This window comes from Canis lupus, chromosome 27, assembly GCF_011100685.1.
Source record: "Canis lupus familiaris isolate Mischka breed German Shepherd chromosome 27, alternate assembly UU_Cfam_GSD_1.0, whole genome shotgun sequence".
Taxonomy (NCBI): domain Eukaryota; kingdom Metazoa; phylum Chordata; class Mammalia; order Carnivora; family Canidae; genus Canis; species Canis lupus.
Genome location: NC_049248.1, coordinates 35,340,424 through 35,412,512, shown reverse-complemented (window position 1 = coordinate 35,412,512; position 72,089 = coordinate 35,340,424). Strand labels below are relative to the sequence as shown.

The following is a 72,089-nucleotide window of genomic DNA, read 5'->3' as shown; positions in this document are numbered from 1 at the left end:
CTGCCACCAACATCCCTGTGGCAATTTCCTCATTAGACAGCCATATAGTGAGCCTTCTCAAGCCCTAGACAAAGGACAAAGGACACGGTCTTCAGTTTTGAAAGTGTGGGGTAGAGGAGAAAGGAGAATGGAGAAAAACAGAAGAAATAACTCCTAAGTCAGGAAAAAAGAACATCGGGTGGGAAATCTTTTCACAACCCCTTCTGAATAAAAATAAACTTGCTATGAATTCAAGAGCTGAAGAGATTTAATTTCTGGGATGCAAACAAATTAAATGTATGAAAATTGTTTACTATAATGGCTACAATTGATATGATTGTAATGATGGGCTATTATTTTTGTTCAACTTCATTTCAATTGAAATAATGGCTTCACGAACAAATCCTAAAGTCCAAAAATGACTGATTACTTTATACTCTGAGAGACTAAACGAGTTCTAAATTTGAAATACTCTTTCAAATGTACACTCACAATGTACAGATGGGGTCTTTGCTGATAATTCTTGGTATTTGTAACAGAATCAGGCCACATTTCCCAAGTAAACTTACTTTCATTTATGATATTATGAAAGGGCTTCATCAAAAATGGTGGAGGAGGGGAAGATCTTTGTTTAAGAAATGTTCCAAGGGCCAAGGCAACATCACAACATGCAAAGTAAGCTATCTGAAGAAACAATGCTATAAGGCATTTCATTCAACAAGCGTCTATTATCGTTTTTTATTTCTATATTTATTTTTTAAAAAGAATTAGTATATACCTCAAATTTCATCTTCTCATGGCACATCTTAATAACATAAAAAATACATCCTAAGAGAAAATGAAATTAATATGTCCTTGGAAAAAATCAAATTTATCACTACGTTCTTTCTCAGTATATAATATTTGCTTCATAGAAAATCAGAACAGCATCTAGAAAGGCAGCACAACCTAATGGCAACACATTCAAGGTTTAATAAGAACTCAAAATGGATTTGGTAAGACATTTAGCATTTGGTTACAGTTTTGGTTTGAAACCACTAGAGCTTCCCCAAGTGAAATCTGAAATTGGCCCTCATACCCAGAGGGCAGGGACCAAAGAAAGAAGCAGACCACTCCAGACTGGTAGGTGACAGGTTAAAAGCAAAGAAACTTATCTAGGAAGTTTGTCTTGGGTCACCACAAGACAAATAGATTTCGACCCCTGTCTGCCAAAATCTTAAAAGTTTATATAGTGGCCTTACCTGGATGAAGTCATGTATCCAGTCCAACACCTTACTCTCTGAAGGCTGCATCCTTGCAATGGCTGCTAGCATGGAAATAGTAGGCAGAGTGTACATTCCACGGACAGGGGAGGAAGGAAGGACCCTCCAATTGCATGGGTCCAGTTCAGGGTCAACTGGTGGTCATGTCCTCTCAATGACTTATTCCAACACTCCACCCCTGGTGACTGGCTTTTACAGCCTAATATGTCCTCTTCCTCCTCAAGAATGTGTCCTGAGTGGTCAGGAAAGGGTTTTAAAAGCATGGAGGTAGCTCTTTTGATGGCTCTCTTGATGCATCGGAGTCAGATGCCATGGCAACAGTCTAAGCACGTAGAAGAGAAAACACCGATTAAGATAATGATTCTCAATATAAGGAACCATTTGTTCTACCAAGAGCCACATCATCTGAACCATTGATTTCCTCTAGGCTGGGGGTGGGGGTACGTAGTCAGATCTCTCAGTGTGTTCACTTGTGTCCTCATATTATTTAATATGAATGATACATTAGCAGACTCATCAGGTATGAACACACAGGACTCTGTTTGGATAATGGCGCAAGTGCCTTCTTGGGAGGCAGTGATAATGTCCAAAGCCATCCTATTTTGGAGGACAACTTTTCTCATTGAGACATTTCAGTGTGCAGTGAAGATAGATTTTGTTGGCTATCATTTAAAGCTTCCTAGGTGAATTTGGAAAGGGCTTCTATATGTGCTCTCCTGTCTTCCAGACTCCAAAAGGGAACAAAGACGGCAGCCAAATGATCAGAGCAGTGGAAAACAATATGCCCACCTGGCCTTGAGGACAGGGAGCTTGGCAGCTTTAGGAGCTTGTCCACGATGTTCGCATCACACATGTTGGAGGCAGCACAGGCAGGTGTAAGGAGGTGGACTGGGGGCAGGAGATCCCAGACCAGGATCCCCACCTTCTCCCTCTTTCCATGGTGCAGGTTTCATTCCGAACACAGTGTATTTCAACAGGTCCGGCTTGCAGCAGGACAACAGGATCCCAGTGGAAACTGAGGAGCAACTCCTCACCTAGGGGTTCAAAGAAATTCACCCAACTGGGTGGGATGCTGGATCACAAAAGCTGGTAGATGACACCTTTAGCAGGTATGAAGGGCTTGCTATTCTTAGCAGCACTACACATTGGTCCACCGTTAAGAGTCGGGCAATGGTGGTCTCTCCTGACTTCCAAACCTTTGTATTAGAGGTCAGACAGCATGGGGCACTTCATCCATTTCACTGTCACCTACCACAACATCTTCCCCTTCATCCTTGACACCCAGAGTGATTCTACCTCTTAGTGTTCTAATCAGGCTAGGTCATAAGCACTAGGACCCTCCAGCTTGGCAAAATGGCATGCTGATTTCCACCTTATCCTGCTTTCCCACCTTGTCTGCCAGACCAGAAGCTAGCAGAGCAGCAGACCCCTGCATGTGCTTCTCTATCCTCAGCTCTTCTTCCAGCTTTCTACCTCGAGTTTCTGCCTCCAGCTGGGCCCAGGGGCCAGCCCAACTGCCCAAAGCTGAGGCCAGCCCACTATGGAAGCCATCTGTTTCCCTTCCTTCCCTCCTTGCACTCAGCAGTTTCTGCAGCAAATGCACTAACCCAGTCAGGGTCTTTTGGGCGCGCCAGACTCCCACCATCGTCCTCAAACACCTAACACCGGGGCCACTCTTCTGCACACAGAGGTCGTCGACCAACTCAAGATTTCCCCCACGCATGCTCATTCTCCAGTTCCATGTCTTTAGTCTCCCCAGGGTGCCCTCCAGGTGTCAGTTCCTAACCGGGGGAGTTCTATGGGGTAAATAGGTCCCCTACAGAGAGGGCAAGGGGAGACCAAGAAGGAGGCAGGCCACTCCAGCTTGGACCAGGTGGGTTGAATAAGCAAGGGGACTTACAAGGCCTGCTCAAGCAGGTGCAAGATGGGCAAATCCCCACCCCCATGCCTCAGGATCTTAAAAGTTTATATAGAGGCCATAACTGGGTTCAGTCACGTTTACCATCCAGATGGTCTCAACAACACCTCAGTCTCTCAAGGCTACTCTTTGAAATGGCTCTGGCTGTGGGAAAGGTGGGCAGAAGGTATGTTCCAAAGACAGGGGAGGAGGTGAGGAGCCTCCAATTGCCTAGATGCAACTCAGGTGTCAACCTGAGGTCATGTCCTCTTGATGACCTCAACATGGAGTCTAAATTTAAACTTTAAAAAAAATAATTCTGACCCCATTAATTTTGTAAAGGCAAATCACTTCACCTTTTGGGGGGAGAGGGATCTATTGTTACCATTTTTATATAAAGATATTGACAAGATAGCGCTCTCAAAAATGCTAGAAGCCTATTAGCCCAGAGAATTGTCATTGCATCAGTTTTTTACCTGCGAAGACTAGATATGCCACAAATCTATTCCTTTTTTTTTTTTTCAGCAAATACATGTGCTCACTACTAGGTGCCAGGCACTGTGCAAGATAAATAAGATACAATCCTTTGTCCTTAAGAAATATACAGTCTGGTAAAGGGATAGGATGACATACACAAATAGAAGAAGTGAAGTTATAGAACTGCTATGATAGAAGTTGGTGCAGTAAAATATAAAGAAAGGCATAATTAGTCCTTCCAGTTGATGGATGCAGAAGGTGAGGGAATTTGGGGGGAATTTTCAGCTTCACAAAGAATATGATCATTGAGTTAAGCAAAAAAAGATGCAATAGTCTTCCCAGGTAAGCAAGGGTATTCTCCAGAATTAAGGGATCCAACCTAGAGACAGAGAGTCCATAGGATCATACTGGGACAATTCAGGTTGGAGATAACAAGAGGCAAATAAGGGCAGTAGCTTGAGAATGGGAACAGAATTAGAAGGCAGGAGCAATCAGCTTTAGTGCTTGATTGGCTGAGGAAATAAAAGATAAGAAAGGGTGAAGGTCATAAATGACTCCCAAATTCCCAGAAGGATAGTGGTCTGTTTCCTAAAATTACAGCACATTATTAGCTTTGGAGTAAAATAACAATGGGTTTAGATTTGGCCATTCTGAGTTTGAGGAAACTGTGATCATCAAATATCAGGCACAGTCATTCACAATTAAGATATCGGGCCACAGTCTGTCAGTCCACCCCTGCTAACACCCAAGCTTCTTCAATGTTAATATTTTTTTAAAGATTTTATATATTTATTCATGAGAGACACACAGAGAGAGAGAGAGAGAGAGAGGCAGAGACACAGGAAGAGGGAGAAGCAGGCTCCATGCAGGGAGCCAGACGTGGGACTCAATCCTGGGTCTCCAGGATCAGGCCCTGGGCCAAAGGCAGCGCCAAGCCGCTGAGCCACCCAGGCTGCCCCTTCAATGTTAATATTTAAAGAGTGGGTAGCTAAGTTTTACTCTTGAAGTTAAAGAGTAAGGTGGTCTTGCTGAAGTGCAGATGAAGCAGAAGGGAAAAAATGTGACAGAAACATCCTAAGAGCATGCCTCCACCCACATATTCCTCTCTGCCTGATGCAACCACTTATTTTGGGTCACTTGAAGGCTAAGTGTATAAGAAGGCTCTTATACCATGAGACTAGACCATGACACTGACCCTGGTTAAGCCAGACTTTGCTTTAGTATTTGGTATCACACTATGATACTCTGGTCGATGGAAGCTTGACTTACCTTTTCTCATCTACCTATATTTGAGATCTTGAATCTGACTTCTAATATGTGATGGTCCCTAACCCTCTGGAGAGATCATCTGCATTCCCTACCCCATGCTCTAGCGAAGTGACTTGACTTTCCTAAACCAGTCATCTACCCAGTAAACCCTTCCTCCAGCACCACTCACAATGTTAACATAATCCGCACATTTTATAGTTAAAAACATATATTAAATAGCCACAATGAAAGATATTTGAGCTCAGTCTATAAAAAAGGCAAGCTAATTCTGATACCGTCCATTAGAAGTTTGTAGATGAATACAACACACACAGACAAATGAAGCAGCACTAATCAAATAGACTTTAAATGTATCCAATAAAAAAATGCTAGAGACCACCTATATCCAAAGGCCACCTTCCAAAATAGCTAAGGGCTCTGAGAATAACATTTATTTCCCATCAGAGTAATGTGTTTTGAACTTGCCTTAAGAGACCACCTGCCTAACATGAATGCAGGCCCTTTACCCAGTGCATTAGGCTATAAAAAAATAAATAAAAATTTTTCAAAATTCTGAGAAGGAGTTAAACAAAATGCATTGCCTAGCCAGCTCCAGCTTCACATATGCCTGTCTCCATAAGCAATGTTTTTCTTAAAACCATCCCACGTGAAGTTTCAAGCTTCCCTGCTGTGTCCTCAGACCCCTGAGAATTGAAACAGGCTTTCAGCTGGTTCCATAAGCTGCAGTAATGCTCAGCAATGACCCTACTTAATGGTCAATGATTGGTGGAGAGGCTATGGCTAATCTTGCTGCAGGTTTCCTGGGCTCAGTTAAGAGGACCCCACTCCATACAAGAAAATTTGTGGAATAATTTGGAGGATGTTCAGGGCCATCTACATTGATGTTAGCATAATTATAGGTTATGAAGCTCTGAAGAATCATTCTACAAGTGTTAGAAGCATAAACTATAGGAAGCATTGTTAAACTGAGGACCACCAACCAGAAAGACCACTTAATTTTAGAACCCAGGGTGGTCTCCATATGCAGATTTCATAGTTTTATATTATGAGCAAAAAAAAAAAAAAAAAAAGTTAAATACATTGTGCCAGGTGGTTAAGTGAAGAGTAAAAGTAGAGTTGGAAGAAATTTGCCACCTTTCACCTAATTATTTAAGAAAGAGACTTCAAGAAGTGTACAGCCGCAAAAGAAGGCAGTAAATAAGCCTGTCTACCATCAGAAATTAGAGCTGCTATAGTCTCAAATGCTTCTGACCTGAGGTTTTTCTTAAGCTGGCATTGGAAGCCCCGGTACATGCTACCAGATGTCCCCTCTGATGTTGCTCTTGCCTACCCTACATGCCCTCTCTACCCTCGGGGAGGAAAAAGAAATCAGAGCTGCCATAAAGGAGGAGCTGGAGTGGGGTGCAAATGCTAGACCAATAAATATGGCAGGCTGTGCTCAAGAGCACAACTCCACATGTGAAGGATCTCTGTCCAGTAACACTTATGCCAGTTCTCTCTCAGGCTCTAGCAGTCAATGGAATGCCACAGAAAGGCTCAGATAAACACTGAACAGGCTGTAACCTTCAAGACAGGGATAAATATGACTACAGATACATACACACAACATAAACTTTACAAGTAAAGTTAACAACAGGAAAATAGGGAGGGGGTGACTTCTGGTGATCCTCTCGAATTTGGAATGTGCATGCCCATTAAAAAAAAAAAAAAGAAAGAAGGAAAAGACTCTGACTATGTCCTTAACAAGCCTTCTTTTGCTCGTTTCTTTCTCCAGTTATCAAAGCTTACATAAAGTCTCCACCAAAGGAATTAAGGAAGCCATTTCTGCTAGGCTGCCAGCATAAAAGGAGCAGAATTTTCCACTACAGGTTGCTGGAAGGTATATTTATCACTGCTTCTTTATGCATGCTGCATGTGGGCTCTGAAATGAGCATATGGCAAAAAATGTTTCGTGGCAGGGATGTCATACGAACTTGGCCAAACACATTAGGCTTTATTAGGCTTTATAGCTGATCTTTGCACATTGTTAGCAAATCCTGTGAAATCCAGGAGCCCACCTTTTGAACAGGTATGAGAACTCACTGACTCTAACGTCTCATTCTAAAAGAGGAGGATGGTTAATGAGATCCAATCTGAGCACTTTTTGAAAACTTAATTTTGAAGATACAAGCCCTAATAAAGTTAGATTAGCAGCTAGTTGATACAGTGTCTAAATTTTGCTTTCCCGGTTAAAAATGTGTATCCTATTTTCAGCACCAGAGGAGTTGGTTTATTTTCCAAGGGCTTTAAAACATACCATAACCTTTTTTGTTTTATTTGGGATATTCTTTGTTCAACACGAGTTGGCTAATAGAACTCAATCTTTAGAATTCACCTTTAAAACTGGCCCTATATTCTGGGGGAAAAAAAAAAAGATAAGCCACTATTAAATGTGTATAGCATAGTGTCCCAGGGACATGAGGTATTCTGATCTCTGTTATCTCATTAACAATCATAAATAAATAGATAGATAGATAGATAGATAGATAGATAGATGATAGATAGATAAAATTGCCCACAAAATACCTCTTAACAATCAAAGTCCCAAATGTCAGAAGGTAAAGGGCATATGATAGGGACAATGAAACCAGCATTGCTGATATTAGCAGTTCCTGTCTCTGCAGCCTCACACAATTCCTTCATACTAGATCCTAGCAATGGTTTGGCTTTTTAGAAATCCCTAGATGCTTTGAATCAAATTTCAGAGACTATAAAATTTTAACTCTGGTTTAATGTTCTCAAACCAGGGATGAGAAAGACCAAGGCCTAGCTAGATTCAATCACTTGCCTAAAATCAAACTCATACTGTGAAATGACTAATACTTAGCTTTACTGTGCACTAGGTGCTATCCTAAATATCTCACAGAGATTACCTCATGTGTCCCTAAAAACAACCCTAAGGAAAAGCATAATTAGCATTCAGTATTCATTTTCTATTGCTGTGGAACAAATCACCACAAACTTAGTGGCTTAACACAACACAAATTTATTATCTCACCGTTTCCGTGGGTCAGCGATCTAGCACATTTTGGCTGGATTCTCTGTTCAAGATTTCACGAGTTTGAAATCAATGTGTCAGCTGGCTGTATCCTCATCCAGAGGCTGAACTAGGAAAACTGGGAAAAGATCTGTTTCCAAGCTCAAGTGATTAAGTAAGATCCTTGTTTTTTTTGCTAGCTGTTTTCACATCACATAGAAACTGGGAATTTTTGAGAGTCTGGATTTTTGTTTTCATTTTTTTAGAAATGCAAGGATTTATAGTTCACATGAACTCTTAAGTTAGAGCGTTTATCTGTGAACTGGTGTACATGAGTCGGTTTCCTTTCCTAAACACCCACTTTTTATGGGTAAAGTATTCCTATTTCCTATTAGTGCTGCTATTGATTAGGGGCATATTCTAGTTTCTATGGAAACAGGAAGTTATTTGCCTCCTGATTTAATAAGTACTCAATTCCACATTTCTCTGGAGAACTAGATGGGCCAGACCCCCAAGGGTTTATGAATGCATGGGGCATACATGAAATAAACAGCAGAATAAAATTGTAAGATCACCATGTGAATGAATATAATGCATACTTTTAATTAGGTGAGGTCAAGGATGAAAACATTTTAAGGTTGAGAGTCAAAAAAAAGCACACAAGATGATACAGATATAGTCTGTTTTCTTACTGTGCATCACACTTGCCTGCTCCGTACTCCCTGATGCTACTACGCCCTGCAATCAAACTCTATGCATCTTTCAGATCCCAGCTTAGGCACTATCCATCCCACAAGGACTTCCCCTACCCTAATTCTAGGTTAAATGTCCCTCCTGAGAATCCATACTTGTCCTATCATAGTACTTATCATACTGTGTCATAATTACCCATTTTCAAATATATTTTTCCAAAAGTTCCAAATATATAGGACCAAAAAGGTCCCCAAGGGTGGGGAGTGGGAGGAAGGACTCTCCATCTTATTCCCTATTACATCCTTAGCACCTAGTACAGTGTCTAGTGGACCCAAATTAAGTGTATGTTAAATACTTGAATTAAATTGAGCCTGGTATCCAAGAGAATCCCATAATGTGATAGAGTTGAAAGGAAATAATTTGTTCTTTGATCAATCCAGAAACCCTTAAGGGTAAAGATGAGGTTCCAGAAATCACCATTAGAAGTTTTCTACTTAATTAACATGTTCAATTCAAGTCCTTGAGTACCTCCCATTCATTGAGCATCCTCTATCTGATAGCAGGGGCCCTGCCAAGCATAAAGTTCAGCAGAAGTGGTCTGGGATTTGCAGTGCTGCTAGTGAGACCATGCCTCCACCTGGCCTCCACAGAAGGGGTCACCGTGCCTTTTGTTCTCTTGAGATCATTTCTTCCCCAGAAAAACCACCCAGTGGCTTCACATCTTCTCAGTGAATACCTAGGATAGGACAATAGCCTGATTGGTTACCTACATCTAAATGATTTTAAAACTAACCCCAAATATAAAAAATAGTGAAAGGGAATAAAGGGAAAAGGAGAAAAAAATGAGTGGGAACTATCAGAGAGGGAGACAGAACATGAGAGACTCCTGACTCTGGGAAACAAGCAAGGGGTGGTAGAAAGGGAGATGGGTGGGCGGTGGGGGTGACTGGGTGACGGGCACTGATGGGGGCACTTGGTGGGATGAGCACTGGGTGTTATGCTATATGTTGGCAAATTGAACTCCAATAAAAATAAATAAATAAATATAAATAAATAAATAAAAATAAAAAAACTAACCCCATCATGCCTCACAACTGTCACCCCCAAAATTTCACGTCTCCAAGGCCACCCATCAAGACTCATCATCATCTACTGACTCCCAATTCCACTTCAGCCACGCATGTCCAAGGTCATGCCCTTCATTTTATCTCAAACAATTGAAACCCCTCTGAGAACACAATTTCAATCATTCCACTCTGATGACCACCTCACTTGTGTTATTGTCCTTTTTCCAGAAAATTTTCAAACATATGGAAATCTCCAATCCATTATTATTACTTTGTTACTGTGTATCACCTCTCGTAACTTCCCAGCTGTGATATAGGACCTACAATTGAAGTTCAATATTATATGTGGCTTTGACTCCTGGGGACAATAGGAAGGGCCTCAAATAGCCTAATCAAAAGTTCCCCTCTCCACTCTACTGCCACAGATAAAGTCCCTTAGCCAAGCAACACTCTTGATCACGGGAACCAGATATAGTTCCTGCTTATCCCTGAGTAGTAGCTTTTAGTTCCCTGCAAACCTACAAAGTGACTAACGCAGACTAGTCACATCTTCCAGCAGGAACCAGGGGGCAACTTATTCTCTTGTTACCACTACAAAACCTGCTTCCAACAACCTCTGGTTGTTCACTCTGTTTCCAAGTGCAACCCTTGTGTGACCCTGCATAGCAACCAGCGTCCTCCTCCCTCTCTCGGCCATAAGTATATGTGACTAATAAACGACTGTAAATTTCATCTCTCCAGTGTTAAGGGTCATGTGTTCTACCCAAATACCCTGCCCCAAATATTTACATGATTACTGGCAATAATAATTCATTTCAAATGTTATCTCCTCTAAGAAAAGACCTACCCTAACCATACCAGCTACAGGAGCCCCCTATATTCCAAAATTTTCAGAAAAGGGAGAGACAGTAGGAATACTAGGTATTTCACACATCACATGGATGAGGATAACAGCTTTCCAATTTTATTTTTTTTGTATGGACTTTCTCTTATAATTTTTAATCATTTGCAGATAAATAGATCTTCATTTAAGCAGTCAGTCTGGACCACCAATCATTTACGTTTCCTTAACAGTCACAAATTTTATATACTGTATTTTTCCAAATACAGTATATATTAATAAATTGCATGTATTAGCTGGAAACTTAATAATATACATTTTAAATAATATAAAATAAATAAATAATGTAAGTATAAATAAATGATATAAAATATAATAATATATTAGATGCATAATTATGATAATATATTACATTATTATAATGTAATTATAATAATACCATCTAATATAATATACACTATATGTTATTATATATAATTATTTTATGGCAAAAGTCTAATTAAGAATTTGAATCTAGACCTTAATTAATATCAATAAATCCACGTATGTCCTATACCTTCAATCATGTATATTATACTGATTTGGCTTAATTACGGTTGGCATATTTGCAATAAGAGGAAGTAATTAACTTTTTCTAACATATATATTAGTGTCCTTTAATATTTTGTTCTCAAATGTTACCTGGAACCAATATTCTCAGCTGCTTAGATACCCTGTATTAATATGAACTGGTTAAACCTAATCTGTCATTCCGCTCTATTCCATTATATTCCACCAAAATTTGTGACATGTGATTAAATGTAAGGGAGACTTCATGGCAGGAAACGGTATTTAGAAGTCATTTAATTCCATGAATATTTCATGGTGCCAGGCACTGTGCCAGATGCTGCAGGGGATTCAAGGGAGAGTAAAGTATAACACCTGCTCTCAACACAGAGCTCTCAGAAACACTGGTTTGAGAGATAAGGGACATCATTGAATAAAGTGTTTCATTAAGGTTATCCAATTGACTAAAATCATCAACATTTTGATTTAAAAGCTGTGGATCTGATGACAGAAACTTGTTACAGCCAAAGGTTAAGTGTAGCTTGACGCGCATAATTTACCAACTGAAATTATCTTGTCTTTTTATATTTTCTTTTAAAGAATTTCAGGGGGATAATATTTGGCTTGAGTATAGACCCTGGCTGACTCCACAAATTGTTCTGGAGTATTTATAGATGGTTCTAATGTTGTTTTTCCAACCTGCATTCTCCAACAGAGGTGATAACATAAATATAACCAAGTAAAATGAACTTATTCAATAAAATTTGGCCAAAATCCTAATTGGATGAGCCTTATAATTCAAGCTACCTCAGCAAACCAGTTACCAACAGACCATAGTTGACAAGTTTGGGTCACATCAAATTCTTCCTACAGCTCAGCAACTATTAGTAGCTCCAAGCATTTGTTACACTTTTAACTTTTCGTTAAAATTGTCTGGGCATACTGAATAAGGAGAGAATAGTTTTTTTAGGGAGGAACCCACAACAACGAAAAAATTCCATTACTTTGACTTCGTGGTGGGACATCCTCTATAAGCTTAGATAGGTGTGTCAGGAGTGATTTGACCTACACATCAACTGGGTTTTCGGTCCATGGATTTGGCCAGCCAGTTTGTGTTGAACACATAGTTCTGCTTATGGAAAGTAGGGAGAATAGTGGAACTCATTGACCCACCAACTATGCGGATTTCAATTCTAGGATGCTTTAAAGAATTGAGGTGGAGGGATGTGTGTTACTTAGCACAACATAGGTGTTGACTTAACGCTTAGATATATTTCTCTTCACTTTTCCTTAATGGGAATGGAAAGAGGAAAAAAAAAGGAAGGAGAAAGGATGGAGCTTTTTTAAGGAGGGGAGAGTTTTCTTCTTTACTTCTCTGTTACCCACATAGAAGTCTCCACCGTTGTGACTCTGGAGAATGTGTCCTAGAAAGTCAGCAGTTAGAATATTGAATAGATCTAAAGAAGTCGACTCTGATACGAAGACCTTGACAGTGGCTAATTGAAATGATGTACTGAGAAACACATATATTTGCTACTGCAGAACTGGACATAGGCTCTCCTCGACCCACATGATCCTTGAATCCAGAATTCAAGGCGGCGCCTTGGTCCCACTGGGCAAAAGGAAACTTCTAGTCTCCATAGTCTTACTTCTTGGTTTTCCCTTCTCTCCCTTATGCCTGTATATTTTCTGTTTATCTTTTAAGACCCAGTCCAGACCCAAACTTCCTCTAAAGTGCCCCCCACACACACAATTCCATCTCCCACACATTCTCTCTCCTCGGAACCTTTATTACTCATATGGTATATGTGACATAAGTTAGCATCTTATTATGTATTATATTTTCTAGCAAAAGTCTAACTTTAGTAAAAGTAAAAGGGCTTTCTTTCATTATACATCACAGGGTCTAATACCCTGTTAGCACACATTATGTGCTTTGTAAATGCCTGATCTTGTAATAAAAGAAAGGTCGTGAATGCCAAGCTGTTGGCAAGCTGCTCTCAGAATTATCAAGATCGTTTGTCTTCATACAGTCATTCATAGAGCAACCTACAGACAAGTAGCAATAAAAAGAAAAACATGCTTTTCTTCTCAAAGGGGTTGATTTGGCAAAGTAATGATAAAGCAAAGTAATCTCACTTTTAAGTTAGGCCCGTATTTTCCAAATGACATCAAAGGCTCTTCCCTTTTTCTCCAGCTACCCCTGGTGTCACTGAGACCCATGGCCTGCTGATGACTTCTCTTGTGAAAGGCTTCAGGCCTGAATATCTCCTGCTGTTATTGAATGGATGCAAACAAGACTTGCCTTAGGGCTCAGGGAATCCAGATATTAGGGCTAAGGTTTATCTCTTCAGCAGGGAGGAGGCAAGTTCTCCTCAGGACTGGGATTTCATGCACAACGTAAGTAATAATGCCCATCCTATAGGCCTGCCTTAACCATGCTCATAGGCAGTGATGGACCGTTCATTGGACCCCTAATACCATCAGGTAGGAATTCCATAAGTGGGGAGCACGTTGCTGTTGTTAAATTCTTGATTTAATTGTCTCTCTTTAACTTCAGCACGATGTCTTTGGAATCTGATTTGTTCTATTGGTTCTCATCATTTTTTATTCAGGAACTCTTCTTGCCCTTGCCATTCCCCACCCCCTACAAATCCCTGTCCAGGTGATGCGGCATCCATTCCATCTGTTGTCCAAGACTAAGATAGTGTTAAGACAGTTGCAGTGACTGAGCTTTTTCCCAATAAGCTGGTTCACACCTAACAGTGGCAAGACTCAGATAATGTAAAATTTTCACATTTTTATTTGTCCCTCTTTCTGGCAAGCTGCTTTTGGGTCTCTTTGTACCTTCTAAAAACCACATCACTTTGGGAAAAAAAGAAACTAAAAATCAAAACAGTGTTCATGAGCTGTTTGTTGCAATTCTGGTAAAAGATCAGATGGGATGTGGGCGGAGATTAAAATTAATGGATGAAATGAAGTAATGAGGCTTGGAAAGTATCTGTTGCTACCAATTATCTACATTCTTTCATGCTCTCCTCCCCACTCATTTTCCTTCTCCCATTACCATGGGCAATTGAGAAATGAAATATGCAAATTCAGTGTTATCTAATTTGGAAAGGAAGAGTTGTACTAAGAAGGGGAAAATGTAGTGAAGGCATTATTTTCTCATTCTAGAATATCATCATTTCTTATCCAGAAACTCTGTCAAGAAAGACAGTTTTCCTTGTGTCTGACTTCCGTATCAATCCATGTGCCACTTAAGGATGAAGGGACATTTACTTAAGGTCCAGTTCATGTCTAATTTTAATAGTAAGAGTAACTTTTTCTGATGCCAAATAAAGAACAGAACTTCAACCTAAAACAAATGAAAATTTCCCATTTTGACAATTAAATCCAGTTGAATTTTAATTCTCATACTTTGTTCTACTTTCTCAGACTTGTGTGGTCCTTACATAATTTCCTGATTATCCTATTTTATCTCTTCTTGCTCTTTTTATTTACCTAGTAATCTAAGGAATGCAATATTCTGAATTGCAATTAAGTACAAGGTATCCTCTGGGTAAAAGGGTTTTTAAAAAATTATATTGAATTTGGCCTTTTGCAATGAAGAAACACAATTGGTAGGTTGGAATTTCCTAACCTACATTTATGCTTGCTTTATGATTTCTCCTTACCCCTTTCACCATTCAATCGCATTCAGCAAGAATTTGTTGAGCATCTACTCTGTACCTCAACATACATAAAGGAACACACATAATTCCTAACCATAGGAACAGGTGGGATTTATTAGTTTACAAGTCTAGTTGGGCTTTATTTAGTTTCTAATATGTGCAAAGTACTATGCTAAGGCATGCTCACATTCTATTAACATTTACATAACAGTACACAGCAGAATACTAGGGTTTATGAAAAATGGGCTTCAGTCTTGTCTATGCTCTCTCTCTCTCTCTCTCTCTCTCTCTTTCTCTGACCCATTTTTGAAATAAGAGATAAAGAGACTACAGTCAAGAACTTAAGTCACTTGCAGACAAGGCAAAGCCAAGTGTGAGGAGGAAGTAAAGAGAGAATGACCATAGCAGTAGGTCAGAAAAATGGCAAGATTCTTATTTCCATAGACAGGCAACTTTGCAATGTGACTTTGCCACTCTTCACGCCAAGGTGAAGTTTGTTTCTCCGTACTTTGAATCCAGACTAGGTCATATGGCTTACTTTGGGGTTTGCCCTCTTTTAGTGTTCTTTGGAACTTTGAGACCACCATGCAAAGAAGCCCAGCCCACTGGAGGATGAGTGACCATGGAGAGCAGAGATGTGCTGCTCGCTGAAGACTCTCCCCCAACAGATTAGACTGACAACTGCCAGCAATGTGGATAAGACCATCCCAGGCTATCGAGCCCAGCTGAGCTACCAGTTGTCGACAGGTATCAGCAGAGCCAATCCAAACCCACAGAACCTCCCAGATGACCCACAAAATCAGGAGAAATAATAAAGTTGGTTGTTTTAAGCCATTTCGTTTGGAGGTATTTTTTGTCTGTTTGTTTGTTTCACTAAGATTATGTGGAATGGCTACTTTTTGACACCTTTGTATTTTCTTTTAATTTGGAAATGGTGTTACTTCTACATGGCAGGGACCTGTCGATCACATGACTCCCACTTTCCCACCACAGGGGTGCACATGGCATTTTGTCACTAAAATTCACAGGACTAGTGTCTATTGCTTGCCCTGTAAAGAATGTTAGAACAGGACAACTCTCCACCAAGTATCTTTGCTATTCTTCTAGAAGTTGTTTCTGGGAGATACTGCAAGGACTCCATTTCTAAGAACAATGCTGTCCTTGTCTGTTCATGTGACAAGTATTAATTTATATAGAATATGAATGGCAATGATTTATGTCAAACCCATATCCAGTGGTTAAGAAGTAGATGTAGCCTGGGTACCTGAGTTGCTCAGTGGTTGAGCATCTGCCTTTGGCTCAGGTCGGGAACCTGGGATCCTAAGATCAGTCCCACATCAGGCTCCCCGTGGGGAGGAGCCTGCTTCTCCCTCTGCCTACGTCTCTGCCTCTCTTTCTGTGTCTCTCATGAATAAGTAAAATAAAAAATCTTAAAAAAAAGAACTGGATGTGCCTTCTCCACCCTCTCTTTCCTCCTATGTGAATAAAGTAAATTGACACCCAGGGAAACCTTGGATGTCACACATTGAAAATAGTAGATCTTCTATCAGTTTGGCTCCTTGTGGACCCAAGAGTACTACTCCTCCCCTCTCCACATGACCTCCACCACCTCTTGGACTTCATGAGAAACTACTATTGTGGTAAGCCATGGAGATTTCAAATTTTATCTGTTATAGCAGCTGGCTATACTTCAACTAATACAAGCTCAGGCAATACAAATCAAAATGTAAAAGTATTTTTATTAGCATTTTGAAGATTCTGGAACAATTGGGGAAAGCTTATCTGGCAGGGGCAAGAGTCATCTGATACTTTTCCCAATGATCCAGCTGTCAGGATGCCAGACTCTGACCTTCTCACTCTCCCTGCCCCCCACCCCCAATTATCTCCTCACCAACAGAAAGTGACATTTTCTCTTTTCTCAGCAAAGAAGCTGCTCAATATGGATGTTATCCAAGATGAATTCAGTTCTGAGGTCAGTGTTGACTTATTAATGACATCTTTTGCCTTCTTAGTACTTTCAAAGCTTTCAAAATGAACCTGAGCCAGAAAGATGCAGGTTGGACAGATCCAAATAAAGACTCAAGTAATATGTCCTCTGAGAAAAAGAGCTTGGAAAAAAGCTGGAGAGCTATGGTTTCCATTAGTGTGTATAATCATACTCAAACAAGACTAAAATCTTTGAGACATATTCTTCAAAAGTTCTACTTTTCCACACCTGACTATATTAACACGAAGCAATGTTTGTCCTCAGTTTTGTTTTGTTTTTGCCTACAGACTTTCACTAGGATTATGTTACCTTATAATAATTTGTGGCTTTGTGGTATGGTCTGTGTGTGTGTGTGTGTGTGTGTGTGTGTGTGTGTGTGTGTAAAGGTTCAAAATGAATAGAAATGCTTATCTAAAAACTTCTTGAGTGTTGTCTGGGCACCTTCCTGAGCCCAACCCTCAGGTCCTGGGCCCCACTACTTGCATTCTTTGGAGGATATCTGCTTGGGGTAAGGGAGTAGGACCTGGGTTATCACAATCGCATTCAAACCATGGGTCAGCCATCAGTCATATATAAACCCATAACTCCCTGTGACCACTTTTCTAGTTGAAAAATGAAGCTGTGATACTTTCCTGGCCTCTTCTAACAGAGATTGGGAGAAACAATACCAAAATGCAGGCATGAAAATTCATACTTCTCTGGAAGTCAGGGCTCAGATCAGGATGTTCCAGTGCCCTTCACTTTGTGTGGCCCTATAGACATTGCCCTAAAGTTTCTGTCCTCTAATCAACTTTTATCTGGAGAAGGAGACAAAGATTAAGTGTACTTCTCCCAGTTTCTCCAACTATAAAACAACGAAAATAATACACCCTGGCTGGTTTGTTGGGCCAACTGTATCTGAAGTGCTTAGTGCAGGGTCAAGGAATATACATAGTGGACCCTGAGTAGTGGAATAATTGTAAATATGATGCTTTGCCGAAGCCAAGCGACATCTCCATGAGGTCTTAATGCAGAGGATGTCCCTGTTTCGGACAAGATTTTTCACTTCCTTACATACTCCAGTTTCATCTGCCAGCTCTCGTACCTCAAGATTTTGTGGGGTCTTTTAGAACTCAGTTGGAGGGATTAGGAGCAGAGTCAGATTCTCTTCACTCCAGAGACTACCCTGAAAAGTACTCTTTTGTAAGCCCAAATTAACCAACTCAGTTACCCTTGGATCACTGGAATGACTTTGTGGCCATAATTATTCTCTCTCAAGTTCTGTTTACCTTTACACAGTTCTTTGTAAATATCATTCTCTTCAGAGTACAGTACATCTTTATATAGAGAGATCTTTATCTTTATATATACATATCTTTATATATGTTTATATGTATAGATATCTTTATATCTATATATGGATATATAAAATTTCCATTTCTACAGTGTGGAAATGGTATTTGCAAAATTCTTCCTTGTAAGCTTGATATTTAGAGTTAAGATATTTTGGGGAAAGATTGCTAATGACATAAAAAAGTAAAGTGACTTACATTAACTGTGTGTGATTACATGTTTGATTTTGTATAGATCTTAAGATACCAGGTTTTTAAAAGAGCCTAAGAAATATTATCTGATGATAACTTTGATGGTTTTGAGGCAAATTATACATTCTAAGAACAAGATGTAAATTCTTGTCCCCTGGATGCCATAATGTCTCATTTTAAGCCACCTTGTCAAGACCTATTTATAACCTTCTTACTAGGTTCATAACTCTGTTCTTCCTCAGAGATTTGCTACCCATTAGAGACCATAAATTAAAGCACACAAAGATAACCATTTGAGGAATATACTTTCATTGTGAAAGATTCTTGGATAATACCCAGTATCTTTGTTTCCAATTCTTATAAAAACTTGTTTTCTTTCTCCAAAACCTCAAAGCTCCAATTCGCCTAAATGGTCAATGTCTCATTCATTTTCTATTTTCTATCACCAATCTCCTTTGAAGTGTTAAGATTAAAAATCACATCTACATTTTCTCCTACAATCTGAATAGTTCCAGTTTGTTTTAATATTATATAAGGTTTTAACACAAATTATCATCAAGCTGCGAAATTAATACCTTGAAAGAACCAAGATTTAACCTTAAGGAATTTACTTTGAATTTTAGTTACAAATCTATAACATATATTCCCTGTTCTGTCTGACCATTCATCTGATCTCTATCGGGAGTATGTGGAGAAGGGCCTAGAGGAAGAAAGAAGGAAAGAAGAGAGGAAGGAAGGAAGGAAGGAGAAAAGGAAGAAGAGAGGAAAGGAGGGAGACTGAGAAATAAAGAGAAGGAAAGGGAAGGAAGGGAAAGAAAGAAGAGTGAGAGGAAGGGAGAAGGAGAAAGAGAGTGATGGAGGAAGAAAGATAGAGATCGTTGTCTAAGTTGTCAGGAAATTGACTTGTTTCATCTTTCAGTAAATGATAAGGCAAGCTCCTTTCCACTTCCCATGATTTCTGCTTAGGAGAAATTTCTACAGAGCATATTTCCCAGCAGCAGAATAGTTACTTCTGTATCTTCACATTTTGGAGAAGAAAATTTGCAACTCTTTTGTTCTGTAAGGAAAAAATATATGTTGTGGGAGTCTACAAGTCTATTTTTCCCTCTGTGTATATGAAATATGATTCTCTCAGCCCAGATCGGAGATTTTAGCTGCTCTGATTCAACAATATAAAATGTGAAAAACTAGCTGTATTATACTCTGGAGTTGCATAGTCAAAATTCTGCCATTTTTGTGTTTTTGTCCACATACACAATCTAGCTGTAAATTACACTCACAGAGAAGAATTCAGTTAAACAAAATCTTCATTTGTCTGGGTTGTGATAACAATATAATAAGCTCAATTTACATAAACCAGGCAAGAAAATGAATCTCATAACTTAGTCATGCTATTACATGTAGATATCATGTTAAGTAGTTCAGTTGAGTTTTTCACTTTTGTGCTTATACCACAGCCCTTACAATTTTGCCTGGAGTACCTTCGTTCCAATGCTTAAATATAGGAAAGATATTTACATTTCTTCACAGAAAACACTATGCATTTGCTATTCTACTGACTTCCATTTCTCTGCCTCACCAGAAAAAGGGGAAATAGAGGCCCTGAAAACCTGCAAATATTGGTTATCAGAGTATGTAAAAAAAGGATTTGTCAAGAGGTCACTGACTTTCTCATTCCTACCTGCCAGATTAACTAAACCAATGAAGTCTTCTTCTTTGAATGCATTCTTGGGCTGGCTGGTCTTTGAAGAGTCACTGAATATTAATATGTTTGGCTCTTTTTTCTGGCAAAGGACACTCTCTGAGCTCAACTTGAGAAGAAACCTTCTTTTCTTGCCTTCTGGCAGTCTGTAAATAGGTTAAATCAACTCATACATTTTTTAAAAGTCAATGTTCAATTGATAAACTGAGATTCTGATTTTCAGAGCCTCGGTGGAACATATACTGATTTTTTAATTTTTTTAAAAAAAGGTACTTTTGTTTTGCATTCTGAGTAAATCTTTTAAAATACAGTTCAAGTGTAGTTTCAGCTATGCTACTTTTGCTTTTGGCTACATTGCTTTAATGAGAAATAAAGTTTAAGAGCCTCCCTGAAGCAGAGAGATGATTTTTAAATGGGAAGAAAAAGAGTACAGTAATCTGAGGATATACATAGATTCTGTACACCTCCATAATTGTAAATAACAGAACCAAGTATCACTAAAGAAGAGATATTCATGCAAAATCTTCAAAATTATTAACCTTTTTCCTTCCCATCTATATAGCCCACCATCATACCTACTCCTTTCTTTCCAGTGCATATTTTCTCTGCTTTCTGGGTTATGGATGTCAATCTCTTCTAACATCTTCAACCTGATTGAGTATTAATAGTCTTGCCTCCAAGCTGGGTAGAGAATTCAGAAAGTGCAAGCCACCGAAGTTCAGGTCAGGTCATGATAGACATCACTGAGGCTGGAACAGAAAATTTAGTCATGAATTAATGTCAGGTATACAATTAACCATCTTCCGCGGACTTTTCAATCTAAAACCACTATAGCCTTTAGGCTAAAGAGGCAAGAGGTAATGCTCTTCACTGGGAAAAAAGGCAAAAGAAGCAACAACTCAAGGAAAAAGAGATATAAAACCCTTTGTAAAGAGATGTAAAACTTTGCCCTTCTTGTCTGCATTCTGAGAGGCTCTAAGGGCATCTTTCCACACAGGGATGTGCTTTTTCCCCAAAATCAGTTGCCCAATTTCATGACTTGGCTTAAAACTCTTTCCCACCCTCAATACCCACCCCCCTTTCATCTGGTTTCTCTGTTGCTTTCCCTAACTCTCAATCTTTATGTCACTTTCTCTAAAAAGCCTTCCTGATTTTCCAAAGCTACACTAGGTACCCCATCCAGTGCTCCCAAGGCCCTTCTCTCACTGTTTTTTCAGCTGTCTGCCTGGAGTACCCCTGAGGACTGAGACATGGGCTAGTATGAAGAGGAGAGAGCAAAGAAAGAGCATGTGATATACAGTTGCTGAGTGAATGAATATCACAATTCTATCTCCCCACCCCACCCCCATTTCTCTCATCATCTATTCCTTGTCTTTCCCAACTACCTTCATGATACCAAAGATAAGGGAGTTGTACAGAGGAACACCTGGGATGCTCAGTCAGTTAAGTGTCTGCTTTTGGCTTAGGGTCATGATCTCAGAATCCTGGGGTCAAGCCCTGCTTTGGGCTCCCTGCTCAGCGTGGGATTTTCTTCTCCTTCTCCCTCTGCCCCTTCTGTCTGCTCATGTGTGTGCTCTCTCTCTCTCACATATATAAAATGTTTTTTTTAAAAGAGAGAGAGAGAGAGAGAGAGAATCGAACAGAAAAAAAAAAAAAAAACACTATATTTGGCTTCAAGAGCCTCAGAAATCCTAACTCAGTTATTGTACTACCTGTGCTAGCCTTGACTCAGTTTTGCCTTCAGCATCATTCAGATTTTTTGTGAAGATAAAAAGATAACACACTGGAAAACAGATTGTAACTTTAAAGTGTCATTCAAATGTGAAAAACTGTTAGAAGTCTCATTTTCCCAATCAAGAATGTGGCTCACCACCAGTGGATGAATATAATATATTCATATGAATATAATGAATATAACACCTGTATGACCTAATGAAAGTTCTCTCCAAAATCTTCCTTCTGACATGAGAAAATGCTCCGCATCACTTGCCATCAGGGAAATACAAGTCCAAACCACAATGAGATCCCACCTCACACCAGGGAGAATGGTGAAAATTAACCAGACAGGAAACAACAAATGTTGGAGAGGATGCGGAGAAAAGAGAACCCTCTTGCACTGTTGGTGGGAATGTGAACTGGTGCAGCCCCTCTGGAAAACTGTGGAGGTTCCTCAAAGAGTTAAAAATAGAGCTACCCTACAACCCAGCAATTGCACTGTTGGGGATTTACCCCAAAGATACAGATGCAGTGAAAGACCGAGACCTGCACCCCCAATGTTTATAGCAGCAATGTCCACAGCAGCCAAACGGTGGAAGGAGCCTCGGTGTCCATTGAAAGATGAATGGATAAAGAAGCTGTGGTCTATGTATACAATGGGATATTACTCAGCCATTAGAAACAACATATACCCACCATTTGCTTCAACTTGGATAGAACTGGAGGGTATTATGCTGAGTGAAGTAAGTCAATCAGAGAAGGACAAACATTATATGGTTTCATTCATTCAGGGAATATAAAAAATAGTGAAAGGGATTAAAGGGGAAAGGAGAGAAAATGAGTGGGAAATATCAGAGAGGGTTACAGAACATGAGAGACTCCTAACTCTGGGAAATGAACAAGGGGTGGTGGAAAGGGAGGTGGGCAGGTAGATGGGATGAGTGGGTCATGGGCACTGTGCGGGGCACTTGACGGGATGAGCACTGCGTGTTATACTATATGTTGGCAAATCAACTCCAATAAAAACAAAATACAAAAAAAAAAAAAAAAAAAAAGCAAAATCTTCCTACTGAATGTATTGGTCAAAAACATGGAAAAGAACATGAGTTGGTGCCACAAATATCTGGATACCTGAAATCCAATTCGGGAATCAAGAATGTGGCTCGCCTCCACTGGGCCTGAGGCCATGTTCCTTGGTCCTATACCAAAAGCCTCCTGGATTCTAAACCTGCTTGTTATCCAGCCTTATCCCATTATTGTTCTCCACATGAACACCTTGCCTTCTCTTGCCCACACTTATTGTTCCAGTGGCCCTCCACATAGGCTGCCTTTCCCCTTACCTTTATCAACATCATTAATCCCCAGAACACATATTCCTTTGTAGTAATCTTCTTGCACTAAGTCACACATGAAGCCTATTCATTGCAGAGAGTATATTCATTCATTCATTCACTCAATCATTTCATAAGCATTTACTGGCCTCCTACTATGTGCATAGCACTGCTCTGGATGTTATGAGGAATACCAAAATGAATGAGACCTACTCCTTCTTCAGAGGTGCTTACACCCAAACAGAGAAGACACAAACTAAATGAACTGTTACTTGATGTTCAGGGAAGAAAAAAAGGGAAAAGCACTCTAGAGAGGCTCAATCAATGCATTGTGGCAGCATGGGAGAAGGAGTGATAGTTTAATCAGGAAAACGAGGGAAGGCTTCACAGAGTAAGTTTATTTGAGCTGGGCCTCAGATAAGAGAAGCAAAAAGAGATTAAATTATTCTGGGAAAAGAGGAAATATGAATAAAGGAACAGGGCCCATTTGGAGAACTATGAGTGGTTTGCATAGGGCAGGTGGAAGGATGTAATAGGACTTTAACCCGGAAAAGTGAAATTGAAGTCAAACAAGTATCTTATAGCCATGAGATATGTAGTTGCTTTATGGGGTAAATAGAGCCCTAAAGTAAACTGAAGGGGTAGTAAATGAACATGCATTAACTCTACAGAAAGCAACTTTAGTTGGGACTGTGCCAAGGGCTGGAAATAGAGCAGGAAGCATGGAAGACACTCTACCCTTAGAGATTGGCTGACTGATAAACAGGTAATTGCAATACAGTGTGGAGGGGGTAATAGAGTGTGCTAGTCAATAGAGAAGTCAGTGGGGCAGGAGAGGTATGATCCAGATATTACACCCCATGAGAGAAGAGCTGATGTGTCTTATCAACCCTCTATCTCTAATGATAAGAAAGGATCTGGTCCGTAGTAGATATATGGTAAATATGTTGAATATGAAGTGAATATGAAGTTACACCTAATCTCAAATCATAAGAATAAATAGGGATGGATAGCCTGCTGAGGTATTGCAAGAAGGTAGCCTACCTAAAACTTTCAACATTAAAGATCAAGAGTTGAATTTTTCATCCCAATTTTTTAAATTTTCTATTTATCCACACAAATTTACCCTTGCAATTTGCTAAACCTCCACTGTTGACAATGGGTCCTAGCACAGGACTTAACACAAAGTAGGTGCTCAATAAAAATATATTAGATTAATGGTTGGGTAGGTGGGTTAATGAATGGATGGATGAAGGACTGCATGAATCATTCATCTACAAGAAGCCAGATATATTGAAGAAACTCTACATAATATTACCTTGCTACACGTATTTTTCTGGTCCATTGAGATGACTGGAAAAAAGTCAAAAAAACTTAAACCCCATTTTTAAAAAACATATGTAAATGTTAATAATGTAAATTCTTATACAATAATTACTGCTCTCATTAAAAGAAAAGAGCAAAACTGCAAATGCCATAACCAAAGTACAACCCAATACATCATATATAAACAAAGAGGGTTAAATAAGTCAAGCACCATTAGGAAAGAATAACCCCCTAAAAAATAACTACTGAAACCATGTGAGGACTTTTTTCTTTAAATATATGCTTCTTTGTTAAAAACATCCACATAATCTCGAAGATATTAGTCTCCTCCTCATGGCTCAGCACTTCAAATGCAAAACTTAACTGTTATCCATATAAAGCATCTGCTTTCCACATATGCCAATTTTTCCAGAAGTTCTTCAAACATCATATTTTAATGATATCTGAGCTTGCCACATGTTCGGGACTTAGAAAGGCCAGCAGTCAATGAACTTGCATGACATTCAATTAGACCTCTAAAAAGTCCTGGATTTCAATGATAATAATTATATTCGTAATAATGTATGCCATGTATTGACCTTTATGAAATTTTGCTCTAAGCTAACCACACAACAAACATTAGTTCTAATATTCACAATTTGTAGTGCACTCATAGTCGGCACTAAAAATACTTTCTCAGACCTCCCAAAATAACCATGGCCCATATATACCAATAATCATGGTGCAAATGCAGTATCAGCTGGAGAGCGCTATAGACTGTTTCAAAAGTCTCCAAATCAGCATTTGCTTTAATCCAAGAATTATAGAAATAGTTAACCTAAAAAAATAATTAAGGATAAGTTCAAAGTTTTCCTAAAAGGAAAAGATTTTCCAGTTTTAATAGTAGCAAAATATCAAAAAAAATTTTTAAATGGCCAACTACAGCCATGGGAAATTATGTGATGTGAAATAGAGTTAAGGGTATTAATATAGTCATGGTTTACAATTAAATAGGAAAAGTGGTTTACAATTAAATAGGAAAAGTATGTTATAAAATTTCAGGTAAAATGGCCCAAATGTGTGCAAGTGTATATGTGTACACATGGACAAGGGGAGGCCCTCCAAAGACATACTCCAGGGTATTAGCAGTGGCTGTTCTATAGCCGGACTGTGAAGGACTCCTGGTTCTTCCATTCACTTACCTGCATTTTCCGATTCATTTTTTCACAATCATCAACTTTTACAACTAGTTGCTTTTCCAACTTAAAAAAAGCTACTTTAATTTTTCTTGAAGATTTTATTTATTTGAGAGAGAGACAGAGATAACAGAGAGAGCACAAGTGTGGAAGAGAGGCTCCTCAGCAGGGACCCTGATGCAGGGCTCAATCCCAGGACCCTGTGATCATGACCAGCTGAAGGCAGATGCTCAACCCACTGAGCAACCCAGGCGCCCTGCTACTTTAATTTTTTTTTTTAAGTATAGTATTACTTTTAAGAAACTTGCTTATACTTCAAAAAGATTAGCCTACAATCTAGATCTGCTGTCAGAGGTGGTGGGATGTTTCAGCCATTTTGTCTTAAGAAAGACACCTCAGGGTTATCACCTCAACATTTGACATCCCTGCAAATTCATAATGTGAGCTATTTTAACAGTTCAAAGTATTCATATCTTGAAAAATTATAATATGCCCCTTCCATTCTTTCCCTTTTTTCTTGGTCCCCTCCCTCTTGTATTTGTAGTTGGTTTGATGGAATTGGGTTAACTGAACTCTGAACTCTATCAATGCTCCAAAGCCTCAAACACACACATGTGATTTTTCATATTTATTATTTAGTAAGATCATTTCTAACTAAAATTTTAACTTGATTTATCAGTTTCCAAGGTGACATTTTGCCACCTAAAACAAAAGAAAATCTAAAACTTAAGTTGTACCTTTTTTTTTTTTAGGTTCCACTCAGGAAAGAATGCACCAAACACTTTTACATTTCTCTCCTTTCTTTCCTTTTTTAAGGGAATGACAAAGACCTAGTTTACTGACTTTACTTTTTTAAATCTAAGCTTACCATTACATATTTAAGCAATTGTCAAAAGTTACTCAGATGTCAGTATTCATGCACAACTAGAAAACATCCTCAATTTGTATCAAATGAGAAATGGATTTCCACTAATGTATTAATATATCTCACCACTAAATACTGAAAAAAAAATTGAAATTATCTTTGGGGAAGATTCATCCTGGCGATGTTAACTTTACAGCACACTGACACTACTTGGCTCATGTTTCAAACACAGTGGAAAAGCAGGTCCACACCGGTGTTAGCAGACAAGAGTCAGGTCACTTTGGATCATGTTTAATAAAAAAGCAAAGTGCATAGAGAGATTTATGACCAAAAAAAATGGTTCTATTATGGGGTCCCAACAATAAACTCAGAAGTCTATGATAAACAGAGCTTCGATGAGCTGTGTATAAATAATTCAGGTGCAGTTATACTGAAAGTTGAATTCATTTGAAATCTTCAAAGACACACAAATGTTCCTGCTAATCCTCAAATGAGCTGGATAGAGTCAACATTTCTATTACATACACGGGTTTAATCATTTGTTGTCCAATCATAGCAGCTGCTCCTTAACATTTATTAGGACTTTAACTGGTGGTCTTCTCCAAGTTCTACTCTTTCTCCATCATTCTCGACAATTCCCTTTCTAGTGATTTTTCTGCCATTAACAATTTTAGTAGAACATGATATAGATTTGAAGTTGTGCATCCCCAACCACCAAAGTCCATGGAAGAAAATGAAGTGAGGCCCTCTTGACCTGGTGAACCAAAAGAAGTAAATCCTGTATCAATGAAGAAAATACACCCTCAAAAAAGACGGAAATCCACTGAAGGCAGAGAAAAACAACCTGTACCACAGAACCTGCTCCTGCAATTTGTGTCAAATGAGAAATGGATTTCCATTTGCCCCCCAAAAAAGTCCTCAAAAAAGTCCTCAAATGGGTCTTTGAAGAAACCCAATGAAAACAGTCCCTTCCACAAAAAAATGCCCTGAAGACCTGGTCTGGGCTGCAGAAGCTAAAGCCAAATCCAAAGGGACTATCAAAATAATCTACCTCCACCCTCCACCTCCACCCTCCACCTCCATTTAATCCTTCTTTGACCTATTTATCATAGACGTCCTCTTTTTTAACATCTGATAACACCTCATACGCCTCAGCTACCTGTCTGAGTTTTCCCTCCACTTCTTGTTTATTCTCAGGATGCCACTTCTGTGCCAGATTTGGATGTGCCTTTTTAATAAGCTCGACTGAGACATGTCCCTGCCCGCCTAGAACTTCAGAGTGATCCAGCAGGTTGAACCAGCTGTGGACCGAGTGTGAGGACAGAGCCACAGGGGGCAAGGGGGAAATGGGGTGCAGGGCCAGGACTAGGAACCCTGAGTGGGGAGGGGTGGGACCAGAGACTTGGCAGGTGCACCCCCAGACCTTCCACAGGAGGACTCTGGCAGAGCTGGGGGCCCCTTCTCACACTCTCCATTCTTTCCTTTCTCCCACAAACGAGCAGAAAGTAAGTGGTAACTTTCTTATTCATCTCATTCCAAAGAATAGATGCTTCTCTAATGAACCCGCATGTAACTCCATTTTTAGGAACAAACTTTTCAAGTATAAACGTTCATAAACGTCTATTCCATCATCTTTTTTAGTTTGCTGGGTCACATTTTCCAGAAAATGAAGAATATTGGAAGAAGTCCCAGAAAGCCTGGGGCAGGGCCACTATACATCATGAATTGTGACATAGAATTCTACTTTCAAGTGGTTTTCTTTTCAGCTTTTTAGTTTGGAAAATGTCATTTTCTGAGGTGTGCAGCTAAGATCTGCGAACACCACCACAATGAGAGATACATCTTTGAACTGTTTGCAGGTAAGACAATTAACCTCACTGTTAAAAAATATACATATACAATATGTCACATTATATATATTATATATATGTATTTAGTCAGACCACTTACCCAAGGATGGGATGAAAATTATACCAAATTATGCCCAATTTTACTCTGTAAAAGAACTGAAATAACAGAAATGTGGGGGAAAAGGTCAGTGTGAGTGTACAGGAATTTTGTATAGCATAGTGGCCTCTGAGTCATGCAAAACTGGGTTCATAGCTCCTACGTGGCCATTTTCTAGCTAGCAGTGTCAACTTGGGCTTGGTACTTAACCCCTGAAAAGCCTCAACATCCTCATCAGTATAAAGGGCTATAAATTAACCTACCCAACTAGGTCCTCAGGAGGATTAAATGAGATAATCCATGTGAAAGACTTCACAGAGCGCCTGACACATAGGAAGCACTCCATAAACACATGTCACCATCATTTCTGAGACATAGCCATCTGTTCCATAGGCTGGTTGTTATGAATACGTACTGAGTGGAGATTGTAAGACACCAAAAAGGTGGCAACTCCTATGAATTGCATGATGATTTTCAGTGGCAAGTAAAATGCTAATCCGCCCTCTGTGTACCACAGTCTGACCTTGAAAGTGTTTTCCAGACTCTGGTGAAAGTCATAGGAGCTCAGGTCTGCAGTCACAAAAGGAATGTGGCTCTTAAAAGCTTACGACAGACCACAGATATGGGGCAGTTAACTTATCAAGAGGAAATGGGCTCTGGTTTTCTTTGCAGGCCTCAGATCCAGGAGCTGCAAAGTTGAGTCACCAGCTTGCTATCTGACCCCAGGCCAGCCACTTAACCTCTCCCTGACCCCATTTCCTTGCTTAAAATCAACTCTCTGCTCGTGTTCCGTTCAAGTCATTATCTCTACCCACAAAAAATGGTAGTGACTAAGGTGTCCCGAAAATTTGGAAAATCAATTATTCAGTGAGTTGGGTTTGCAAAATAGAACTGTGAAGGATTGGGAAATGAATAAGTCTAGCTCGGCTTTTTGGTGTCTTGGTATTATTTTAGGAGTTCCCTTCCTGGAACAAAATCACCAATCCAGACAATAAGCTTTGTCTGACACTGTGACCCTAGTTGCTGATGAAGCTTTCTTGTGTTGGTATTTCTGGGAGTGACAGAATGGAAGAGAACAGGAGCCCTTTTGTCAAAAGGTAGTCAAGAGGGAAATAAATTTTAGTTATTTAAAGAGAATTTAGGACAAGTAAGGCAGTGTCATTTGTTAAAGAACTAGACCAGCAGCTTGGATTATTGGGTTTTACACTCAGCTTCTGTCTCTTTTACGTAACCTAGGACAATTTAAACAACTATGGGTAACCATAGGAGTAGTTCCTAAACTAATGAGCTGTCCCAACTACCAACTTAAATAAATCGAATGTATATATATATACCCCTCAGTACTCACTGAGACAAATTTCTCACCTTCCTGGGGTCTGCTCTGAACACCCTGAATACAAAGGTATATTGTGTTTGGTTTTTTGTCCTTACTCACACAATGACTAGCTCCAGAAATATCGTTGACAAAGGAGGTGATGAGGGAAAGTGTCTAAAGTGTCAAATCTAAAAGTAAATGAAGTTTACCTTTTTTGTCAGAGTTTTTTAAACATCAACCATCTTCCAAAACAAAAAATGCTTGAGATATTCTACACCTTTTCCTGCCTTCGTGCTGATTTGACGTCAGCCATATCACCATTAATTGACTTCCTGGCCTATAATAATTTTTTCTGTTTCCTTACTTGCTAACAGAAGCAGCCCTTCCTGCTTCTAATTTGGTTCTTTTAAGCTACTGAGAAATCAAATTAACAAGGCATATCAGTTCAAGTTAGGTTCAGCTGGGAGTTATAGAAACCCAACTGTATCAGCTTAAATGCAATAGGCATATTTGCTTATGTAAAGAAGTGTAGAGGGAAGCAGGACACCTGGATAGTTCAGTCCAGCAGGCATGTGACTCTTGATTTAGGCTCAGATCATGATCTCAGAGTCATGAGATTGAGCCCCATGCCAGGCTCCATGCTGAGCGTGGAACCTGCTTAAGATTCTCTCTTTCTCTCTCTAGTCTGCCCCTCTCCCTACCCCTGCTTGCTCTTGCTCTCTGCCACACTCTCCCTCAAAAAAAAAAAAAAAAAAAAAGGAGAGGTAAAAAATCCAGGTAGGAAGACTCCAGACCTCCTTCTGAGGCCATCTGTCTTAGCTCTGTTCTATGTGACTTGTCATAGTTGGAGAGCTTTTGGAGTTCTAACCATTACAATTCCTTTGCAAGCAACAGAAAGAAGGAAGGAAAGAGTAACTAAAAGATACAACTCTCCTTTTGTTTTGTTTTGGTTTTTGTTTTTTTGGTTTTTTTTTTACCAAACTGTCCCGAAAGTCCTACCAACATTTTTATTACATTTTATGAACCAAAACTTAGCCACTTTGACTCCACCTAGCTAAAAGGGAAGCACAATTCTCCAAACCAGTATATTACATATATATTCAGATACTCTAAAGGCTTCTGCTTACTTTATTATTTCCCTGTTCTCAAGATGTAGAGATTGCCAGAAATCTTGCCTTCTGATAGGCAGCAATTGTCCTGAATTATCAGGAATGGAGCATTACAAGTAGAATGTTATCACTGGGTGCCAGTGCTGGGTGACATTTGGAGAGCAGGCAAGGTCTCATCCTCTTTGTAAGTTGTAAAACTCTGTTTTCCGGTCTCTTAAAAATACATGCCTTCTTTTAAAAACATAAAAATCATCTGACTTCTTTTATTGTTATTTGAAAAATTATATTAGATATTATTATTCAAGCTATGCAAACACTCCCATACACCAATGGAAATTCTGAATTCCACCACCTGCTTTGAGACTATTCAAGGACAATGTCAAGCAAAGGATAGACACAAAGTGTTGGTTTCATCGGATACTTGGGAAGACTGAGAAGATGGAAGGCGTCATGTCTCTGGATCCACATTCTGGTTATTTGGCCTGCTGATTTATTGGCCACCAAATTAGAGAGATAAACTGAAGATCTGATCCAAATTAACTATAGTACTTTATGGACTAAAATAGAGACATTAAGTCTAATGAGACCACATTAAGTAGGTAATGCATTCCAACCAAATGCAAGGAGATGTCATATTTAATGAAGAAGAGGATTGTGAAAAAGCATAGTTAGAGCTTCCAAGTACATGGAGATGACTTCTTGCACTTCGAGGACCCGGTAACTCATTGAACGAATGAATGGGTATCGTAAACTAGTAGGCACAGACCAGGAGATAGGAGACTGGGATGATCAGATGAAAGAAACATCAAATAGTTTGGTGGTTTCCAACCAGTAAACAGAAGATCCCAGAGGGAGGCCTAGTAGCTACTGCAAATGCTTTTAATCCCTTATGTCCCATAAGCACTTTTCTGTAGATTTAAAAAGAAAAGTACAATCACCTTCGTAATGGGGTGGTACAATGTGCCAGAATATATTCAAGAGTCCACAAAGCTTCTACAAGGAGAATTCACAAAAGAAAATCTTCTCAATCTCCCAGGCAAATGCTCAGAATCTGGTAGAGAATGGACAGCTTCAAGTTTCTAGCTCTGTGGAGCATTTCCTTTATATAATGCTTTCTGAAGGTTTCCACCAAAGTAGCCCTTGAAAACTGAGAAGAGAGGTTACCAAAGCCTGGAAGGTTTTCTAGCACATTCCAAAGAAGTGCCCAGCATCAAGCGTGTGATTCCTTAGAAGTTGTCCTTCAACTTCTATGTATTTACAATACATGTAAATTGTATTCTATCCAAGAGATAGTATTTGTTTTAATCTTTTAATTTTCACCAACATTAAAACATGATTGCCATATTTTCCATCTTATTATATCCTCCATGCCTTCTAATATCCTGAGAGTACACATAGCTCATTTTAAAAACTGAAAATCTGACCTGCGAATAACCCAAGGGGTTACTGTGCTTAACCTTGCTTGAATGTTTTCATGTGCCACTTAGATAATTTTTAATGGGGTTTAAAAATGCTCAGCCCTTGGGTATTTCTAAATTATATTGTGCCGTCACATTTAGCTGGGCCTCCCCTCACTTCACCAGCTGAGGGTGGAAATAGGGAAGATTATAAGCTGTCAGATGATAGTAATCACCCACACAAAGGGAATAAAGAGATTTTATGGAATACAATCTCTGAAAGATCACTGACATGAAACCAGAACTATGTTTTTCAAACACAAGTAATATAGGAACTTCTTTCAGAGGAAAATGACCCATAATTTTAAATGCAGACCTAACCATTTTGACTTAAATGGTCTCCATCAGAAAGCTACTAAATGTAAATAATAATAGCATATAACTTGGTATTAAGTATTTCTGTTTATGTTCTTACACAACTACATAATCAAAACAAATTTACATGTTAAATAAGGGCAAAACCAACAAATTAACAGTTTTAATTTTATGTAACCTATGATGTTGTATAGGAAATAAATCAGTGTGAATAAGATTATTACATTTGATTTTTTTTAGTAACTGTAAATAAAAACTTGAGCACAGAAATTGCAGAATGTTAGTTATAAATCAGTCATCTAGATGACCAAGAATATGCTTAAAATTTTTTTAATTATCATCAAAGTAAATGAAAAATATTTTAATTACCATGGAAAATACCCAGCCTTCTAAGAGTATATCTGTAGACCTCCTCTCCTCCATGCCTAGTTTAAATGCATTGATCTAGTGGAAAGAATAAAGAGATATAAATACGATGAGAGTTCTTAGCATTCCGCGTTGTTCTGTGTATGCGCCTGTCTCCAGCACTAAAGAACTCTCTTTCAAAAATGCAGTCTGGCTTATTAGTGTATTCCTAGGTCCTAGTACAGTGCCTGGCACATAGAAGGCCCTAAAAATATATTTAGTGAGTGAATGAATACATTTCCTAGAATTCTACAAAAGGGTTTCAATCTAGGTGCTAATCAACAGAGTAAGGAAAAACTGCCCTAAAAGTTAATGGAAGATGTGCAGTGATAAAATTTTGGATATTGTGAATAGATTCATCTCTCCCTGGGAAGATGATCACAGCAGCTGCTGGGATGTAGAGGTCTGGGAAATGACTGGAGTTAATTGAGTTGCCAGAAGCTTTGGAGGAAATTATGGTCCTGGAGCTCGAGGTTACCAGTGATGGGGGTAGGCTTATGTTTTACTGTCTTAAAATGCTCTTTCTAGATCCCAAAGAGAGAAATAGGTACATTTGCAAAATAATTTTCGATTTATGTCAATATTCAACTCAAAAGGGAAATGGAACCATGCATTTAAATCTAACTTGTAAGTATGAATGACATAATTATGAAATACGATGATCACATGGTACTAATTTCATTTTCCTGCCCATCAAAAAGAAGCTGAGAAAAGCATTAATTAACCAGAATAGCAAAATTTTGTTTCTATTCTTTCTTTATTTGGGGGGGGGGGGGCAGGGAGCTAAATTTCTTGAACATAAAAATAATCTTTTCTTTTCCTAAGTATGAATCATAAAAGTAAGTAAAATGACAAACTATCTTCTTTTAAAAGAGGCAGAAGATAAGTTTTGGTGTGCACAAAATAATCAGAATTCAAGGTGTAATTTCCAATCTTTTCCCCACTCCTAAGAAGATAAACAGAAATATTTTCTCTCTGCAAAGGCCCAACAACTGACAACACTACTGTTTTACCCATCCTAAAAGACAGGTGTGATAAAAGATACTGATCATATGGTCTGGCAAGAATGGAGGATATTATATAAAAACACTTTCTCCGTATAATTTAAGATATGAAGGAAAATGCATTTTAACCAAAATCTTTCCATATTGAAAATTTATAATTTAAATATTACTTTCTCATGTTTACTTTCTCAAACTCCCTTTTTTAATCTTAAAATATAACCTAATTACAGTGGTAAGTTTTTGAAGTGGAAATCCATAGTTCTAGAATGAGATCTATAAACAATGTGTCTTGGGGTTTTTTAATTCAATTTAATTAACATATAGTGTATTATTAGTTTCAGAGGTAGAATTTAGTGATTCATCAGTTGCATATAACACCCAGGGCTCATTACATTAAGTGCCCTCCTTAATGCCTATCACCCAGTTACCCCAGCCCCCATTGACCTACCCCCCAGCAACCCTCAGTTTGTTTCCTGGGGTTCAGTGTCTCTTATGGTTTGCCTCCCTCTCAATTTTCATCTTATTTTATTTTTCCTTCCCTTCCCTACGTTCGTTTTGTTTCTTAAATTCCACATATGAATGAGATCATATGGTATCTGTCCTTCACTGACTTATTTCACTTAGCATAATACCTTCTAGTTCCATCCATGTAATTGTTAATGGCAAGATTTCATTCTTTTTGATGGCTGACCAATAATCCAGTTTCTTTCTGGGTTCTTTCCATATTTTGGCTATTATGGACATTGCTTCTATAAACATTGAGGTGAATGTGCCCCTTCCGATCACTATGTTTGTGTCATTTCGATAAATACCCAGTAGTACAATTGCTAGGTCATTGTGTAGCTCTATTTCTCACTTTTTAGGAATCTCCATACTGTTTTCCAGAGTGGCTGCACTAGTTTGTATTCCTACCAACAGTGGAAGAGTGTTCCCCTTGCTCTGCATCCTTACCAACATCTGTTGTTTCCTGAACTGTTAATTTTAGCCACGCTAACTGGTGTGAGGTGATACCTCACTGTGGTTTTAATTTATATTTCCCTGATGCCAAGTGATGTTGAGCATTTTTTTCATGTGACTGTTGGCCATTTGTATGTCTTCTTTGGAGAAATGTCTGTTTGTGTCTTCTGCCCGTTTCTTGACTGAATTATTTGTTTGTTAGGTGTTGAGTTTGATGAATTCTTTATAGATTTTGGATACTATAAACATAATGTTTTTTGCTGGGTTACCACATGCCTCTTACCTATATATTCCTTGATTCTGAAATTTTTATTTTTAATTTAACATTTTTAGTATTACTTGTAATACTTGTAAGTTCCCTCACATCCTTGAAGGAATAATGTGGTGGGTAGATGGATGAATGTTGGATGAATGCACAGATGGGTGGGTGGACAGATGGGCAGATGGGTAGATGGATATACAGAGAAAGAACTAAAAATGCTATTAGCACATAATCAGTAAATATTGTAAGACAATATATAAAAAAAAGCACAAAAATGTACAATACAGATCCTGGTGCTGCAGAAATTCAGGAGAGTTGATAATTATGGGATTGATAGAAAAATGTTTTATATCTTTTGGTCTCATACACTCCAGAAAAACCAACACCACATGGAACACCCAGATGTTTCTTCTTTCTGTTAAGTCTGCTCATATGGCTAGGGAAAAATCACATGGTGTCTCTCCCCTTCCTCTCAGCAAAGTGTCCAGCTTTCATAGCTTTTTTTCTAGGTCTCTAGTCTTCCTCACCCTCATTCTCAGAAGACTGCATCTCCTACTTCCCAGAGAAATGTGTAGAAATCAAATATGAATTTTCTCAATCTCTTTGTTGTCAAATCCAATGAATACATTTTGGTCCTTGACTTGCTTGACCTCTCTGAGGCCTCCGACACTGACAAAAGCTTTTCTCTTATTGAAACACTCCTTTCTTGGCAACCATGAAGTTCCCCTCACCTGAATCCTCTTACCTGTCTGGCTCTTCCACCTCAGGTCCTTCCACAGATGCTTCTTTGTCAGTTTAGATAGAGTTGCTATTTATATTAGTTAGCAATTGCTACAATAATGGTGCCTGACAAAAAAACATTCCCAAATTCAGGTGTTTATGGTGACAAGCATTTATTTTCACACTTTCAAGTCTGCAGCTGAGCTGCAGTTCAGTCAAACTAGATTGGGCTCTCTGCTTCAGACTGTGTGTCAGCTGAACTTGACTCCAGGTTGCAAGTCAGGCTCAACCTGGAGGCCAATCTACCAGTTTTTATTCTGAGGCCAGTCTGAAGTGACAGTTGCAGCTGGGGGCATATTTCTCTTAGAGAAGATCACCAGAACATGAGAGAGGAAGCCGAACTGCATGCGTATATTTTAAGTGCCTGCTCATATCATGTCCACTAACACTCCATTAGCCAAAGCAAGTCATAGAGTCCTACCCAAAGTCAAGGTATGGGTGTATCATTCATCCACCATGAACCCACTGCAAGGATGTGGCTATATAATAGAATTACCAGGAAGTAAGTAGTTCTGAATAATCATTCAATTTTGTTTCCCAGGGTTCTTTCCTCATCGCCTCTCCCTTCTCATCTCTTCTTGGGTTCTTACCCATAGTCATTTCATGTTAACAATCCCCTCCCTAGTCTATAGCTTCAATCCAGATTTTCCTGCCAGTCTCCAGATCTATATAACCAATTTCTAAATCTCTGGTTGGAATTACCACAGGCATCCGAAATGCAAGACAAAAGGATAACTTAAGGAACTGCATGCCTCATCCTTCTATAGATAAAAAACCCAAATTATGACTCCCACCCAGTTAATATTTAGCGAGTGATTATTATGTACCAAGCACTCACTGTCCTAGGGACAGGAGATAGAGCAGTGAAGAAGAGGAAGAGGAGCATGGGGAGGAGGAAGAGAAGGAGGAAGAGAAGAAGGAAGAAGAGGAGAGGAAGAATGCTACCTCGTGTTGCTTATATTCCACATGCTTGTTAAATAATTCTAAATTTTTAGGAATCAGGGTTGCATCACTGTATCCCTACAAATAATATAGAAAACAGTTTTATTCTAGGGATTAGACCATATGCAACTGTGGGAGTAGTCTCTACAGATTGATGGAGGAGTCTATACAGATGGTTTTCTCTGTGACTAGAGTAGATCCACTATAGCTAATTCACTCTGGATCAGCCAGACTGGCAATAGGGAGAGAAAGCTGAATATAGATAAGAAGAAACACAATCAGGGATGCCTGGGTGGCTCAGTGGTTGAGCGTCTGCCTTCGGCTCAGGGCGTGATCCCGGAGTCACTGGATTGAGTCCCACATCGGGCTCCCTGTGAGGAGCCTGCTTCTCCCTCTGCCTATGTCCCTGCCTCTCTTTCTCCTGTCATGAATAAATAATAAAATAAAAATCTAAAAAAATAAAAAAGAAGAAGAAGAAGAAGAAGGACAACCAGAAACTGTGAGGATGAACTGGGACCTATGTCTGCCTCATATCTCAACTTTGGTGCCCTGCCCTATGGAGTTGCACATTCACTTGGCTTAGCACGTGGGGAAGCCAATGGAGCACCTGGTGAGAGTTGAAGGAGCCATGGACCTGGGAGCTACCCTGCACCAACTAGGTGAGCCAGCAGACTTGCAACTAAGGGGGTGAGTTGCTGCAGTGGCTGGTACCCAGCACCGACCTTCAAAACTCAATATGGCTGCTATTTCACTTGAACTTTCCAAATCTTGCACAGAATGTTTCCTGTGGCCAATACTAACCAAAAATCATCTAGGGAAGAGAATTCTGGAAAACACAGTTCCAGGGTAAATAAGTTGACAATGTTCAAAGCCGTCATAGTTTGTTACCATATATATGTATATTTTTATATTTGTAATATGTAATACATATGCATATATTACATAAACACAAATATAATATATATATGACTTAAATGTGACCTGAGTGGTGTGTTGAATTTGTATTATCCTAGAAGTGAGACAATTCACTCAAAAGGCAAGTATCAGTATAACAGTTTTTCATGGTAAACACTTGGGCCAAGCTTCAGAGGCTTATCTTTTAGAAAAATGGGATTGATAATATACTTATCTGCTTAGGGACCTTAATAACAGTTTATGGAACCTGATCAAAAGATGCTAGTAAACCAATATACAAATCCCATATGTTAAGTGTGTTTAATTATTTGGAGGAAAGGAATTACATAGAGACAAGAGAACATGTTCTTTACTTGTCCAAGAACTTCCGGCCACACAGGAGCCATATAGTATTCCAAAAGAGTAATTTATTGGGGGCCTAAAAAAGTAAATGCACCAACCCCATAACTAACTCACATGCAGGTAGTAATTTACTCTCCTGGAAGCATCTGGCTCATCACTTTTACTATAGATTTCACACATATTCTGAGGAAGGTGTCAATCACTGGACTATCTGGGTACAGTTGACATAATTTAAAACAGATGTCACGTCTCAATAATGGAAAGAAGGCTCTGGTTGGAGAACTGCTGAAGGGAACAAAAAGTGCATGCAGCCAGCAGGCCCTGAAGCAGAGCCCATGGGCACAAATGCTACTCGGCAAAGGTTTACAGAAGAAGTTGGCCTACGGTACACACAAACATCCACTTTCTTTACCCTTTTTTCCCTTTGTTCCCTCTCTCTCATTGTCTATTCATCATGTTCCCTGGATCTAAGGAAAGAAGCCAATAAACTAATTCACACTAAGGTGTAAAACCCTGATAAGACAGCTATGGGATATTAACAAGGTCATAAGCCAAGGAAAAACATCCAAGCGATGAGAGTTGAGGGAATCTTGAGCCAATAAGAGAGGACATAAACCTTCAGATTCTCTCAGATTAATCCCTCCACTTATTTAGATCCTGCCTTATTCCCTATCACGGTGGACTCACAGATGGTAAGAATGAGGACTGTTTTTATTCAGCACTAGTGCTTCTCCACACACTCCAGATGTAGGGGAAACCTCAGCCCACCTTTGGTGCTTGTTTCTTATGAGCAAGTGAGGTGTTCTAACTAATAACAGGCCCGCACTCTCCCCTCCTGTACGCTCCTTTTTCTACTGACTGAAACTCAGAAGCAGTATGCTCAGAATATTTTTCTCAGTATTTATTTCTCTCACTACTGAAATGTGTCTCCAAAACTCATAGGATAGATGGAGGGTGAGAGAGAGAGAGAGAGAGAGAGAACTTCAATAACAGGGAAATGTGAATTCTCCAATAAAAGAACAAAAGGAAATAAAATACAAAGTAGCCTGAAAAAATTACCTTTCTCGTGATTGGAAAGGCTTTCAAACCAACGCTTAAGTTTACACACTGTACAGTACTGTACTTGCAGCCTTCTGGATTCCTAAAGAAGCATTCTTAATGGCCTTGCTTTGAATTGTCCCAGCCTGGTGTCTGCCCTTCCCACTGTGCCAACCCTCCATATCTCCAGCCCTTAAGCAGCTCAGATCCATGTTAATGCCAAGAAAGCACTGCATGGGGGCCCCAATTTACTGGAGCCAAGGGCAAAACTAAAGCTATGAAATTGTTTGCAAGAGCTTAAAATAACTAGTCTGGCAAAGCTAAGCTACACTTTGAGAGAGACAATGGAGCTGCAGAAGAGAATTCTAACCATCCCACTGCCCATAAATGACCTCCTGCTCTGCCCAGCGGTGTACTTCCTCCCTATGAGAACATCTCCCCTAAGGCAATGGCCGTCATTCAGTTTTTGATTTTTCACCCACATAGCATCTTTCTAAACATCCACTGAATAGTAAAAGACCAGTAGCAATGAGAGAAGGGCTCTTAATGTAATTTAATATGACTTCAGAAACCACAGCCAGGAGACAAATACATCAGTGGATGCATTTTTCTTTTAGAATGACCAAAATTTACTCATCATGAATCTTCTCTTGTTAGCATGTCCCAAAGGATTGCAAAACAAAAGCTAGATTCACCGGCTTCTTCCTTGCTAAACAAGACTCACCCTGTCCCTTGGGGCAGCCAGCAACCAGAAAATGTCTGCACCCTGCCCCACAGGGCAAGCGACTGAGAGCAAGAAGGAGTCTAAACTAAGGAAAGCTGGGTGGAGGAGGTCCCAGCCCCACCTGCACCGTCCAGGGCATTGAACCAAGTCACTTGGATGGAGGTCCAACAATTGAGGACAGGTTAATCAACACCAATCTTGGCATTTCTCTGTAGCAGGCACAGAACCAACACGATGCACCAACAGGAGCACAGACACTTGCCTTCTTGCCAAACCCTCAGGCAAGCTGGATCCGGTCTCCATTATCTAATTTGATTCTGGGCTCCTGGCTACAATGGTGGATGAGGTCCAAGGCCTAGTAAATCCCCAAGCCCTGAGTGGTTCCCAGGAACTCAGGTCAGCTCTGGCACCTGCATAGAGTCAATGCCCAGGCTATATACCTTCCCCTCTCCTCCACTAACAAATAAACAGTTTTCAAGCTGGGCCCTGGAGATTTCCAAACTGGAGCTAGCCAGGAATTAGACAGGATATTCTTAAACAAACATGAGCAGAAGCTGCCATTACCAGGTCAGGATGTCTGAGATGCTAGGAGCCCTGGCACAATCCTGAGTACACTGACTCCCAGACTGATGACGAACGTTTCAAAGTTTTATATCTCCCTCAAATGTCTAATATTTTAAACACTAAAACTTGTCCTAGATATATCTATATTCCTCTATAGCTCTCACACCTTACAAGCTATTTTTTTATTGTTACTCTGGCCGCCTGATAAATTTCGGGGGTTTAGAATCCACTTTTGATTCATCCTGGTATCCCTAGAATCTAGCATTGAGTCTGGCACACAATATATGAACAACAAAACTTAATTGAAATGAATTATTCTTGCTGACAATGTGGTACATATCACAGGTCTTGTACTCCCTTGTATTAAAATATTTGTATATTTACTTATATACCATATTATAAGCATGTAGAAGTCTAGAGGCATCATAGGTGACCAGTAAAAATGTTCATCAAATAAATGAAGTTGGAGAAATCATTAATTTCTCAAAACCAAGAAATTTTTAGAAAACAAATTTAGACTTATTATTTTGAAATATCTACCACCAAATTCTTTTAACCACCATTGCTAAAAATGTTATATATTGTGTTGAAGATTGGTGCAGAATGATATATATTGGCTTTAACCACCTCTTCTAATCAATATCCTAATGAGCACAAAGGGGAAAGGGGAAAGCTCCCCAAAATGTCAAAGGCTTAGTTAAAGAACAGAAAACTTATTGCCTAACATTTTCTATACTACAAGGATACTTAATCAGCTGGCTATAATGGGAGAGTGTTGGGCGTTCATAGTGTTGGTAGTCTCTGCGCATCAGCACTTGGTCTCTGGCTTGTTACCCCGCAGTTTGGAGCTAGGGGCAGACGTCCTGAAGCAACTTTCTTCTCTCAAACACACTAGACATTTAACTAGTTGAGCCAAATAGTTCTCATGGATACTTCTCATATCAAGAATTGTGTGATGTCTGTATATTATTTGGTTAATATATTTTCAGTGTTAATAAATTCAAATTGGTGGGGTGCCTGGGTGGTTCAGCGGTTGAGTGTCTGCCTTCGGCTCGGGCCGTGATCCAGGGACCTGGGATCGAGTCCCACGTCGGGCTCCCTAGATGGAGCCTGCTTCTCCTCTGCCTTGTGTCTCTGCCTCCTCTCTCTCTCTCTGGGTGTGTGTCTCTCATGAATAAATAAATTAAATATTTTTAATTAATTAATTCAAGTTGGTGAATATTACTAGAAAACAGGAAATTCCTAAGTAAAGGTGAAAAATTAATGCACATCAACGTCCTACGCAATACAGATTATGATGCAATTCATTAAGTGAAACAATATTTCTCAAAGGGTCTAGAAGAATAGAACCTGGATGACATCTTAAATATACACCATTCTAATTTTACCCAAGCTAAATAATTGCATGTTATTACAATAATACACACAATTACTAGGTAATAATAGGGTTGTATTCATATACTAAGCACTTTACAAACTACAAGTACAATGGTATTTGCAGTAATGGTTACCATCAAGTTTGCAGAAAGCTTGCTGCCTCCGTTGTCACATGGTCACGTGCCCTAGTACAACTGAATCTTCCAAAATCCTTACAAATGTCTCAAAGGAGCAAGATAACCGAGGAAGAGAGAGGTGAAGGAGGTTTGCTGTTTGCAGAAGGATCTTGGTTTATGAAAACAAGCATGAATTTAGCAGTCAGACTAATCTGGATTTGAATTCTGTCTCTCATGTCCAACCTGTGTGACCTTGGGCAAGTGATTTAACTACTCTTTCCTAATCGGCAAGAACTATGACAAAATACCCTTCAAAAAACTGACGCAAAGATTAGGCTAGAATAATGTATGTGAAAGCACCTTGCATCACACTTGGAAGATAATACGTGCTCATAAATTTTTAGTTTTCTTTTTTATGTAGAGTGAATTTTTTGCTTAAAACCCACAGCCAACGCTAAGGAATATGGATAGCTTTACCCACCCCCATTTTCCCCACATTCTCTGCGGTAACCAGGACCCAACACATTTCTACCCTCATCCTCCCCTTCTTCTTCAGGTAAAATGAAATTTTTGGTCTCAGATAACTGAAATGTTAATGAGCTAAATCAAGATACCTTCCTATAGGCAATGGCGGAGGGGGGGATCCAGATTTTTGGTTCACCCTGGTATCCTAAGGCAGCATCAGATAAAGGAAGTAGTCTGTAAGGTTTTTCATCTAAAAATAAATAAATAAAATAAGACACAAGCTGAAAAATCTAAGTTCTCCTGTTCTGGAGACAGGGTGGTAACTAGTTCAGTGGAGACTGCAGGGAAAATACTATGTTAACCTAACTAGATAATTGTACAAGGTCCCTTCCATGCAGGAAACCCAGAGTCCTTTCATATCAAAAGTTCTGCTTGTACTGAGAATATATTTGCCCTACTTTAGAAGTTCTGGAACTCTCTTAGACCACTAAAGGGAGCAAACACTTCAAAACTGAAAGCTCCTCATATGGTTTCCCTTTAGGTTATATTTAGTTCACTAAAGGAAAAGTAATTTACCTGGAAGATTTATTATGCATTTCCAAAAGGTAGACATTTACTCTCTCCTCATCACCAGGATTAGGCACAATTATGTCATTAACCTTCCAAACATTCCTTCTGGAATGGTGGTGAATTTCCTAATAACCATTATGGTCAAGCTGAGGTCAGAGGTAAACAAAAGGTTAAGTATCACAGACCCTGGGGTCATATAACTTCAGAGGCAAAAACCATGATTGGAATCTAGGTTCTCTGGCTAATTACCTCACTGCTGTCCAGACTGGTGTGTCTCTTCTGATGCCTACAGAGACTGTTAGTTTCTGATGTTCACAGGTCAAGAGGAAAGCTCAAAAAAATTCGGGAAAAATGATCAAATAGCCAGGGACAGAAAGAGGGGCTCCTCAGCCTGCTTCATCATGGTTATTTATGGCCTGCCTATCAGAGAGACAGCTTACACAGCTAGGGCTTTATAGAGAAAAATCTAGACCAGATGAGTGAGTGCATTCAACGTGGTCAACTAATCTGGGACAGAGCAGCATTAGCTAGTACAGAGACAAAAGAGGGTTCTTGCTGCTGACCTTTTTCATGCTCCCTACCTAGGAAATAGGCAGAAAATTCTCTAATATTATCCTGTTTGCAGCTCAGAGCCTAAGTTTACAAAGTTAAAATAAGTAGAATTTACTGAGATTCTACTGCATGCTATACACTATGTTGGACATTTTATACACATTCTCTTTTTTTTTTTTAATTTATTTTTTTTATTGATGTTCAATTTACTAACATACAGAATAACACCCAGTGCCCGTCACCCATTCACTCCCACCCCCCGCCCTCCTCCCCTTCTACCACCCCTAGTTCGTTTCCCAGAGTTAGCAGTCTTTACGTTCTGTCTCCCTTTCTGATATTTCCCACACATTTCTTCTCCCTTCTCTTATATTCCCTTTGACTATTATTTATATTCCCCAAATGAATGAGAACATATAATGTTTGTCCTTCTCCGACTGGCTTACTTCACTCAGCATAATACCCTCCAGTTCCATCCACGTTGAAGCAAATGGTGGGTATTTGTCAATTCTAATAGCTGAGTAATATTCCATTGTATACATAAAGCACATCTTCTTTATCCATTCCTCTTTCGTTGGACACCGAGGCTCCTTCCACAGTTTGGCTATCGTGGTCATTGCTGCTATAAACATCGGGGTGCAGGTGTCCCGGCGTTTCATTGCATTTGTATCTTTGGGGTAAATCCCCAACAGTGCAATTGCTGGGTCGTAGGGCAGGTATATTTTTAACTGTTTGAGGAACCTCCACACAGTTTTCCAGAGTGGCTGCACCAGTTCACATTCCCACCAACAGTGTAAGAGGGTTCCCTTTTCTCCGCATCCTCTCCAACATTTGTTGTTTCCTGCCTTGTTAATTTTCCCCATTCTCACCGGTGTGAGGTGGTATCTCATTGTGGTTTTGATTTGTATTTCCCTGATGGCAAGTGATGCAGAGCATTTTCTCATATGCATGTTGGCCATGTCTATGTCTTCCTCTGTGAGATTTCTGTTCATGTCTTTTGCCCATTTCATGATTGGATTGTTTGTTTCTTTGGTGTTGAGTTTAATAAGTTCTTTATAGATCTTGGAAACTAGCCCTTTATCTGATATGTCATTTGCAAATATCTTCTCCCATTCTGTAGGTTGTCTTTGAGTTTTGTTGACTGTATCATTTGCTGTGCAAAAGCTTCTTATCTTGATGAAGTCCCAATAGTTCATTTTTGCTTTTGTTTCTTTTGCCTTCGTGGATGTATCTTGCAAGAAGTTACTGAGGCCGAGTTCAAAAAGGGTGTTGCCTGTGTTCTTCTCTAGGATTTTGATGGAATCTTGTCTCACATTTAGATCTTTCATCCATTTTGAGTTTATCTTTGTGTATGGTGAAAGAGAGTGGTCTAGTTTCATTCTTCTGCATGTGGATGTCCAATTTTCCCAGCACCATTTATTGAAGAGACTGTCTTTCTTCCAATGGATAGTCTTTCCTCCTTTATCGAATATTAGTTGTCCATAAAGTTCAGGGTCCATTTCTGGATTCTCTATTCTGTTCCACTGATCTATGTGTCTGTTTTTGTGCCAGTACCACACTGTCTTGATGACCACAGCTTTGTAGTACAACCTGAAATCTGGCATTGTGATGCCCCCAGATATGGTTTTCTTTTTTAAAATTCCCCTGGCTATTCGGGGTCTTTTCTGATTCCACACAAATCTTAAAATAATTTGTTCTAACTCTCTGAAGAAAGTCCATGGTATTTTGATAGGGATTGCATTAAACGTATACACATTCTCTTACTTAATCTTTATAAGAACCCTACAAGTTCTTTTTTTTTTCCCCCCTACAAGTTCTATATTATGCTCCCATTTTACCACTGAGAGCACCAAGTGGAGCAACAGAGCTCGGACATTTACTGACCAAGGTTTAGCAGACTCCAAAGTTTGTGATCTTTCTGTTGTATTTTAATTTTCTTGCAAAGAAACTATAAAGTGAAGGCCAGATCAGACCAGTCCCCCTTCTTTCTCTCTCTCTCTCTCTCTTTCTCTCTCTCTCTCGACCACTCACCAGCAATTTGGGGGATTTCTTGGAAGTAAAATCAGTTCCACCTCAGGAATCAGTTTGCCTCCTCCTATGTATGCCAAGGAAGGACTACATGGATATTGATCACAATACCTGATTAATCACAAGATTCCCATAACCCAAACTCTAAACTTCCATTAGAGGAAATGATGAGGGTTATATGGCTGCCTGACATGGCCGCAGATTCCATTGCCCCCAAAGATAGTAGTACTTAATTTTTTTTTTTAATTTTTATTTATTTATGATAGTCACAGAGAGAGAGAGAGGCAGAGACACAGGCAGAGGGAGAAGCAGGCTCCATGCACCGGGAGCCCGACATGGGATTCGATCCTGGGTCTCCAGGATCGTGCCCTGGGCCAAAGGCAGGCGCCAAACCGCTGCGCCACCCAGGGATCCCAGTAGTACTTAATATTATACCTGCCAGAAACACAACAAAAGCATAAAAGGTAATCTTTAAAATAAACATGATCTTTGTCATTTCCCTCTCTTGTTGCCTTTTTCCCCCTCTACTCCTGATTTAGGACCTGCCTCTTCTCTTTGGAATCTAGAATATCTAAAGCAGGGCTTCTCAACCTCAGCATTATTGACATTTGGGGTTGGATAACACAGTGAGTGGGGACTGCCCCGTCCATTGTGAAATGTTTAGCAGCATCACTGGCCTCTACTCATTAGATGCCAGTAGCAACACCCTCCCCAATCATGAAAATCAAAAATGTCTCCAGATGTTGCTCAATGTCCCCTAGAGGACAAAATTACCCCCTGATTAAGAATCACTGGTCTCAATTATGGACTTAGTTACCAAAAAGCTCTAAGAAGCTCTAAATAGAATGTTATTGTACTGCCCTGAGATCATTTTCAGGATACAACACTGCTGTCATCTTAAAAGGCTGATATTCTGGACTCAAAAGAAAAGTAGATGGCATTCTCCAGGCATCACCTGCAGTGAAGAAAAATAAAGAAGTTCCAACCTTAGGGAATTTTGCAGAAAGTAGTCATCTGTTTCCTAGGTAGTAAGTGGACTCCCACTGCCCCCAAAAATTCCAGAATGAATAGACTCATTCTTCAAAATGTGTGCTTGTGTATGTATCTTTTCAGTGGAATCTTCTTAAACCAGAATAAGTTATGAGATTGTGAAAAACACAATTTTCTACTTCTACCTATAGTGTTATTTTTTTCCTTGGTGCAAATGAATCAAAGACTAAAACTTAAAGATAAAATAATAATAATAATAATTAATTAATTAATAAAACTTAAAGGTATTCGATGGGCATAAACAAATTTTCTTAAAAAAAATAGGAAAGTAATGTCAACTGTTACTACGTTGTTTGAGCCTTGAAATTATTTTAGTTCTATACAGTTTTTGTCTTTATTCCTTGGCCTTAATAAACTTATAAAATGAGGAAAAAGTGGCACAACAGCAATAGAAGCACTGATTTAGGTCTTCTTTCCACCTTTTTCTATTTTAAATTTTTTTGTGATCTGACTTGAGTCAGTTTTACCAGGAATTAATCATTGAAGTTCTTGTTTGGCTGTTAGATTTGTCTGTGAATAAACACTGAATAGTAGGTGAAATATAAGCAAATATCTGCAAGCATTGTAGTATAGAGCCAGCAATGGGAGGGTTGGTTTAGGAGGGGCTGAAGATAGAACGATTTGAGGTAATAGAACATATGAACTGTCTCAGTCATTCCATATTGTTAAATCGGTATACAATGTTCTAAACTCTTGGAGAGGACTCAAAGGAAAACAGTGTATGTAGATAAAAATATGTACACGCATAACGATTTAATCCTCACAAAAACCCCAGACTGTGATTATCCCATTTTTCTGGTAAGAAACAGAGGCACAAAAAAGGTAAGTAACTCACTCAACACCAAAAATAGTTAAGAGGCAGAGGCAAGACTTGAACCCTGGCAGTTTGATTCCCAAGCTCACTCAACTCATGCACACTCTTTAGGAGACTTAGAAGCAAGGATCTAGGAAGGAAATGGATCATTTTTCCCAAAGAAATGTAAAGCGATAGATCATTAAAAATATGGCCACACTGAAGGAAGACCTGGCAATAACTCTGTTAATTTGATCATCATATAGAGAAATTCCTCTGGAGTTAGGAAGAAAAGGGCCGGGATCCCTGGGTGGTGCAGTGGTTTAGCGCCTGCCTTTGGCCCAGGGCGCGATCCTGGAGACCCGGGATCGAATCCCACGTCAGGCTCCCGGTGCATGGAGCCTGCTTCTCCCTCTGCCTGTGTCTCTGCCTCTCTCTCTCTCTCTCTGTGACTATCATAAATAAATAAAAATTAAAAAAAAAAAGGAAGAAAAGGGCCTGAACCATCCCCTTCTGCTATCTATACTCACCAAAGTAGCCATGTAATTGCCTCATGCCAAACCCACTCAGAGGATTCAGCCATAATGTTTCTTTAAAGAAAAACAGTTTTGCAAATAAGCATCTTCCCACTCCCACTGACAACTAAAAACCAGTCCTGTGTGGGAGGCTGAGTAATTACCTCAGATCTGGAGTGAGGGACTCCAAACCCATGAGGAGAGTCTTCATGGTTACCTCAGAAATACTGCTGGGAGTCTAATTGCCCTGCTCCCACCTGCTGATATTTCTCTTTTCTTAGTCTCAGAGGTACCCATGCTTTCCCACACATTCTCCCCCTGCCCCCGTCTCTCCTACCTCCACCTGCCCTCTCAACATGAACTATCCAAGGCTCTGTCCTCAGTCACCATCAAAGATCCAAACCGTCGCTCATAAAGCAATCCTAAGGCTAAGCCTCCAGCCTGAACCCTCTCCTGACTTCCAGACCCACATTCCTAACTTCCTAGTGGACAGTTCATTCATTTGTTTAAAATAGGCTCACATGCTTCCCCTTTTAAAGAAATAAAATTAAGAAAGTCCTCATGTCAGAGCTAATAGCCAATAGCCATTATGTCTGTCACTCAGTTCTCCACACCATTCCTAGCACACACATCCCAACATTTACCTAATGCTGGTTTCAAGGCTTGTCATTTTTGTTCTCTTCTCTTCATTTTTATAGCCTGCCTAGATTTCTTTAATGAGCTTCTAACAGGTTACCCTGGCTGTAGATCGTGCTGCCTAATACTGCAGCCATGAGCGACGTGTAGCTATGAGATACCCAAAATGTGCCTAGTCTGAAATGAAATGGGCTCTAAGTACAAAGGCGTGCTCCTTTTGAAGTCTCAGTAGGAAAATTATATATGGAAAATATCGCATTGGGGTGCCCGGGTGGCTCAGTCAGTTAAGCATCTGCCTTTGGCTCAGATCATGATCCCAGGGTGCTAGGATCAAGCCCCAGGTCAGGCTCCCTGCTCAGTAGGAAGTCTTCTCCCGCTCCCACTGCCTGCCACTCTGCTTGCTTGCACTTGTGCTCTCTCTCTCTCTCTCCCTCTGTGTCAAATAAATAAATAAAATATTTTAAAAACTTATTAATAACTTGCATAGTGATAGTGTGTTAAAACTATGATTGTTTTTATATATTATGTGAAAATACTTAATTATTCCACGTTTCATCCTATATTTTTTTAATGTAGCTGAATAGGGGCCTTCCAAAGATATCAACTTCTGAATCTTCAGAACCTGTGAGTTCTGGACAAAAGGAACTTTGGATATGTGATTAAGTTAAGGACCCTGAAATGGGAAGATTATCCAAATAAACCCAGTGTAATCACAAGGGTCCCTATAAAAGGGAGATGGGGAGATTTGACTGCAGGAGATATTACACCACTAGCTGGGAAGGAGGAAGCAGAAGCCATGGCCCAAAGAATGTAGGCTGTCTCTAAAAGCCGGAGGTGTCAAGGAAACAGATTCTCACCAGAAGACTCCAGAAGGAAGACAGCCCAGCTAATACCATGATGTTAGACTTCTGACTTCCAGACCCGTGGGAGAATAAATGCGTGTTGCTTTAGGCCACCAAGTTTATGGTAATTTGTTACAGTTACAATAGAAAACTAATGCATGTAGCTACAAGGAAATTTAATTTACATATGGCTCCCCTTTGCAGCTCACAGTTATGTTTCTGTAGGAGAGCACTGCTCTCGAATCCTCTCCATGTTGGTCCATTCCCAGCTAGAGTTACCTTACGGCATCACTCCTCTGTTCAAATGCTGTCGGGGCAATGTAGGTAGATAAAATGAAGCCCAAATTCGTGTTTACCTTTCAGACCTCTCTCCATCATTTCACATTTGCCAGGTTTTGCCATTGCATCAGCACTCCAACCCCCCAAATACACATACACACACACACACACACACACACACACACACACCACAACATACATATATACACATGCATATAGTTGACACATCGTGTCACATTCATTCCAGTGATTAGACTTCTCTCTAGGTTATGCTGTGTTCACAGCAAATGTAGCTGCCATCTGTCACCATACAACACCATTACAATACTATTAACTATATCCCCTATGTTGTACCTTTTACCCCTGTGACTTATTCCATACATGAAAGCCTGTATCTCCCACTCCCCTTCACTTATTTTGCACATACCCTACCCCCATTCTCTCCCTTCTAGCATTTATAGGTCTGATTCTGCTTTCTTTTTTTTTCTTTTAAAGATTTTATTTATTTATTAATGAGAGACAGAGAAAGAGCGTGCGCAGCAGAGATACAGACAGAGGGAGAAGCAGACTCCATGTAGGGAGCCTGACATGGGACTCGATCCCGGGTCTCCAGGATCAGGCCCAGGCTGAAGGTGGCACTAAACTGCTGAGCCACCCGGGCTGCCCTGATTCTGCTTTCTTAACCTCTAATCTTTCAGCCAATTTGGTTTACCTCTATTGCCACAAATTTTCCTATTTTTACTCCTGTTTCCAGGATGCTCCCTCTACCCTAAATGCATTTTATTTTAATTTTAAGATTTTATTTATTCATTCATTCATTCATTCATTCATTCATTTATTTGAGGTAGGGAGAGAGAACAGGGGAGTGCAGAGGGAGAGAGAGAAGCAGACTCCCCACTGAGCAGAGAACCTGATGCAGGGCTCTATCCCAGGGTCCTACAACCCAGGCCAAAGGCAGAAACTTAACCCACTATACTACCCAGGTGCCCCTTTATTTTCATTTTTGATCAACAAAACCCTGTCCATCCTTCAAAAAGTAAATCCCAATTCTTCTATGTAGGCTTTCACAGCTCCCAGCCTTTTAGCTCCACTCTGCATCTCTTGTGTGCTATCACTTGTCCCACAATTATTGAGATCTGACTGAGGGACGTGGAGCTGGACTTTTTTTCCAGTGTTGGAAACATATCCAGAGACAGGAACCCACCTTACCAATCCTGTTCTGTGTTCACCAATAGTGCCCTTCCTGTGCCAGCAGGATCAATGCAGAAGTTGTGGGTTTGGGTCTTGAGGGGCAACCTGGGGTTTTTGCTCTCACTGCCAAAATACAGGTGCTGAGGATTGATTTCTGGGCATGGTGGGTCTATTTAGAGAGAGAAGGCTTCCAGGAAAAGACTGGACTGTCTTTGTGAACTGGTGGAGTCTCAATACTGGTAAGATTTGAGATTAATGCTTCATTGATACAATCGCAACTGTGCTTATATACTGGTGAAAGCTGAAGCATACTGGAGACAGAGATAGGCAAAAAAATCTGTGATATAAATAAAAGACTTTAAACAAACAAGCAAACAAAAACCGGGTTTCCCAAAGACCTTGGGTACTATTTCTGCCAACCTCCTCATTTCTGACAGAACCACAACCAGAGGGTGGGTGTCGAGGTTCCTGACCTGTCATCCACTCAAGTAGTTTACCTTGCCCAGTCGTTTTTCTGTGGTGAGGTCTTTGAATAGTTTTTTGTTTTTGTTGTTAATTTACATGAGTAAAATATTTTAATAAGCCTTAATTTTAAAATTGATTCATTTAAAAATATGTATTGGAAAAAAGTCCAGATGCAAACTGTTGTACAACTTCAACATTAAAGGTCCCTTGATTATATTCGTAGATGATGACAACTCTCTATACTTAGTTCCCTGAGTGACACCAGCTGCCCACTATGAAAATTCTGAAACATTTCCCCAAAGAACAGTGTGTTAGATTATGCCACTCTGGCTGCCTTGTGAGGTCCTAGCCTAGTGCCAGTGACCTGAAACTTCTGCTTTCTGATGGATCAAGATGAAATTGGACATAAACATAAGAAACGTGTCTTCCATTCAGAGTGATATACAGGCCATACTATTTTGGCTGATCCACATAGTAACTTTGGAAGGTTGGTAAAACAGATATTTTTATCCCTATTTTATAGCTGAGAAGGGTTCCTAAAGCTTGGATGTGGTGGAGAGAAAATTCAAGCTCATGTTCTCACACATGATCAGAAAGCATATCTTAAAATTACAACTCATGGACTGTTAGATTTAAAAAGAAATCATTGTTGGGACTACATCAAAATAAGAAGCTTCTGCACAGCAAAGGAAACAGTCAACAAAATAAAAAGGCAACCTACAGAATGAGAGAAGATATTTGCAAATGACATATCCAGTAAAGATCTAGTATCCAAAATCTATAAAGAACTAATCGAACTTAACGTCCCAAAAATGAATATCCTAATTCTAAAATGGGCGGAAGACATGAACAGACATTTCTCCAAAGACATCCGGGTGGCCCACAGATACATGAAAAGATGCTCAACCTCACTATCATCAGGGAAATGCAGATCAAAACTATGATGAGGTATCAGCTCACACCTGTCAGAATGGCTAAAACCAACAACACAAGAAACAGTAGATGATGGTGAGGATGTGGAGAAAAAGGAACGCCTATGCACTGCTGGTGGGAATGCAAACTGGTGCAGACACTCTGGAGGTTCCTCAGGAAGTTAAAAATAGAAATACTGGATGATCCAAGTATCTTAGTACTGAGTATTTACCCAAAGAATACAGGAACATTAACTTGAAGAGACACATGCACCCCTACACTTAGAGCAGCATTATTTGCAATAACCAAGATATGGAAGCAGCACAGGTGTCTATCAACTGATGAATGGATAAAGAAGATGTGGTATATATACACAATGGAATATCATTCAGCCATAAAAAAGAAAGAAATCTTGCCATTTGCAACAACATGGATGGAGCTAGAGAGTATAATACTAAAAGAAGTTGGTCAAAGACAAATACATATGATTTCACTCATGTGGAATTTAAGAAACAAGCAAAGAGAAAATAAATGAGGGAAACAAAGCAAGAAACAGACTCTAGACTATAAATAATTTTTTATTGAAGTTCGATTTGCCCACATACAGTATAACACCCAGTGCTCATCCCATCAAGCACCCTCCTCAGTGCCCATCACCCAGTTATAGAGAATTAAGTGATGATTGCCAGAGGGGATGGAGCTGGGGGATAGGTGAAACAGGCCACGGGGATTAAGGAGTGTATTTGTTGTGATGGGTAATGTATAGAACTGTTGAATGACTATATTGTACACCTAAGACTAATATAACACTATATGTTAGCTAATTGGAATTAAGTAAAACTGAAATAAAAAATAAAGAATAAAGAAATCAAGGGATCCTCTAGTTCAATCCCCTGGTTTTACTGATAAAGGTAGAACTAGGAAGTGCTGTGCACCTCTTGTGGAGGACCTTTTGGCCCTGCTGGTCCCACTTCATAAAACTACTCTGCCAGCTGTCTTCCTACCCCTCAACCCAAATCCTCACACAGAGGCTTATTCTCAGGCAGGAAGCCTTGACTGACCTCCCTAACTAATCTAGATTCCCCTACTCAATGCTCCTCTTGCACCACTGACTTCCCCATACTACTTACCACTACAGTAATTTTGCTATTTATTCATGGAATTCTTTAATTATACAAGATTATATAATCAATTTTAATGTCTATCTTCCCTGCTAGTTTATAAGATTCATGAAGGCCCCATTGTATCCCCAGCATCTAAAAGAATGCTAAATTTGGATGACCATTTATACTAAATAGATTCATTTATCTTGAACTTATGTCTCCTGACTCTAGTCAGTCCTCTATCTATTGCATCATGGAAACCTGAGCTAATCTTTCTCTAGTTATATTCACAAATTGCTCTTGGAATCTTGACAATCCTGTTCCAAGTTGAGATTCTTAATTAAGAGAAAGTAAAAATTTTACACACAAACTAAATATTAATGCATCCCCTCTTCCAGCCTTAGGCGCCTATGCCTAATAGAACCTGCCTGTGGGGTGAATCTGGTTCATTAATCTTGTTATCCCAGATATACCCCAAGTGTCTCAGGCTTCACTAAATGGTGACTGGAGATAGATCCCCTGCTCGGGATTAATAACTAATTTGTCTTTGACTTTAAAAGGTATGTAAACTTTTAGAAAGTCTTCTTTCAGCCACAAATATGTGAAGGAATCTTCAGGACAAATATATCTGGCCATTGTTCCCTATTCATGATCAGGTGACCCAGGACAAGGCAATTTTAGTCCCCCAAAATCTAACTGAAGTCAACTCTGGGTCAGAGATTCTGCTTCTATGACATTGCTCCCTGGAAATTCTGTGGCAATGAAATTAGCATACAATATGAAGGCTCAGTAAGAGGAGACTATTTTTTACGTAGCACCTTCATTTGGGGTTCATAGCCATGTGGCTTGATGGTGGTCTTCTCCATAGGTTGACTCTTTCTCCCAGAGTACGTAGGTTGGAATGATAGTCAACAGCCATATTTCTCCCCTCTGACCTCCAGGCCAATGCTAAATCTGACTCTGTGAGCCAGCCTCTTTCTCCCACTTTGATGAGCCTCTTCAGGGGCCTTCTGGGGGCTCTAGATGTCCCAAACCCAAACTCCATATATATTGCTCTCATCCAACAGACATATTTTCATCAGTCTGGCTGAGTGCACATTTCTTCCCAGTAGGTCTTTAGGCCCTTTGTAAACTAAAGCAGGAAAATGTGCCTGAGAGAGGAACTACCCCCTAACTCCAGTCACCTGAAAGATCTGTGCCCCAGCTTCTACCCAACAGAAATACCTTATTTGAGTGAGAATGGACAAATAAGTCTTCTAGGTATCAGAGACACTTGAAAAGCTATCTGAATATCAGGGAATATCACAAGACCTGTGATAAGAGAAACCTTTACCTAAATCCCATCATTTACTGTCTAGGTTACCTCCAGAAAATGTCTTAACTTCTCTGGGCCTCGATTTCCTTGTCTATTAAATGGAGATCAAATACCTATCTCATATGGTTAGTGTGAGTATTAGAAACAAAATACTATATGTAAAATGGCTTGGCACAGAGAAAGTAAAACAGACATTACTGCCCTACCACCTCCCTCTCAAAGACATTGAGACTAGAATAAAGAGAGAGAGGATGGGGACTTTTTTCCAGACACAAAATAGGAGGAAGAGTCAAGGGCCCAACATCAGTGTCCATAGATTTTCTCAATACAAGAATTATTTCTTCCAAAATATATCCCTATCTCACCATCGATTTGACACCCATGCTTCTGAGGATTGATTGATGCAGCTACTGCTATCAAACTCTTGAGAAAATTGAGGTACAAGGAAGGGGCCTTCCAGATTCATGCAGGAAGTCATTAGAAGTGTGAAGTAAAATCAAAGTAATCATAAAGTATAAGAGAACAATATTAAAAAGAGCTATATTTTTAGACTTTTTGGTATTTAAAAAAATAATAATCTAATAGCTGCTCTTTACTTAGAACCTACTGGGATCCCTGGGTGGCGCAGCGGTTTGGTGCCTGCCTTTGGCCCAGGGCGCGATCCTGGAGACCCGGGATCGAATCCCACGTCGGGCTCCCAGTGCATGGAGCCTGCTTCTCCCTCTGCCTGTGTCTCTGCCTCTCTCTCTCTCTCTCTGTGACTATCATAAATAAATAAAAAATTTTAAAAAAAATTTAAAAAAAAGAACCTACTGTCTATCCCATGCTCTGCTAGGTGCTTTGTACAATATTTCTATTCAACAAATATTTGTGGAGCACTTTCCATAATCCAGGTTCTCTCCTACACACTGAGAATATAATGATAAGCAAAAAGAAACGTGTTCTCCATTCTCATGGAGTCCTCCATGGAGTCTCACGGAGCAAGACACCAAATTGTCACACAAGTAAGTGAACCATTACACACTGTGAGAAGCACTATGGAGGAAAGGTATAGAGTGTGAATCAGATGTACAATGGTGTATAAAAGACCGCTCTGGGAAAAAGTAGAAGTTGAGCTGAACTCTAAAGGATAATAACAAACTAGCGGACCAAGAGGGTGAGAAGTGTCCAGGCAGAGAAAATAACGAGTGCCAAGATTCTGGGGCAGAGTCTAATAATACTCAAGAAGTTAGGTCCAGGATGGCTGGTTCACAGATAGAGGTGAAGAATGAGGTCAAATGAGTCTGGAGATACCCTGCAGAGCTTGGTATCCAGCATTGGAAAGGTTAGGCTTTGTCCTAAAAGCAACAAGGAGTCACTAAATCCATCAATTAATTACTCTGTTGAGTGTTTCAGGATTTTTTCTGGAGTATCATCATATCACAAGCATATCTATATAGTATGTAGAATAGAATTCAAATCCACCAGATGATGAAATACTTTGTGCATCTGACTCATAATCCAGTAACCCTTGTGAGCTAATAGCTGCCAGATAGGCCTAAACCTTTTCATGTACAAACTGTGGTGCAGACTTTTGCAATCAAACAGGCATGATGTTATATATGCCATGCCACTCACCATGTGGATTCAGCAGAAATGGAAAACTTCTTCACGATGCTAAGGCAGGTCGCTGCCTCTCGTATACCTTATAAAAGTAAGACATTTGAGGTAAAAGCTGAATTTTGGCTTCAAAGTTTCTTGAGACAGCTACATCTGCACCACTCGGCATAAGCAATCTGGAAGTTCCCATGGTGAGAATTAAGCATTTCTCACTCAGCATAAACTGTGAAATGTATTTGAAAATAGAGTTTTCTATTAAAATTAGCATTTTTTTCATACTTGGCCAACAACTGCCAGCTTTTTACAAAGTCACATTATTTATAGCAGGCAGATTCTTAAGAGAGGCTGGTACTCTGATCTCTATGAGCTGTCACAGGCTTGGGAAAGCACATCAAGTGAAAATAAGTCCCCCTGGCTTTGAGTACGGTGGTGAGGTGGTATAAGATCAGAGCACAGTTCATCAGGAGACTGCTTGAAGGCGATGTTTGGGAAAGCCGAAATTTAAGCAAAGTAAAGTTTCCAGATGCAAGAAATGTCACAATGAGTCCATAATTTCTGAGTGCTTTTCATCTCCCACCCCCCTCTACTGAGGATTGCAAATATTTTCCGTGTTTCCAAGCCCATTTAGCATTTAGCAGTATCTCTCTTTTTCCCTTAAACTCACTTTATGTCTCATAAGTTCACTTCATGAGTGGCATGCCACTTTTTAAATTAAAATAAGTTTAATTTAAAAGTTTTCCGTTTTAAGAATTTTTAGATATCTTTAAGGCAAGCAGAAATACCCTAGGTTTTTTTTTTTTTTTTTTTTTTTTGGCCAAAGCGTAGTTAAATAATCACTGCGCTCTATCTTGGTCAGACTAACGACCCTGGAGCAAATACATAAAACTTATAAGAGATGGAGGAGGAAAAAAAAATCTGTGTTAAGTATTCAGGGTCAACTGTTTTCAAGATCATGAATAGTTGAGCTCTTATGAAAAATCTGTGTCATTGTTTAGTTAATAATGCCTAACTTCTGAACTGGCAATTCATCCATGTCCTTTATTTTTTCCTGTCCACCTTTTAGCCATTATGATGATTATTACTGTTTCTCTCAAGATATTATTAAGGGAAAGGAAAGCAACAAGATCGACATAAATCTCTATGGTATCTTGTTAGCATCTCTGTGACAGTTTAGTCAACTAGACACTGAAACTCTCCAAATCCAATGAGATTTCTGCTTAATCTGAGGATGATCTGTGTTTCACGCTCACCCTGCCCACTGTTAACATGGCTATTCAATATCTTGACCTGCCTCTCCTTGGGGTTTAGAGAAGAACACAATGGAACAAGAAATTGTAACAGTTGAGTGCCCAGCACACTCAATCTGTACAACACAATTCAACACAGAAAGTTGTATGGTGTCATGGAAAGAGTACTGAGGCTGAGTCAGGAAAGTTGGATCCGTGGCTCTGCCTCTGCCAGAAACTTGACTCTTGATCTTTCGTAAATGAAAATTCAGGTCACCTTCCTCCACCTTTCACAATGATCCCAAGAATTCTGCATGAGACATTTTGTCATTCTCAGTACTTCGTAAGCTCTCTTCCCACCTCTATCACTGGGTCTATAGTAATAGCTTGTAAACATATAATTGTCTCTTTATTCACCTACAGTCTTTCCTCATCCACCACCTTCAGTTTCCTTGGGAGCAGAAATAAATCATTCATTTTTATCTTCTCAGTGACTTGAATACTGCTTACACAGAAGGCTTTCAACAAATGTTTGCTAAAGAAATGAATGCCCATGAATGCTCACATGTGTTTTAACCAATAAGAACACTTTTTTTTTCCCTCCATCACTCAGCACCCCTTCTGAACTTCTCCTATAGATTGTGCTCTGGTTGTTACTGGATAACTTTTAGGCTATCTTAAATGAGAAGGAAATTCAGCACTAACTTTGAGCTATCAAACCCCCTGGATCATGTAACAAAGATGGATTCTTAAATGAATTTGGCTGTAATTCTCTCAATCCCCAGTATAAGTGTAGCAAACAGCCACAACAATGTTTCTTACCCCACACGTTCTTCTAGAACTTTGCCACCTCCTACCAAAAAGTAGAATCTATGTTCTCCCCACCAATGAAGGTGACTTTGTGAACACTTTGAATAGCAGAGTACAGGTGAAGTAATGTTATGTATCTCCATGTTAGTTTATAAGAGGAAATACAACTTCCACCTTGTTCTCTCCTCTAACATTTGCTCTTAAAATGTAGCCGCCATTCTGTGAGGAAGCCCAAACCATATGCGGAAGGCCACATGGAGGAGAGAAAAGCCCCCCACCCCACCTCCTATCCCAGCAAAGCTTCCAGCCAACAAGTGCCTACTTGCCAGCCATGTGAGTCATCTTGGAAACAGATCCTTCTGCCTTCAGTCTAGCTGCCCTAGCTGACACTGCAAAGAGCAGAGACAAGCTCTACCCAAATTATAGATTCATGAGCAAAATAAAACACTGTTGTTGTTTTAAGCCATTGGGTTTCAGGTGCTTTATTACATAATAAAAGGTAACTGGAACAATAATGCTATGGTTAGAGCTAACCAAGATGGCAAATTTCACTCTCCAATTGATTCAAAAGGTAACTCTTGCATTCAAACACTTCATATCTCAAAAATGTTTCTGATGATTAAAAAAAAAATTACTTTTAAGTAAAAATAAATAAACTAACCTGAATCCAGATTCACTTTTGAACAGAGCCTTTGGCATGCAAAAGCATTCCCATCTTATTTCCTGCTACTTGGAGTCTAAAATAGTAAACTTTTCCCAATTCTATGAGTCTCCAAATTTTTAACTCTATTTGTATTTATATTTATAAACAAGTCCCAAGTTTATCTCTAATTTTCTAATACTTTTTTTATCACAGCCAGCAATAAACAATATGCACTACCTACCATTTTGTATTTCAGCCACTTCCTTGGGGGATAGATGCTGCATGGGCACTTGGTCTGCTTTCCAAGTTATCACAGATAATTCTTTTACCAAGTATTTTGCACATGATGAGTCACCACCTTTCCAGTCTCTGATAATCCTTTTCCTTGATGCCCAACTCATGCGAACTTGCCCCCAACTGCTAAGCCAATCTCACATCTTTTAGGCTTTGTTAGTGCAAAACATCACTTTGAGTAGCAGTATATATATTATGATAAAACAAATATGCAAAAAGAGCTTAACAGTGGTATGCTAGAAAAATGATTCTCTAAAATAAAAGTCCTGGTTTGTAGCATTTGCCAGTTTCTGTATTGTAAATTCTGCAGTTATAAGAACTTCACGCTATCAACTTGATGTCAATTAGCTTACAAAATTCCTTAGGACTTAACCTCGGCTCTTACCAGCCAGTATAAGCCAGAGGTGGTACACCGATGTGTAAAATCCAGTCAACAGTGGGAGTTTTCTTCAAAGGAACTCAGGATGATAAAGACTCTATCATGCTCAACGCATGGGTTCCAAGGTCATCTTAATAACGACATTCAGACAGCAGATAGGGAGGAAGGAGAGTAGAAGGTCCCAAGGGAAGATTTTATGGGTCAGGCCTGGAAGTGATGTAAATACTTCCAGTCACATTGGCCAAAATTCAGTTCATGGTCACACCTACCTACAAGGGAGGCAAGGAATGCTGTGTGTCCTGGTGGGAAAGAAAACAGGCTTGGCAAACACCTCACCAGTCTCTGCTACACATTCTCCAGGCCCAAGCTCCAGCCTATAAGCAGTATTATTAATATCAGCAGTCACTCAGCAAACTCAGTTTTGTTAGCCACAGATAAGGAAATTATGGTCACCTTGGTATCAAGTATAACCTAATGTCGGGAATTATGCAATAATTGTCACTGCAAATGCTAAGCAAATATACCTTTTGATGGCCCTGGAGGGAAAGGTATGCAATATACACCTGTGTGGCCAATGATCTACCAGATTCATGATGGAGGTCACTTGTCCAAGTTATAGTAACAGAACCATTAGTTTTCTTATCTGCTCGTGCAACCTTGGACACCCAGGATGACAAGATAGACATTGACTTTGGAATGCAAGAGAGTCTCCAACTCTTTAAAAAGAGACTGGTTAGAGTGGTCTGAGATTCCCTTTTCAACTTTGTCACCATCAGCTCTCTCTGATTCAAGTTCTTTAAAGATAGAATAATTATTTCTATTTTTATTATTTTAATTATTTCTGGAAAAATAGAATTACATCCAATTCACTGAATAATGATAATTAATTTAAATAATTTTTACAAAATACTGGCACATAACAAGCACTCAGTAAATGTTATTTCCTCCTCCCCGCCCTAACTAACAGGGCAACTCACCATGTCTAGCAAGCAAAATTAGTTGCTGGTGCTCTTTTTTAGCACCTATACTGCTTGGCACGATCTACCCCCACGTTCTTAAGTTTCTCTCTCTTCTCTTTCCCAAAGAAAATCCCTGTAGCCTTTATGTCTGGATCATGCATGGTTTTCTACTAACCTGGTTAATGTGTTAAGTAATTCTTGAACATTTTGGAGACATCGTTATAGCCTAAATAACTGAAGGGAGAGAGTCAGAGATGCTAAGCATTTCACTATACCCTGGAAATTCCATACAACAAAAAATTACCCTGCCATAATGTCAATTGTGCCTCCCACTCTAAGGAATTCTGAATAGCAGAAATTTCAAAATCCCTTATGACAGAAACACAGAGAAAGGCCTTTTCTGAGACACCATATGATGACCACTGTTCTGCCCCTATCTAGTCTTTGACTAGTCCATCTCCCTGAAGTGTTTCTGTGAGAGGATGAGACTTGTACTTCCAGTTCCCTCTAAGTAACTAGATCGTGTCCCCCGCCCCCCAAACTCTACCTCCAGAGTATCCTGCCCATTCTTTCTATGCATCTGACCTCATAGTCTAACTACATACAATAAACTCTGTGGGAATCATCTCATGGGTTAAGGCCATTTCTTTCCACTTAAAATGGTGATGATTGACCTGGGAAGCAATAATTAAGTCTGAGTATAGATAAACAATAGGCAAACTTGCACAACCAAATTTTTCATTACAACCCGGTCAAAGTTAAAACTAATGACAAGTTGTGTCAAAAATAATGACACACAGAAACCCCTCGCTCAAGTGTGTTTAGTTCAAAGACAATCACTTCTAAGCATAAAACAGGCCTCCTATTCATTTGGATGTCATGAAATTATAAAGTTTATGCTGCCTAATTTGGAAAACTGTTAGCTGATGCATATTTATATTTCTGTTTAAAAACTAGAGTGTTAAATCTTTTCCCCTAAAGAGATGTTGAGTTGATCAAAGATACAGGATTGTCCTAATTCTTTTCAAATGTAGAACATCTTTAAAAAGTTATAGCAGGAAACGTGTCTATGATTAAATAAAATTAAAACTCTTATGATGCTTGTGATTTAAGATTTTTATCTTTTTGATGGGACTAATCTCAAAGCATTTTATTACTGGGTCAAGTCCTGTTTTCCATAGCATGGGTTCTGTGTCCAGGACCCAGCAGGTCACAGGTTTGCCTCTCAAAATATACAATTTATGGAATAAAACTCCTCCAAGGCTGAGCTAAAAAGCACAGAAGGTTCTCAAGGGCAGCAGTCTGCCTTAAATCCTGTGTATTCACAGGCACTGGGCATCTGGCCCTCTGGCTCCAGACCAAGGAAGTTGCTTCAGAACTAGCTGGTTCATCCCTGGGGTCATTTAACCTTCACTCCTCAGGCAGAGCTTGTTTAAGTGTTTTGCTCTTCAGATCCAGTTTTTGGCCCCCTCGTTCTTGAGAGGCCCTCTAAACCCCTTGTTTCTTGTCTTATGACCCACAAAGGACCTCTCCGGTTAGAATGAAAGAAGCAGATGAAGCTGCACCTAAGCGCTTTTCCATGAGCCTGAAATCTCTACTGACATCTCCTCTGCCTTTCAGCCAGGACGTTTTGAATCAGCCAGAACAGATTTGATTTCCGCATTTCACATGATTACCTGAACATAGTGCATCAGGAGCCCTAGACAAGATGCACAGGGTAGTTACAAACTAAAACTCCTCATTCTTTAAGATTAAAAGATATATGCTAATTCTGCTTCCCAAGGCCTGAGGCATCAAATTTCTCTCAATACAGACTTCCCCCAAATTGGAAGGGACCTGTCATTAAAAACCTCATTAAAGATATCCTATTTCCAAGCGGGGGCCCAGCGGCCCTTAAGTCAGACACAACTGCTTTCCTGCTGCCTCAAGACCTATTTCTTGGAACCTAGACGGCATCCCAAGGGGGAGGGATGTCCCTGGTTGTGTTGTCACTGGGTCCTTGCCGAAGACAAATCCCCCACCATGATCTGCCCTGTGAGCGGCTGACGAATGTCGATCTTCTCAATGCCGATGACTTGATGGTGATCGGTGATCCCAACCACCGATCTATGAGGTCCACATGATTTCTGGCATTTTACGCTTAAGGAAAAACTGTGGTGTGGCCTCCATAAGCGACCAAGGGTTGAAGGAAGAGAGCAGAACCAAGGCTGGAACCCAAGCATCCGTCTTGAGGCTGTCTTGAGGCTGGCTTCTCTCATTGCCTCCCTTCCTGGCAGCAGCCAAGAGCACCCACTGTGCCTGAATTCTTGTTTACTGAGTGGTGCGGGTGGGTTGACTGCAAGAAGCTAGCAAGCATTAACTTGCAACTAACGTGGGTCTCATCAGCTACGTATATGAGTTTTTTTAATCACACAAATTTAAATAGGACACTAGTGTGGGTATTTATTTTAATTCAGCCTCTGGAACATGACCGGAGAGCATGTTGCTGCTGGTTCTTAGTAGGTCAATTGGTGCATCCTCCAGGAGCCATGTCCTGCTCCGTAATATTTAGCTGACACATATGGCTTTAAATTCCAGGAATTGAACTATATAGCAGGTTACATACCCAGGTCCACACAATCCAAGGGAACCACCCTAGGTTCCATCAAAAATGGTGCACGTGGGGATCCCTGGGTGGCTCAGTGGTTTAGCGCCTGCCTTTGGCCCAGGGCACGATCCTGGAGTCCCAGGATCAAGTCCCACGTCGGGCTCCCGGAGCCTGCTTCTCCCTCTGCCTCTCTCTCTCTCTCTCTATCATAAATAGATAAATAAATCTTAAAAAAAAAAATGGTGCACGTAGGCCCTCAATTGTTTAGGTAGTTGAGGGCAAACCAAAGCGGCTTGTCACAACTACCCAGTTGCACGCAATTTTCTGTGTTCTGTAAACAAGCCCTTTAAACCTAAGTCACTCTTTCTTTACATACTTTAATACATGTTATCTTTGCAGGCTTACATGAATCTTCATGTCTGGAGCTGGTCTCTGGTGCACAGAAGAGACTCTAATGCCTGCCTGAATGCTACATTTTGGGAGAATGAGCTTCTCTGGCTTCGTCTTGGTCTTTTCTTTAGGTTTTGTTTTTTGTTCTATACCTGAACTTAGAAATGTCATAGTAGCTGCAGCATGTTTTAGAATACAGTCATTGCTGCAGTAAACTGAGTCAGGCTGCGCCACCACGTGAGAGCACCCAGGGCCAATACATTTTGAGGCACCAGGAGCCTCCTCCACAACAGGCTGGAATATCTTTTTTTTGGGGGGGGGCGTACATGATGGTACATGACAAGGTAGGGTTCCCCAAGCCCCTCCTCTTCCTCGGGGTCTAGGATGTAAATTGGAGGTCAGAAGATTCTCAGTGTGTTGGAGGATTAAGTTGGGGCAGGGACTCCCCAGCAGCTGAGGGCCTCTCTCTTCCTCTTGTTCTTGCTGGGGCTGGTGGTCCAGGAGGCTCTTACTCCTTGGAGGCCATGTGGACCATGAGGTCCACCACCCGGTTGTTGTAGCCAAATTCATTGTCATACCAGGAAATGAGCTTGACAAAGTGGTCATCGGGTCATCTAGCCCCGGCGTCGAAGGTGGAAGAGTGGGTGTCACTGTTGAAGTCACAGGAGACAACCTGGTCCTCAGGGTCAGGCTGGAATATCTTGAGCGTTTTCTTGCCACTTGGGTTTGCAGCCTTCTCAATTCTACCCTTTATTCCTTGGTCTTCCCTAGACTTCTGCTCTAGGAAAGGGACCTAGCTTACCTGTTGCTGTGGAGATGAAATTAATGGAGGCTCAAGGGTAGACGAGCTCTCAGTTTCCCAAGTACCTCCTCCCCAGACTGGGCATCTTGGGCTTATTCTCAGATCTGAGGGGAACCATTTTTGGTGTGATAAAGACCCCAAACTCCCTTTTTCTTTCTTTCTTTTTCTTTTTTCTTTTTTTTTCTTTTTGAGTAGGGGGCAGGGAAGGGAGGAGGTGTGTCGGAATTCTCCTACCCTCCTTGAACTATTTTCCATCCTCAAATTGCTCCTCGTGGCGGGGCTTAGATCTATCCACCTTTCCCCTTTGTCCCAGGCCTTGGGGGAAAGGAAGGAAGTGCATGTTTGGGAAACTGGTATTACTGGAACTAATGTTTGAACCTCCTTGGCCACCAGCATCCCCCCCCTCCCCAAGGTGAAGTGGAGGGTGCTGCGGTGAGCTGGCCCACTCCAGAGCTGCAATGCCACTGGAGAAGTCAGACTACCATGACACACAGGAAAGGAGGGCAGATTTTTTTCTAGTTTTTAAGTGGGGGGTGGGGGTGGCCGGCAGGGAGGTTTTCTATAAACTGTATCATTTTCTTTTTTAAAAAAATATTTTATTTATTTATTCATGATAGACATAGAGACGTGGGACTTGATCCCGGGACTCCAGGATTGCACCCTGGGCCAAAGACAGGTGCTAAACCCCTGGGATCCCTCCAGTAAACTGTATCATTTTCTGCTGAGGATGGCATGTCCCATCCTTTTAATCAAGGTGATTGTGATTTTGACTAATAAAAAGGACTTTATAATCGAAAAAAAAAAAGTGAGCCTATATTTTATGGGCTCACTTGTTTCCATGGATATCGCCAGGCCTACCTGAAACGGTTCTTTCACAAACCACAATTTCAGCAAGGGTGAGGCACACCGCGAACGATAGGAGCAGACCCACCTGAAAACATGTCAGTTCACTTTTCTGCCCGAGATACTCGTGACTTACACAACCAGCAGCGTGTGCATCAAGTGTAAGACGTGCAGAAAGAGGCTCCTCCAGCAGGGGAAGGACGAGACCCTAATTGTTACTTAAGTGGCCTTTGTCCAGTCACTTCATTTCTCCTGCCCCCAAATTGCAATTTCTTCCTTTCCCTGCAACCAAATCGTCCTGAACAGGTTCCCTTCTGGGACCCTGACACCGTTGACATCCGTCGGAGGGGAGAACTATAATAAGCTACAAAGTGAGTGGGCCTGTTCTTCCCTTCCCTGTGAAAGTAACAATGGGATGTGTTAAATATTATCCTCTGGCTCTTTTTACTGTAATGTTTTCCTGCATCTAATCATGTTTCCTTCTGCTGTCTGCAGCTGAATAGACAGCTGGACGTCAGCTGCGTGGCGTCTAGTGTAGTCATTTTTTTAAATGTTTCGCCCTTAATTGGGTGACATTGTCCCTCATTCTGTTTTGTGAATGGCCTGTGCCGCAGGTACGCTGGAGCTAGGCAGGCAGCTCAGAGATGTCCCCCAGCGCTTCCGTAGATGAGCAGACTTGCCCTGTCATCCCTGCCATCAAGGTTAGGAAACCAGGACATGCAGAGTTAGGGCAGTAGGGGGACTGAGACCAGTGCTGAGGCTCTGACCACGCACCGATGTCCCAAAGCATCAGAGCTCCCTCCAAAACCAGTGTCCAGTCTCATCCTCATTAACGGTTTCGGTCACCCATGTCATTCTTTTTATTGCCAGAGGTGGGGGAAAAAGTCTCCTTTTTTTTTTTTTTTATGATTTTATAACCCTGTCATTAGAAATGTTTGAAACAGCATTCCACCCTCAGGTTGCATTGTGTGGTTATGAACTTCATTTGATCACCGGGCCATCAAGTTGACGTTAACTGCTGCAATTTACAACTGCTCCAGCTTTCTGTCTATTATGGTACCTTCTGCGTGTGGAACCAGGCAGGGGGGTGGCGGGGGGGGACCTCTGCTGCCCAGGGGAAGTTTAAAAGAATGTGATGTCTTGTTAAAACCTGAAGGGGCAATGAAGGGGGGTGGACAGAGGGGGGAACCTCTGAAGACAGCAGGCCGAAGAAGCCTGATGGTGAATAATGCCTTGATCCTGCGGGGAGCACGGGTGACCTGGCGTGTCCTGCAAAGCTGGGAGTGAATAATTCACTGTGCGAGTCACAGGCCTCCTGGTAGGCCACAGCATTGCTTGGTCTTACAAATATGTTCTCCCACAGAATCAGACTTGACAGGCGGGTTCGCTCAAGAAACGTCCAAACAAAAGCCTTGTGTGACGGGGAGAGCACCTTGTGATTTTGGCACAAGGCTCCCAGGGCTGGGGTTCCCGGGGAGCACTTGGCTGGCGAGCACATCGGCAAGCATCAAAGCAGAGGTAATCCAAAAGGGAACAGGTCAGAAGATGCCGAGCCCTGGTTCGTGTCTGCTGAAAGTGTGATGAAGTCAGACAAGAATCCATTTTCACCACACACGCAAATTGAAATCACAGTCATTGTGTAAGTTGGACCCACAGAATGAAGAAAGCATAATGCAGCTGGGAATCCCAGATGACTTCTTGACCTGGGCTGCAATTTAATTTAGAATAGAAGAAAAACAAAAAACAAAAAAAAACACCACCACCAATGTTTCTTCTTGAATGAAGAATCAGAAAGTCATCGAGATCATTTGGTTGGATTTACTCTTTCTGGGGGCTTGAAGGTAGATTCTAGAGCATTTTTGGAAAGCCAAGGCAGTTGGTTGGTCCTCTCATGTTTTGAAAAAAGGAGGGGATCAGCGTCAGATCAAAGAATAAGAGAGTTCGAGTTCTCGACCCCTCTTTCTCCTGTATGGGGACCCAAGCAGCCATGAAGACAGCCCCGGTGCCAGCAGTTTAGCACCGCCTTCAGCCTGGTGTGTGATCCTGGAGACCCGGGATCGAGTCCCATGTCAGGGTCCCTGCATGGAGCCTGCTTCTCCCTCTGCCTGTGTCTCTGCCTCTCTCTCTCTCTCTCTCTGTTTGCTGTCATGAATAAATAAATAAAATCTTTAAAAAAAAAAAAAAAAACAAAACAGGAAGTTAGAGCCAACATCAAAGATGAGCATCTCACCAACTTACCTCATTCATTAGGTTCCCCTTTCTGCTGCTCTGAGGAAATGTAGTGTCACAGAAAACTGGAAAAATGCAAAGAGATTGCCCCCAGATGCATTCTGATCTGCCCTATAGGTCAACATTTCTGTCACTTAGCTGATTTCTGAATACATGACTGGGCACATATCATGTTTGAACAAAGTTTACTCCGTGCTGAATTACCGTTAAACCATAACTAAATTGCTTATTGGTACATATCATAAACTGCAAAGTAAGCTAATCCAGCCTTAAAGCACAGTCTCCCCAGGCAACACTCCCATGACTTTCAGCAGAGACTCAGATCCAGGCCCACCTCATGAGAGACAGCCCTAAAAATCCTAAGACGAGGTAACACGTGCTTGGTAAAAACAGTCACCTCTCTCAATCTCCCCAAATAGGCTCCAGTGTGGAAGCGGTTCAAATTACCCATGGGCTCTTTCCCACTATTCAGGGTATGAGAGTTAGTATTGGCCCACATCCTTGCGAACCATTGGCATTGCCAGTCTTTTTAATTTTGATGTGTAGTGGTCTCTCACTGTGATTTTAATTTGTATTTCCCTGGTAAGTAGGGCAACCACAGAATGTATCATCTAAACCAAAAGTGAAAGGGGTGTTTTTAGAACTTTAGCAAGTAAAGCAGTGTAAACTGAGACTGTTACTAGCAAACGAGGATATATGGTCCCCCTACGGCCGACAAGCAAGGTTCAGTACCATGTTTATTGGCCATTTGGGTGTCCTCTTTGAGAATTTTTCCATAGGATTATCTGCCTTTTTCTTACGAATCATAGGAGTTCTCAATCTAGTCTCCATGGACTGTAATGAATATATGTATACATTCATTTTTATATTTTTACGTATATATTTCATAAGGATATGTATATTCTTATGAAATATGTATATCCTTATGAAATAAATTATATTAATAGCATGCCATTCATCTGTTTTATATATTGGAATTTGGCATAATGCATTACTAGCATGCTTAAAACTTGGTGCTCTAGAAGTTACCATTAAAATGTACTATCCTTTGTTTTTATCTGTATCACACAAACCTGTCAGTCCATGGTGTTATGTACTAAGTTTTTACTCAGAGTCCATTTTTCTCATTGAAAGTCTTTCCTATAAACAAGGGTTATACTTTATTTAACTATGAGGTATTTTTATTGAAGTTATAGAAGATAACAATAGACATTCTTGAATATTTGCCATATTTGCCTGCTTTGTTATGCTTTCCTTTGTCTGGAAATAAAACATTACGGATGCAGTCGAAAATTCCAGCATGTCACTCCTCAATCCCATTCCATTAATTCCCCTCCAGAGAAAACTTTTATAACGTATTCTATGTTTTTCATTTTCATGTAGCTCTAATAATATTACAATTTTATATGTGTCTCTAGTTTTATATAGCAATGTTTATGATATGTGTAACATATATATTATGTTTTATATCTATGATAACCACTCTGTACTTTCTTTTGGCTCAACAATTGCTATTTAGGAGATTTATCCATTTTGATACACATGGTTCTAATTAATTCATTTTAAACTGGTGGGTTAGTAGTCTCCATTGTATGACTATATCACAAGCCAAGCACCTCCTCTATTAAAAACAATGCAACAGTACATGAGACTCCTTGCTCACAAGTGTAAAGCTTCTCTACGGGATATATCTTGAAGTAGGAGAGCTGCTTCATAGGACATATTCAGGTGGAATTGCAAGATATTACCAAAGTACTCTACAAAATGCTTTCTCTAACATTGTACATTCTTCTCCTCATAGTGTGAGTGTGACAACTGCCCCACATCCTCCACAGCACATGGTATTGCTCATTTTTACCAACCTGATAGGCTCGAAATTCTATCTCACTTTTAATTAGCATTTTCCAAACTCTAGTTAGTTTGAGCACATTTTCATATGCTTATTCTCCATTTTAACTCCCTCTTCTTAGAATTATTTCTTTTGCACATTTTCTTTTGGGTTGTTTGTCCTTTTTGTATTAATCTGTAAGATGCTTTATGTAGTCTCTTGAATAATTTTTTGTCAGTTATATGCACAACTATCCCCTTCCATTCTGTGGCTTGTCTATGAACTTAAATAGTGCCTTCTGTTGAACATTTTTTTTAATGTTTAATGTAGTCGAATATATCAATCTATTCCTTAATGCTTTGTGCTTTTTGTGATATCTCTACCAATTCCTTCCCTAAAGATTTATGTTTTATTTTATATCTTTATATCATATATATTTTTTATATTTTCATCTTAAACTTATTTTTTTTCACTTCATATTTAGGCCTTGAGTATACCTGAAATGATTTTTTTTTAAATGATTTTTGTATAGTTTGAAGTAAGGATTCACTTATTTGCATGTGGCTGATTCTCCCAGTAAATTTTATTGATTATTCTCTCTTTTCTTCTACTTGACATGAAATGGAACCCCTGTCATATATACACATGGGTCTGTTTCTGAGCTCTTTGGTTTTTTGATTGGTCAAATTGTTCATTTTTACAATGTGTAATAGGCCTTGACATACGACACAACAAGTCTTCCCATGTTGTTAATCTTCAGTTTCCTTATTCTTCACAATTGGCTGTTTAATGTTAATTTTAGGATTGAGTACCACAAAATTGGTGTTAACCTAACATTTAATTAGAATTACACTGAATGCATGAGTTAACTTGAGGAGAATTGCTGTCTTTATGATATTGAATTGCCTTAGTCATGTCCATTATCTGTCTCTTGATTTATTTAGTTTTCTTTTGAGTCCTTCAGTGTTTTATAATTTTCTCCATAAAGATTCTACATGTTCTTTGCTAGATTTGTTTCTATTTGCCTTCTTTTTTGGTTCTTATTGTAAAAAGGATCTTTCAACTTATTGCATTTTCTATTTGTTACAGAATGCTGTTGATATTTTTATTTTGATCTTATAGCCAACAACCAATGTTGCTAAACTCTTTTATTATTTGTAAGAATTTACTTGTGATCTTACTGCTTTCTTAGGTAATGAGTTCCATCACCTGCAAATAAGGATAGTTTAAGCTCTTCCTTTTTAATCATTTTTCTTTGACCTATCCTATCTCATTGGCTAGAATCTCTAGTACAAAATTGAAAAGAAATGTTGACTAAGAGCATCCTTGGATTCCTCCTTTTTTTTAAAGATTTTATGTATTTATTCATGAGAGACACAGGGAGAGAGAGAGAGGCAGAAACAGGCAGAGGGAAAAAGCAGGCTCCATGCAGAGGGCCAGACGTGGGACTCGATCCCGGGTCTCCAGGATCATGCCCTGGGCTGAAGGAGGCTCTAAACTGCTGAGCCACCCAGGCTGCCCTCCTCCTGACTTCAATAAGAATGCTTCCAAGGTATCATTATTAAGCATGATATTTATTACAAAAGACTAGTAGGTACATTTTATTAGGGAAAGGAAATCTGCTATCCTTATTTTATAATCATCAAATCAAGAATTATTTTTTTTAATAATTTATCTGAGAGAGAGAGAGAGACAGAGCGAGGACAAGCTGGGGAGAGGGGCAGAAGGAGAGGGAGAAGCAGACTCTTCGCTGACCCAGAAGCCCAACATGGGGCTCAATCACAAGACCTGGGGATCGTGACCTGAGCCAAAGGCAGATGCTTAGCCAACTGAGCCACTCAGGCACCCTAAATCAAGATTTATTATTAAATTTCTTTAGATACTTTTCCTATATCTTTTGAGATGTTTTTACATTCTTATTTAATCTTGTAATTTATGTACTTTATAATGTATTTTGGGCTGATAATTATTTTTATATTCCTGGCCATGGCTTTGGTTTAATTTTTACTGATGGAATCAGCTTGTTTAAGGTTTTTTTTTTTTCAGTTGGAAATTCTGTGCATAAGTAGGAGTGATCTAAACTTTTTATTTTTATGCTATTCTTGTTAGTGTCAAACTTTTACTAGCATCATAAGTGAGCTAAATGGATTTTCTGGTTTTTCAATTCCCTGAAACTATTTATAAAATATAAAAATTATCTGTTCTTGGGGCTTCTGGGTGGCTCAGTCAGTTGAGCATTGATTCTTGATTTTGGCTCAGGTTGTGATCTCAAGTCATGAGCTCTAGCCCTGCTTTGGGCTCCACATTCAGGTCAGTCTGCTTGTCCCTCTCCCTCTGCTCCTCCCCTAGCTCACACGCTTTCACTCTCTCTCTCTCTTTTTAAAATAAATAAATAGAGCCTTTTAAAAAATTATTATCTTTTCTTGAACATTTTGTCAAAATTGTCAGTAAAATCAACTGGGCCTGTTTACTTGTGAAAAGAGAAGACTTCCGAGTTAGTATTGGCTGTCTGTAGTAATTGATATTTAAGCAGATTTTCTATTTCCTTTTATCAATGTTAATAACTTATATTTTTCTTTTTGTTGTTGTTAAATATTTTAATTTTTTTGAGAGAGAGAGAGACAGCATGAAAGAGAGAGATCACAAGCAGGGAGGAGTAGAGGGAGAGTAGACTCCTCGCTGAGCAGGAAGCCCAAGACAGCACTCGATCCCAGGACCCTGATCATGACTTGAGCCAAAGACAGATGCTTAACCAATTGAGCCACCCAGGGACCCCTAACTTATATTTTTCTAAAAAATGCTAATTGCATCTAAATTTTCAAATTTATTAACACAAACATATTAATGGTATTTCCTTGTTGTTGTTGTTGTT

The 72,089-nt window shown here is 39.8% G+C and overlaps 1 pseudogene; it reads right to left on the bottom strand.

Moving 5' to 3' along the window:
• Positions 1 to 26,881: 26,881 nt before the first annotated feature.
• Positions 26,882 to 67,888, bottom strand: LOC111092904 (annotated as a pseudogene).
• Positions 67,889 to 72,089: the final 4,201 nt, after the last annotated feature.